The 72089-nt window shown below is 32.9% G+C and overlaps 2 non-coding genes across 2 annotated transcripts; both read left to right on the forward strand.

Moving 5' to 3' along the window:
• Positions 1-26357: 26357 nt before the first annotated feature.
• Positions 26358-26464, forward strand: LOC139856377 (small nucleolar RNA R71). Its single transcript, XR_011761862.1, has one exon. It is a non-coding gene; the product is annotated as a small nucleolar RNA R71 (small nucleolar RNA).
• Positions 26465-34162: 7698 nt separating this feature from the next.
• Positions 34163-34269, forward strand: LOC139856378 (small nucleolar RNA R71). The gene has a single exon (XR_011761863.1). It is a non-coding gene; the product is annotated as a small nucleolar RNA R71 (small nucleolar RNA).
• Positions 34270-72089: the final 37820 nt, after the last annotated feature.

Consider the following 72089-nt stretch of genomic DNA (forward strand, 5'->3'; position numbering starts at 1 on the left):
CTTGTTCACATGCATCTTTAAAATTTGGAGCACGCTTTGCAGTTAAATCTGGGTTTTCATATGTAGTTTCAGTCATGACAGACGTTTTGTCTAAAATCTTAATCTTATGTGTATCCAAATTGTTATGCAACTTCACATTCTCTTCCTTTAGTACATTGATATACTTATGTATGTCTCTGATTTCCAGGCATAAGTCCTCACATGAAACTAGAAGTTCCCCTTCTTTAAAGTCATAAGTACAATATATCTTAGGCATTATCTCATGTAATTTCTCAATGGTTTCTAACAATTTCTTAAGTGTTTTGCGTAAGTCTTTGTTATCTCTCTCAAGTTTGTTAACCATTTGAACTAAGCTTTCCGATTCCTGAGCAGTTGTTGTTTCATGCTCTATAGTAGATATTACCTTAGGTTCATCCTTAGGTTCATCTGTTTCATCAAAAGCCTTATGATCTAGTGATTTTGACCTAGATGTCTGTAATTTACCTTCGACAGAATCTAACTTCGTTAAGAACTTAGAGCTAAGGTCATTTAATTCATGTGCTATATCGTCACCGATAGTGAAAGGAAAAACAGGTTTACACATAAGTTGGGCAGAAATATAAGGTAAAGCAAGTTTTTGAGGTTGATTACATTTAACATGTTGATCAAAAACTTCATTTATAGTAATCTCTTTAAGTGGATTACCAAATACTTCATTTTCAAACATAACAATGTACTTCTCAAATTGAATTGTCGAAATATAGACCAATCTATGTGTAGGAACGTAATTCTCTCTTTTCATATCCATCTCTTCTTGCACTAGTTCTTTTAAATATTTAGGTGTAGCTTTATTATATTTTTCATTTACTTTTTATACATCAAAGCTATTTGTGCAAATATTTTTGAAGAACGTTTGGCAACCATTTCATTGATTTCAACATCGGATGGATATAGGAAATGTTGAGGAAAACTGACATTAACATAGTCAACATCGTACAATGTGAGAGTAAATTTCACAGCAATCGAAAATGTCTCCGAACGTGTATACCCAAGCCCCCACTTTTCACTATACATAAATTTGGTTTATTCATAAAAAATGTTTGCTTATTAATGTTTGTCTCAATTAAAGCTTTGACCTTGTCAGTTCGATAAAGTTTAACTTCATAGGCATTAATTGATTTTATTATTTGAAGAACATGGTGATTAAATTTAGATCTCTGTTTGTTTTTACCAATAAGTTCTTCTTCTAAAGCAACAATTTTCTTTTCCAAAGACCTTATTTTGGGTTCATGTTCCACTTTGTAAGTGTGAATCTCTTTCTCAAGATTTTACACTTTCTCAGCAAGACATTCGAATTTCATTTGAAAATCTATCCTCTCAATTCGTAGTGGTAAAATAGTCTTTTCTAACTCTTCTAACTCAGAAATCTTCTTGTTGAACTCTACTTTGAGTTGGTAAGACTCGGATTATGATGAAGATGTAGTCTCTTTCTCTTTAGCCTTAATCTTTTATTTCAAAATTTTGTTTTCCTATTTTAAACCTTTAACTTCATTTGACATAGATACTAGATTCTTCATCATTTGATTTTGCATCTCAATAAGTTCAAAAGAAATATTTTGAGATTGTGAGTGAGAGGGTACCTCATCATCCTCAAATGAAGGTGAGTATGGTTTAGCTGCTTCCTTAGACTTGATTAGGTTTGTCACATGGAAAACATTAGCTTGTTCTTCTTCTGATTACTCATCATCAGTCCATGAGAACCAACTATCCACAGTCATTGAAAGCTCTCCTCCTCTTTCAGCAACCATTGCAAGCAGCATCTTTTTCTTTTAGTAATCATAGTCATTCTTCTTCGGAAGTTTGCATTCCTTGAAAAAATGAACTAGTTTCCCACAATTAAAGCATAGATTCTGCTTCTTCGTTTCAGGTGCTTCAAACTTTATCTGTATTGGTTATGCATTCTTGTAATAAGAGGAAGTTTGAGGAACTCTTGTTTTTGTTAGACTTGTTCCTGAATCTTGTCTTGTTCAATTATTTGGTGAACATTGCAGTAGCTTTGATTAACTCTCATTGTGTTTCTTCCACTTCAGAAAAAGATTCTTCACTTGAATTCCCAGGTTTAGAGGGAGTTGATGCCATATTGAAAAAGCTTTTTGAATACTTATTATGATAGCCCTTTTGCTTGACAACTAAGACCAGTGGATCAACATGTACATCTTCTTTCCGATCAGCTTGAATCTTAGATACCTCGGGTTGATATATCATCAAAGTACCAACAAGCTCATGAATATTCATCCTATTGATCTCCTTTGTGGTTTGAATAGTGATACCAAAGGAAGACCAATCAGAGTTCAGCTTCTTGATGAATTTCAAGTTGATTTCAGCATTTCCTTTCTCTACACTACACTTCTTGAGTTCATTTATAACTCCAGTGAACCTCTTGTATGTTTCTTTCAGAAAATCGTCTTTCTCCTGCTTGAAATCCTCATACATTGCAAGAGCATTGTTCATCTTATTGATCTCAGACATGTTGTACCCCACTTGTTGTCTTCTTATTTCATCTCAAATTGATTTAGCTAACTTGTCGCAATCAACATTCTTGTGTACAATTCATATGGTATTGCTTCCATCATGATTTTTTTAGATTTAACATCACCATGAGCACGTTCATGATTAACTCTTATCATTTGATAGTATTTGAGCACAACACGAGTTTCAGTATGTCTGAGTTCAATGGGACCATCTCAAATAGATTCCCAGATATACTTCGCTTTTTCACCATGTATTCAAAGAATTGAGTGATACGTTCATGCCATTGGTAGTATTGTCCTTTAAACAACACTGGTAGCTTGGTATATGAACCAATAATAAATGCATCTTGAGTTTTCATTTTAACTTGTAAGAATCGGTCACTAAAACCGGACAGCAACCAAACTTAGCAAAATATTCAAAAACGGATAAAAGATCCGAACAGTAGCAAAATTGGACACAGAAAGCCGAACAGTTGTAAAACTAACAGAAAGAAATTCTATATTTAAATGTCAAATCCAGACACCTAAAAACGGACAGTAAAACGTCACTTCCCAAAATCTGTAAATGAACTTAAGAAGCGGACATTGTATCAACTGTAGAAAAATGGACAATTTATACTATAGCATAATCGAACAGTATCAAAATGGACAGATTGAAATTTGAAGCTTTTATCAATCAAAATACTAAAAACTTTCCAAAAACGATCAAGCACCTGCAAACAAACAAATTAGTAATACAAATGTCCGTTTTAAGAAAGTATCAGATGTCCGTTATTCACTAGGAATAAAACCTGACAGTGAAGTGTCCATTTTAATATAAATCATATCCAAATTTCTGTAATTCTTTAGAATCTTCCTGAAGCTAATCTGAAACACTTGTACACTTCAAACTAAGACAAACACAAGTAATAAACCTTCAATTTCAATAACAGAATCGTACGACTTAAAAAACGGACGACGATTACTTATCCGTTTATTACTCAAATCATCAAAACCACTTGAACTTTAAAATTTGATCAATCCAATTGCTTCATAATTGATTTATGAACCTTAACAACTAATCCTCAATCCAAAAATCTGCAAATTCAAGCCTAAAATGAATCAAACACCAAAAATATGCTCGAAGCTCAAAAACGAACCAAAAATCATAAAATTCATGTCGAGTTGTTGAATTTCTCTTTAACCAATATTCTACTTATCCACAGATAGCTTCGCTAAGAATCCAATCTAATCACTAGATTTCAGAACCAGGGATGTCCGTTAGCGTTCGTCAGAAAAGGACAAGAATTTATCAAAACTTCTTCTCAATTGATGTAATCTCGATCGTTTAAGTGATGTAGATCACTCCAGGAAGCTCTGGTACTAATTGTTAGGACATGATTACAATATAACAGTGAAGGATTGAAGGATTTGATTAGTATGATCAAAGTCTGATAGTATACCCAGGCATAATGTAACATACAAACAGAGAGGAAAAAATTAATTTCCACAACTTCATTGATCTCAGTGTAAGTACATTAGCTATTGATTAGGAGTCTAAGAAGTATCTATAGCCCTCTTCAATACTCCTTAATTTTAAAGAATAAAACACAATTTAAACTATTATATGCCTAGAACTGAGGTTCTAATAGATTTCCAAACGGTCTCCAATTTATTGGAACTAAAAGTATCATGCATCTTCGTAGTCGATTTAGCCAATTTGGTTTGCTAGATAGTTCGTGCGAAACTATGTTATCAAAATACCAGAGGAACAATAGTAAGAACCAAAACTCGCTTTAGTAAAACCTTTAAGTAGACACTATACAATTCTCTGGATTCCCTATCTAAACTTAATTAGGGATACCTAGTGTATGACCCACACCAGACCGAGACCAGGACTGCTGAAATTAGTCCCTGATCCGGAATCAATACTATCTAAAGCACTCAAGGAAAGAAGACTTGGAGCTTTCGTTAACTCGATGCTGCTACGAATTACTCTTGCTGAAAACACCAAACCCTCGATTAAAGGCCGAGGAGGACCAATTAGATTTCTAAAGATCCAGGGAAATTCATCCGAGTTAAAACATCATATTGTATAACTCATCCAAAATGGCTATCAATTTAATGGATTACAGAATGATGAACCAAACTCTCACTTGGATAAATTCATCTCTCTTTCGAACTCCTACAAACAGCAAGGGATATGCTAAGATATAGTTCGGCTATACTTGTTTCACTACGCTCTCACGCATCATGCGTAGACATGGTTTGAGGGATTGGAAAACGATTCCATTACTTCATGGACGGAGATGGTTACGATGTTTCTGACCAAGTATTTTCCTTTGTCCAAACAAACCAAGCTCAAAAACGACAATCATTAACTTCAAAAAAGTTATGATGAATCTCTATACACTACAATGGTGCAATTCAAATCGTTACTAAAGAAATGCCCTAATCACCAGTTAGAACGTTCAGCTAAAATATATACTTTCTATAATGGTCTTACGGTAAATAATCGAACGAAGATCGATGCAACAGCTTAAGGGAATATGATGAATCAAACCGGCAAACGAAGCATGGGACTTGATCGGAAATATAACCATGCATCATCATGATCAGAACAGTGGTGAACAACTGATAATGCTAAAAACGAACATATATTTCAAAGCATTATTTCTCAAGAAAGACAAGCTTTTAGTTACAATTGTCCTATTTACAAGTGATATTCGTTTAAATAATAAAAGGTGAAGACAAAAGACAGATTCGACGAATTGAAGACGCAAACAACCAAAAAGCTCAAAAGTACAAAATACAATCAAAGAGGTTCCAATTATTGATAAGAAACGTCTCAAAATTTCAAGAGTACAAGATTCAAAATGCAAAGTACGAGATATTAAATTGTACGCAAGGACGTTCGAAAATCCGGAATCGGGACCAGAGTCAACTCAACGCTCGACGCAATGGACTAAAAATTACGAGTCAACTATGCACATAAATATAATATAATATTTAAATAATTCTTATAATTATTTATATATTATATTTATATAAAAATCCGTCGGCAAGAAAGGTTCCAAATCAGTGTGAGCTGGAAATACGAACTCCGCGACTTGCGGAGTTTGAAGAAGAAATGGACCGCGAGTCGCGGAGCTTCCCTGGACTAAAATCCCTATAAAAGCCAACGCAGTTCGATCGTTTTTATCATCATATAATCTATCTCTCTCTCAATATATACGTAATTATATATATATATATATAATTTATATTTTAATTTTAATTTTAATTTTAAATCCTAATAATAAGGGTATGTTAGCGAATGTTGTAAGGGTGTAAGTCGAAATTCTGTCCGTGTAACGCTACGCTATTTTTAATCATTGTAAGTTATGTTTATATTATTTTCATTAATGTCTCGTAGCTAAGTTATTATTATGCTTATTTAAATCGAAGTAATCATGATGTTGGGCTAATTACTAAAATTGGGTAATTGGGCTTTGTACCATAATTGGGGTTTGGATAAAAGAACGACACTTGTGGAAATTAGACTATGGGCTATTAATGGGTTTTATATTAACTAAACAATACCTTGTTAATTTAATATACAAACTTATAATTTGACGTATTTATATATAACTACATACGCTTAACTGGGTACGGTGGGCGGGATATCTATAAATACCAATAATTATTCATTTTACCGGATACGGAACTGGATTAATAGTTAATAGACTTGTTGAAATAAGGGTGAATTACATTCAAGGGTAATTGGTGTAATTGTTAACAAAGTAGTAAAACCTTGATTTACACGCAGTCGATAACCTGGTGTATTCATTAAACAAAGTATTAAAACATTGTTACAATTCGAATCCCCAATTAGTTGGAATATTTGACTTCGGGAATAAGAATAATTTGACGAAGGCTTTCGCTCTTTATATTTATGACTGATGGACTATTATGGACAAATCCGTATGGACATATTAAATAATCCAGGACAAAGAACAATTAACCCATGGGCATAAAACTAAAATCAGCACGTCAAACATCATGATTACGGAAGTTTAAATAAGCATAATTCTTTTATTTCATATTTAATTTCCTTTATTTTATATTTAATTGCACTTCTAATTATCGCACTTTTATTTATTGTTATTGTATTTAATTGCACTTTTATTTATCGTACTTTTTAATTATCGCAATTTCATTATCATTATTTATTTTACGCTTTAAGTTAAGTTGTATTTATTTTTACATTAGGTTTTAACTGCAACTAAAGTTTTAAAATCGACAAACCGGTCATTAAACGGTAAAAACCCCCCTTTTATAATAATAATATTACTTATTTATATATTTGTATTTTTATAATTTAAAACTAATATAGCGTTAAGCTTTGATTAAAAGATTCCCTGTGGAACAAACCGGACTTACTAAAAACTACACTACTGTACGATTAGGTACACTGCGTATAAGTGTTGTAGCAAGGTTTAAGTATATCCATTCTATAAATAAATAAATATCTTGTGTAAAAATTGTATCATATTTAATAGTATTTCGTTGTAAAAATAAAGCTATTTTATATACACCTCGCATAACATCAAGTATTTTTGACGCTGCTGCCGGGGAACTTAAAATCTAGCTTAAACGCCGGAAGCGCAACGCTAATATAAAATATATATATATATATATATATATATATATATATATATATATATATATATATATATATATATATATATATATATATATATATATATATATATATATATAAACTTATTTTTTTAAGATTTTTAAAATTATAAAGTATTTTATTTCTATCTTAGTTTTTAAAGATAAGTTTTATTTAAATTATATAAATATATTAATTAAATTAAAAACAAAAAAATAAAAAATATATATATATAAATAAATAAAAAACCGAAACTTGTCGAAACCAGCTGTCATCTGAATTTTCATTTCCCGCAACTCGCGGTGTTTGCTAGTACGTGGCACCGCAAGTCGCGGAGCCACCCTGACACGGGTACACAGAACCCTAATATCGCATTAATTACGGGTTTTTATTTTTATTATTTAAATTTAACCCTAATTAGGTTTAATTATTTTAATTAATTTAGTTTAGATTATTTATTATTTTGTATTTTTAGTTAAATTAGTTTAATTAAAGTTTAAAAATTAATAATTTTATAAAATAAATAATATAAAAATAATATTTTTATAAAAATTGTAATTTTTGCAACTTTTAGTATATTTTTATAATTTGTTCCTTTTTATTCATTTTAGCGTAATTTTTATATTTTTTGCTCGTATTTAGTTTTAAGATATAATTTTTGCCATAGTTATTTTTATATCTAGAATTTTAGGCTTTGCCGTAAAAATCTCTTAAGTGCTTTTTCTCTAGACTAAGATTTAAGTGCTTTAGAATTTTGCGACGCCTTTTTAAGTTTTAGTACCTTTTTAAGTTATTGCCATTTGAGATATAGTTTTTCTTGTAAGCTTTAATATTTTTAGACGCAACTTTTAGTTTTTAGTTCCTTTTTAAGTTTCAATCGCTACTTTCTTATTTTTATTTTTCGACGCCTTTTACCTATGTATCAATTATCACTCCAATTAGTAATCTCAATTTGCAATTTTAATTTTAAGTTAGTGATAGTAATAAAGTTGAGTTAGTCGGGTGTTTTAAAGTTTTATAGTCATTTTTCTTTCTTTCTTATTTTTCGACGCCTTTTATTTTTCGATCTTTTCTTTTTCGACCTTTTTCGACGCGCTCTTTTTCTTTCTTATATCTCGCTATTCTAGTTTTAGGACATAAATTTTTATTCAACTTCTTATCTAAATTTCATAAAATTACGAAAATTTATTTTAAGTGGTTAAATTGATAGACATCAAAATTTTCTGGTTCGTAGTAATAGTTGGATTTGTACGTGGACCGGGTTATTGGAGCCAAACAGTACTCAATTATATTGAGGCCAAACGAATCCTGCCCCTCTGCTGCATCTTTTGGCTATTCGAAACGTGGGCAAAATCATAAAAGTCTATTAATTGGATAACTTATATAATTTTTCTTTCTTTTTAAAAACTAATAGGATATTCAGTGAATGCACCGAGCAAGACGTTCACCACCTTTTGTACGTTCACCACCTGTAACTCGATCAAGACATCTAGCTAATATTGTCGCAGTTGATTTTTCTTTAGAATCGTCATCCAGTCGACCAAATACTCCAGTTCAAATTTCCGATAATCCATTTTTTGAACCCGACCTCACAATTGAGAATCCATAGAATATTCAGGGACGATTCATAGATCCTGAACCATTAATTTTTCCTCCGGAACCACCAATCATTCAAACAGATATTGTTAAGGAACGAACCATTAAATCAGAATCCTCTAGTGATTCCGATTCAACAAATTCAATTATGGAGAATCTAGAACCTTTAAGTATTGAAGACCGAATGAGAGCTAAACGCACTGGCCAAGGTCACGCAATTACTCATCCAGACATTAATCCGCCAGATTATGAAATCAAAGGACAAATTCTACACATGGTGACTAATCAATGCCAATTTAGTGGTGCGACGAAGGAAGATCCAAATGAACATCTTCGTACCTTTAATAGGATCTGCACACTATTTAAAATAAGAGAAGTTGAGGATGAACAGATATATCTCATGTTATTTCCCTAGACTTTAAAGGGAGAAGCCAAAGATTGGTTGGAATCGTTACCTGAAGGGGCGATTGATACATGGGACGTTTTAGTTGAAAAATTTTATAAACAATTCTTTTCGGCATCTAAAGCCGTAAGACTTCAAGGAGAAATTGTTACGTTCACACAGAAACCGAATGAAACTCTATATGAGGCGTGGACTAGATTTGGAAAGTTATTAAGAGGATGTCCGCAACATGGTTTAGACACCTATCAAATAGTACAAATATTCTACCAAGGATGCGACATCACTACAAGGAAAGACATCGATATAGCAGCTGGTGGTTCTATTATGAAGAAAACTGAAACTGATGCTTACAAAATTATTGATAACACTGCTTCCCACTCACATGAGTGGCACCAAGAAAAAGATATCGTTAGATCATCTAAAGCAGCTAGAGCCGATTCTAGTCATGACTTAGATTCCATTTCAGCAAAGATAGATGCTGTCGAGAGACGAATGAAAAAGATGACTAAAGATATACACTCAATACGAATTAGTTGTGAGCAGTGTGGAGGACCACATTTGACAAAAGATTGTCTTAGTATTGAGCTAACGATGGAACAAAGAGAGAATGTTTCATATCTAAACCAAAGGCCTGGAAATAATTATCAGAATAATTATCAACCGCCAAGACCGATTTATAATCAAAACCAGAATTATAACAGAAATGTTCCATACAACAACCAACAAGGTCCTAGCAATCAACAAGTATCCAATAATACTTACAACCAGCAAAGACCTAATTTTCAAAACAAACCACCATTAACCGATGATAAAAAGCCAAATTTAGAAGATATGATGACGAAGCTAGTTGAAACTCAAAGGCAGTTTTTCACATCTCAGAAACAAACTAATTAACAAAATGCTCAAGCATTTACAAATCAACAAGCTTCTATTCAAAATCTGGAACAAGAAGTAAGTAACCTAGCAAGGTTAATAGGTAAAAAAAACCGGGAAGTTTACCTAGTGATACAAGTGCTAACTGATGATGTAGCGTGAGGGTACGAAATAGTATTATTTTTACTAGGAAATACTACAAAATATGACACAAGTTTTATTAATTTACGGATGGGATATACCTAAACCTTGCTACAACACTATAGGCAGTGTACCTAATCGTAGAGTAGTGTAGTTTTTAGTAAGTCCGGTTTCCACAGGGAGCTAGTGATTACGTACTATATTTTTATAAAACTATATTTATATAAATATATATATATATATAAGTAGTAATATTATTATAAAAGGGGGGTTTTTACCGTTTAATGACCGGTTTGTCGATTTTATATTTTTAAGCGTAAAGATAAATGACAATAATTAAAGTGCGTAAAATAAATAAATGACGATAAATAAAATAACAATAAATAAAATTGCGATAGAATATGAAATAAAAGGATTATGCTTATTTAAACTTCCGTAATCATGATGTTTGACGTTTTGATTTTAATTAATTGTTACTCGGGTTAATTGTCCTTTGTCATGGTTTATTTGATACCTATCTGGTTTTTATCCATAATAGTCCATCGGTCATAAATATAAAGTGCGAGTGTCCTCGTCAAATTACCCTTATACCCGAAGTCAAATATTCCAATTAATTAAGGATTTAAACTGTGACGCAGTTATCACTACTGTCAACAATTACACCAGTTATCACTGTATGTAATCTACCCCTGTTTTGATTAGATATGAATATTAATTTACCCACTTGATCAGTTTGAATAATCAATTACCCAACCCGAATAATTAATTAAATGATTATAATAGATTCCATATGAACGTCACTAAATAGGACAACCATAATCATTATTAATTATTAGGATAATTAATTTGAAGATAGGTTCGACAGACTCCAATGAGTTGTCACTCAATTAGACAATACCCCCCATCTATTAATAGTCAATAGTCCAATTTCCACAAGTGTCGATCTTTTGCCCAAACCTTAATTATGGTACAAAGCCCAATTACCCAATTTTAGTAATTAGCCCAACATCATGATTACTTCGTTTTAAATAAGCATAATAATAACTTAGCTACGAGACATTAATATAAAAAGGTTGAACATAACTTACAATGATTAAAAATAGCGTAGCGTTACACGGACAGAATTTCGACTTACACACTCAAACGATCTCTATCATAAATCTTATTATTATCATAATTTAAAATTAAAATTAAGATTATTGTTATATCTTATTACATTAACATTATGATAGAGATTTTTAGATATTGATATTGATAATAGATTTTTAGGATAGAAAAAGGGATGCTTAAAATTGATCGATAATCATCGCCTTTTATAGGCAAAATATGAAATTGAATTTTCATTTACGACCCCTGAACTATGCTAAATTAACAACTTTTTATTATTTAATATTATTCTTATTATGAATTATTTAAATATTATATTTTATTCTTGTGCATAGTTGACTCGTAATTTTTACACCGTTGCGTCGAGCGTTGAGAGTTGACTCATGTCCCGGTTCCGGATTTTCGAACGTCCTTGCGTACTATTTTATATCGTGTACTTTGCGTTTTGTAACTTGTACTCTTGTCATTTTTAGACGTTCTTCATCAATAATTTGAACCTTTTTAATTGTATCTTGTACTTTTGAGCTTTTTGGACCTTTTTGTCTTCAATTTGTCGAATCTGCCTTTTGTCTTCGCACTTATTTAATATAAACGAATATCACTTGAAAATGGAACAATTGCAACTAAAATCTTGTCTTTCTTGGGGGATAATGCTATGAAATATATGTTCCTTTTTAGCCTTATCAATATCCCCACACTTGAGCGTTGCTTGTCCTCAAGCAATATAGTCTTGAAATACTAGAATCACTTCTTTATTCTTCACACTTTGTACATCAGTGATTTTGATATGGCGGTATAAACAATGGTAGTAACGATATGGTTTACAGTCCCACATGACTATAAAAATTTAGATCCATTAAGGAAATTGGATCTTTATGAAAACATTTGATCTTTTGAAAATTCATTCTAGCTTTTACCCTAGATAAGTTTTCTGATTTGATCCATCATCGGTGTTGCAAAATATATTTGTGGATCAATATTTTGGCTAAAACTTTTAGGTTCGTGTAATCCACTGCTATCCCGGTATCGGAAAGCACACATCCAGTTTACTTGTTCCGTATATTACCTTTCGGTAAACTACCGTCCGGTTGTAAAGGAAAGCGATGAACAAGAAACTGTTAAGGCAATGTCCCGTGACATACAGATGATTATGGTCTTATTAACGTGTCGGATGCTAGAACTATCCTTGGTAGGAGCGATAGTAAAGATCATCCTATAATTTTTCGGTCTGGCACAAGGTCCTGTCTCCGACCATGCTATGCAACCACCGTTCTTACGGTTGACACCCGATTTGGTTCAGGTGACCTAATGAATTCCAGGTGAATTTCTTAGGATTTTACGTTCAATGGTAATGAACGCATTGAAAATGGTTTTTCAGAAAACAAATCGGTTTGTATTTTTGATCAAAATATTTTCTCGTTCATGCTCGAGTTTAGATATCATCGAATTCCATGAGTTTGAATTCTCAATCTTTAAGGTCAATCTCTAGGATTGAGTATTATCAGTCTTAAAAGCTGATTTTTAATCTTTAAGGAGATTATCTTTTTCTGGGGATCTGATTCATTAGTCTTATCAAGCTAATTTGCACGGTGCCTCCCCATTGTACGAGATAAATCCTTCTCATGGTTAGGATAAATCTGACCACTTGGCGACCCTGTTTGATGCTGAGGTCCGTGGATTTCCTGCTGATTTTAGTGATGACTTTTCTAGATTTTTCGTCAACCTACAGCTGGTCTGGACGACAACTTCATGACCTAAATCAAGAAGCGCGTGTCTTTTTCGGAAGACTTTACTTCCTTTTAATGATGGAATTGATTCATCGTGTAGATCCATCTTTCTTTCAAATGTATTACAGTAAACCGGGTAAAACTGATTAGTATCATCCAAAGCAAAAGTACCTGCAATAATCTTGTACAAAAATATGTGATATATGTTTTAAATTGAATAACTTGGTACATTCTTCCCACACTTAGTTTCTTTCTTTGCCTTTTTATTTTCTTCTATTTCATTTTAAATGAATTCAAGCGTTTTAGGGTGTTTCTCAATTTACGTCCTTTTCGAGGTAACGATAATTTCGGTATTATCACCTAGTTTTCATCGTTCATAAATATGTATAAACATGATTTTGAGTTCATTTAATTGAAAATTTTTCAAATTTTCACAAAATTTGGCAAATAAACTAACTGTAAACCCGAGAGAATTTATAACCCTTCCCCACACTTGAGATCATGCAATGCCCTCATTTGCATGAAATCGGACTATAATTATAAATTCATGAGGGTGATTAGTGTAGAAAAGTGATTAAAAATACCCAGTTTGTAAGCATATTATTTTACATCACATTTGATATTTTGCGCCTTGTCATCAAAATTAGTAGCTTTTTGTTGAACTTAATGACAGTCTTTGAAAGTGCGCTGTTTTACCCTGTTGTGTACATAACATAAAATACAAACATATATACATATTTTTGAAGTTTGGTATATAACCCCTACGTTCAAAAATTAATATAATATTTTTTTTTTTTTGCATACTTTAGATCAATAAAATTAAATGATAACAAAATTTGTCGCCCCGCCCTCGGGTAACGCAATTTCGGCTCAACGACCTAGTCTTTAACTCACGACGAATTTTAGAAATCATTTTTTAAACTTAATGAATTAAAGTAAATTTTGTTTTTTAAAAACTTAAATTAAAATGCATATTAATTTCATAAAAAAAACCTACAAAACAAAAATTCAGAATGGAGGGAGAAAACTAGTTCTTTAGTGTCTGCTAGCGGAAAAGACCAATCGGGTTCCATTCTCGGAACTACACAAGAACAGAACAACTAACTCTAGATAGCATTTTCTTTTTAGAACATTTGAATCTCCCCACACTTAGGTAGCCGTGGTGTCAAAATTGTGATTAACTTCATCGTTAATTTCTCTTGGTCCATAATCAACTTGCATATCTGTGACTTTTGCTTTAAGCCAGTGACCAGCTTTTTCCGTAATATCCACAAATTCAACTAGCTTCGCCTTTTCTTTAGGCGACAGATTAGATACTAACCGGTTATATAACTTAAAGTTTCCCTTACTTTTAGCATCAATAACCCGTTTAAAAAGTTTCTTCATTGAACTGTTAATAACGGGGTTATTTAATTTCGTATCAACTATGGGGTTCTTTATTATCAAGTCATCATTAGGTGTTACTTCATTTTCCCCACACTTAGGCGTTCTATTATTGTTAAGCATTACCGTTGGAGTTGGTAAAACAACATGGTTCTTACCAATCGTTTTTGTCGGTTCAACGGTTTTGGTTTGTGGATATTTAGACTGTCGAATCATAAAGGTGATCGATTTCTCATCATTACTAAGTGTCATTCTACCCTTTCTTACATCAAATAACGTCCCGGTGGACGCTGATGATGTAGCGTGAGGGTACGAAATAGTATTATTTTTACTAGGAAATACTACAAAATATGACACAAGTTTTATTAATTTACGGATGGGATATACCTAAACCTTGCTACAACACTATAGGCAGTGTACCTAATCGTAGAGTAGTGTAGTTTTTAGTAAGTCCGGTTCGTTCCACAGGGAGCTGGTGATACTTACTATATTTTTAAAAACTATATTTTTACAAAATATATATAATTATATAAGTAGTAATATTATTATAAAAGGGGGGTTTTACCGTTTAATGACCGGTTTGTCGATTCTATATTTTAAGCGCAAAGATAAATGACGATAATTAAAGTGCGTAAAATAATGACAATAAATAAAATGACAGTAAATAAAATTGCGAGTAATAAAATGACAGTAAATAAAGATACGATGAGAAATACAATAAAAGAATTATGCTTATTTAAACTTCCGTAATCATGATGTTTGACGTGTTGATTTTAATTTATTACCATGGGTTAATTGTCCTTTGTCCTGGTTTATTTGATACGTTTATCTGGTTTTTGTCCATAATAGTCCATCGGTCATAAATATAAAGTGCGAGTATCCTCGTCAAATTACCCTTATACCCGAAGTCAAATATTCCAACTGATTAAGGATTTAAACTATGACGCAGTTATCACTTCTGTCAACAATTACACCAGTTATCACCGTATGTAATCCACCCCTGTTTTAATTAGTTTATGAATATTAATTCATCCACTTGATCAGAATGAATAATCAATTACCCAACCCAATTGATTAATTAAATGATTATAACAGATTCCATATGAACGTCACTAAATAGGACAACCATAATCATTATTAATTATTAGGTTAATTAATTTGAAGATAGGTTCGACAGACTCCAATGAGTTGTCACTCAATTAGACAATACCCCCCATCTATTAATAGTCAATAGTCCAATTTCCACAAGTGTCGGTCTTTTGCCCAAACCTTAATTATGGTACAAAGCCCAATTACCCAATTTTAGTAATTAGCCCAACATCATGATTACTTCGTTTTAAATAAGCATAATAATAACTTAGCTACGAGACATTAATGTAAAAAGGTTGAACATAACTTACAATGATTAAAAATAGCGTAGCGTTACACGGACAGAATTTCGACTTACACACTCAAATGATCTCTATCATAAATCTTATTATTATCATAATTTAAACTTAAAATTAAGATTATTGTTATATCTTATTACATTAACATTATGATAGAGATATAGAATATAGATATTGATAATTGATATTGATAATTGATCGAAGAAAAAAGATCGGAAAAAAATTCTTCCCCCCCATTCATCGAACATAGATCGTTCGTTTTATAGGCCAAATTATAAATTGAATTTTCATTTACGACCCCTGAACTATGCTCAATTAACAACTTTTTATTATTTAATATTATTCTTATTATGATTTATTTAAATATTATATTTTATTCTTGTGCATAGTTGACTCGTAATTTTTACACCGTTGCGTCGAGCGTTGAGAGTTGGTTCATGTCCTGGTTTCGGATTTTCGAACGTCCTTTCGTATAATTTAATATCTTGTACTTTGCGTTTTGTAACTTGTACTTTTGTCATTTTTAGACGTTCTTCATCAATAATTTGAACTTTTTTGATTGTATCTTGTACTTTTGAGCTTTTTGGACGTTTTGGTCTTTCAAATCTTCGTTTTTGTCTTTAAATCTTCATTTTCGAGCGATTTGCGTCTTTCGTCTTCGCACTTATTTATTTAACTATTACAACTAAAAATAAGGAAATTACATTTAAAAACTTTACATATTGGAACGATATTGCTACTAAATATATGTTCATTTGGAACACTATCAAATATCCCCACACTTGAGCGTTGCTTGTCCTCAAGCAATACAGAACTTGAAATAAAAACATACATGAATCACTTTTTTTATTCATCACATTTTGTACATCAGTGATTTTGATATAGCGGTATAAACAATGACAGTAATGATGGTTAAAGGTGGGTGTGTCATCCACAGTTGCCTTGGGTTTAGGTCAACGACACTTGCAATCAAATAGCCGATTTACTTTCGGTTTCCAAAGCAAAGTGCACATTTGAAAGGCGGTTTACAGTCCCACATGACTATAAAAATTTAGATCCTTTAAGGAAATTGGATCTTTATGAAAACATTTAATCTTTTGAAAATTCAAGCTAGATTTTACCCTAGACAAGTTTTCTGATTTGATCCATCATTGGTGTTGCAAAATATATTTGTGGATCATTATTTTGGCAAAAACTTTTAGGCTCGTGTAATCCACTGCTATCCCGGTATCGGAAAGCACACATCCAGTTTACTTGTTCCGTATATTACCTTTCGGTAAACTACCGTCCGGTTGTAAAGGAAAGCGATGAACAAGAAACTGTTAAGGCAATGTCCCGTGACATGCAGATGATTATAGTCTTTTAACGTGTTAGATGCTAGAACTATCCTTGGTAGGAGCGATAGTAAAGATCATCCTATGATTTTTCGGTCTGGCACAAGGTCCTGTCTCCGACCATGCTATGCAACCACCGTTCTTACGGTTGACACCCGATTTGGTTCAGGTGACCTAATGAATTCCAGGTGAATTTCTTAGGATTTTACGTTCAATGGTAATGAACGCATTGAAAATGGTTTTCAGAAAACAAATCGGTTTGTATTTTTGATCAAAATATTTTCTCGTTCAAGCTCGAGTTTAGATATCATCGAATTCCATGAGTTTGAATTCTCAATCTTTAAAGTCAATCTCTAGGATTGAGTATTATCAGTCTTAAAAGCTGATTTTTAATCTTTAAGGAGATTATCCTTTCTGGGGATCTGATTCATTAGTCTTATCAAGCTAATTTGCATGGTGCCCCCCCATTGTACGAGATAAATCTTTCTCATGGTTAGGATAAATCTGACCACATGGCGACCCTGTTTGATGCTGAGGTCCGTGGATTTCCTGCTGATTTTAGAGATGACTTTTCTAGGTTTTTCGTCAACCTACAGCTGGTCTGGACGACAACTTCATGACCTAAATCAAGAAGCGCGTGTCTTTTTCGGAAGACTTTACTTCCTTCAAATGATGGAATTGATTCATCGTGTAGATCCATCTTTCTTACAGTAAATCGGGTAAAACTGATTAAAATCGTCCAAAGCAAAAGTACCTGCAATAATCTTGTACAAAAATATGTGATATATGTTTTAAATTGAATAACTTGGTACATTCTTCCCACACTTAGTTTCTTTCTTTGCCTTTTTATTTTCTTCTATTTCATTTTAAATGAATTCAAGCGTTTTAGGGTGTTTCTCAATTTATGTCCTTTTCGAGGTAACGATAATTTCGGTATTATCACCTAGTTTTCATCGTTCATAAATATGTATAAACATGATTTTAAATTCATTTAGTTGAAAATTTTTCAAATTTTCACAAAATTTGGCAAATAAACTAAGTGCAAACCCGAGAGAATTTATAACCCTTCCCCACACTTGAGATCATGCAATGCCCTCATTTGCATGAAATCAGACTATAATTATAAATTCATGAGGGTGATTAGTGTAGAAAAGTGATTAAAAATACCCAGTTTGTAAGCATATTATTTTACATCACATTTGATATTTTGCTTCTTGTCGTCAAAATCAGTAGCTATTGCTGAACTTAATGTTAGTCTTTGAAAGTGCGTTGTTCTACCCTGTTTTGTACATAATATAAAATACAAACATATATATACATATTTTTGAAGTTGAGTATATTACCCTACGTTCAAAAATTTATAAAGTCTAATATCTTTTTGGCATACTTTAGATCAATAAAATTAAAAATAATGATAACAAAATTTGCCGTCCCACCCTCGGGTAAAGCAATTTCGGCTTAATGACCTAGTCTTCAACTCACGACGAATTCTAGAAATCATTTTTTCAACTTAATGAATTAAAGTAAATTTTGTTTTTAAATATCACACAAAACTTAAAAGCATATTAATTTCATATAAAACCTAAAAAAAAAAAAAAAAATTCAGAATGGGGGGAGAAAACTAGTTCTTTAGTGTCTGCTAGCGGAAAAGACCAATCAGATTCCATTCTCGGAACTACACGAGAACAGAACAACTAACTCTAGATAGCATTTTCTTTTTAGAACATTTGAATCTCCCCACACTTAGGTAGCCGTGGTGTCAAAATTGTGATTAACTTTATCGTCAATTTCTCTTGGTCCATAATCAACTTGCATATCCGTGACTTTTTCTTTAAGCCATTGGTCGGATTCCTGTGTAATATCCATAATTTCAACTAGTTTCTCCTTTTCTTTAGGTGATAGATTGGATACTAACCGGTTACATAACTTAAAGTTCCCCTTGGTTCTAGCATCGCGAATCCGTTTAATAAGTTTCTTCATTGAACTATTAATAATGGGATCATTTAATTTCGTATCAACAACGGGGTTCTTTGTTATCATGTCATCATTAGGTTTTACTTCATTTTCCCCACACTTAGGCGTTTTATTATTGCTAAGCACTACCGTTGGAGTTGGTAAAACAACATGGTTATTACCAATCGTTTTTACTGGTTCAACGGTTTTAGTTGGTGGAGATTTAGACTTTCGAATCATAAAGGTGATTGATTTGTTACCACTTTTAAGTGTCATTCTTCCATTTCCTACATCAAATAACGCCCCGGTGGACGCAAAGAATGGTCGACCTAAAATTAGAGGAACGTTTGGGTCCTCTTCTATGTCAATGACAATAAATTCGACTAGAAAGGTTAAATTGCCTACTTGAACGGGTAGGTTGTCAGCAATTCCAACTGGGTGCTTAATGGTTTGATCAAAGAGTCGAACACTCATGTCCGTTGGACTTAACTTACCTACACCTAATCTCTTATATAAGGAAAGAGGCATAACACTTACACTTGCACCTAAATCTGCTAGTGCATCATACATGACACAATCACTAAGTAGACAAGGAACAATAAATTCACCCGGATCACCTACCCTAGGTGGAGGTTTTGGTGGAACTGTCTTCACCGGGTTTATATTTACGGCTTTTGTTTCTTGCACTTTCTTATTCTTTTTCTTCTTCTTCTTTCCAGAGGTATCACAATCTTTATTACCTATCACTTGCTCATACTCAACTCCTTTTCTTGGAAACGGGATGGGTGGTTTGTATGGTGCCACCACTGGCTTTACATACTCGGGTGGTGGTGGTGTAACTTCTTCATTGTTACTCACATCTAAAACCTTCCCATCTTCTGGAACTGGTTTTTCAGAATTTGTTGAAACCATATTAACATTCTCATTCCGAGGATTTACTTCAGTATTACTCGGTAGCTTTCCTTGTTCCCTCTCACTCATCATGCTAGCAAGAGTACCTACGTGTTTTTCAAGATTCAAAATGGAAGCTTGTTGAGTTCTTAATGACTGATCAAATCTCTCGTTCGTTTGGGTTTGAGTTTCAATAAATTGTGTTTGAGATTCAACTAGCTTGAATACCACGTCTTCCATATTTGACTTTTTCTCTTCGGTTTGTTGTTGTGGTTTATATAAGCCAGGTCTTTGTTGATTGAAAGTGTTGTTTTGAGTTGGTTGGTTATTCGGACCTTGTTGGTTATACCAGTTATTTTCGGGTCCTTTTGGATTGTAAAGAATGTTTTGATTTCGATTGAAGTTTAGCTTTGGCGGTTGATAATTATTTTGATAATTATTTCCAGGCCTTTGGTTCATATAGGAAACATTCTCTCGTTGTTCCAATGTTGGTTCAATGTGACAATCTTTCAATAAGTGTGGTCCACCGCATAGCTCACAACTGATTCGTATTGCGTGAATATCTTTATTCATCTTTTCCATTCGTCTTTCGAAAGCATCTATTTTTGCGGAAACGGAATCAAAGTCATGGCTAGAATCGGCTCTAGCCACTTTAGATGAACGAAAAATATCTTTTTCTTGGTGCCACTCATGCGAGTGGGAGGCTGTGTTATCAATAATTTTGTAAGCTTCAGTTGCGGTTTTCTTCATAATGGAACCACCAGCTGTTATGTCGATGTCTTTTCGTGTGGCAATGTCTACGCCTTTATAGAAGATTTGTACTATTTGAAAAGTATCTAATCCGTGTTGAGGACATCCTCTCAACATCCTTCCGAATCTTGTCCACGCCTCATATAATGTTTCATTTGGATTTTGCGCGAACGTAACAATTTCTCCTTGAAGTCTCACGGCTTTGGATGCCGGAAAGAATCGTTTAAGAAAATTTTCAACTAAAACATCCCATGTGTCAATCGCCCCTTCAGGTAACGATTCTAACCAATCTTTGGCTTCTTCCTTTAAAGTCCAGGGAAATAACATGAGATAGATTTGTTCGTCTTCCACTTCTCGGATTTTGAATAGTGTACAAATTCTTTTAAACGTACGAAGGTGTTCGTTAGGATCTTCATTCGGTGCACCACTGAATTGGCATTGGTTAGTCACCATGTGTAGGATTTGTCCTTTGATTTCATAATCTGGCGCATTAACATTTGGCTTAATAATGGCGTGACCTTGGCCCGTGCGTGTAGCTCTCATTCGATCTTCCATACTTAGAGGTTCTAGATTTTCCATGATAGGAAGTGTTGTATCCGAATCACTAGAGGATTCTGATTTAATGGTTTGTGGCTCAGGAGGAATAATTAGTGGTTCAGGATCTTGGAATTGTCCTTGAATATGCTCCGGGTTCTTAATTGTGAAGTCGGGTTCAAAAAATGGATTATCGGAAATTTGAACTAAAGTACTTGGTCTACTGGATGACGATTCTAAAGAGAAATCAACGGCGGTTATATTTGTTAAATGTCTTGATCTAGTTACAGGTGGTGAACGTACAAAAGGTGGTGAACGTCTTGCTCGGTGCATTCACTGAATATCCTATTAGTTTTTAAAAGGAAAGAAAAATTATAATAAGTTATCCAATCAATAGACTTTTCTGATTTTGCCCACGTTTCGAATAGCCAAAAGATGCAGCAGAGGGGCAGGATTCGTTTGGTCTCAATATAATTGAGGACTGTTTGGCTCCAATAACCCGGTCCACGTACAAATCCAACTATTACTACGAACCAGAAAATTTTGATGTCTATTAATTTAACCACTTAAAATAAGTTTTCGTAATTTTAAGAAATTTAGATAAGAAGTAGAAAAAATTCTAAGTCCTAAAAACTAGAATGGCGAGAAATAAGAGAGAAAAAGAGTGCGTCGGAAAAAAAAAATTGAAAAATAAAAATGGTTGAAAAAAATAAAAGGTCGAAAAATAAGAAAATTGTAGCGCGTCTAAAATTAAAAAGGGATTCTAAACGAAAAACGGGAATTACTTAAAAGGATACTAAAATTTTAACACGGCGTCGCAAAATTTTAAGGCACCTAAATCTTAGTCTAAAGAAAAAGCACTTAAGGGATTTTACGGCAAAGCCTAAAAATCTAAAAGTATAAAAATAACTATGGCAAAACTAAACTTAATACTAAAAGTTGCGACTATAGTCTAAAAATTTAAAGGTAATAAAACTAAAAAAAAACATTTTTTTTATAGACAAAATTTTAAAAATATATTTTTTTATAAATTTTTTTTTTTTTTACGTTTTTTTTTTTTTACGTTTTGGTTTTTTTTTTTTTTTTTTTTTACGTTTTTTTTTTTTTACGTTTTGGTTTTTTTTTTTTTTTTTTTTTTTTAAAACGAATTTTTTTTTTCTTTTAAAAAAAACGATTTTTTTTTACACAAATTTTTTTTTTTTTTTTTACGTTTTTTTTTTTACGTTTTTGTTTTTTTTTTACGTTTTTTTTTTTTTTTTTTTTTTCGTTTTTTTTTAAATTTTTTTAAAAAAAACGATTTTTTTTTTTTACAAATTTTTTTTTAAAACGAATTTTTTTTTTTTTTTTTAAAAAAAACGATTTTTTTTTTTACACAAATTTTTTTTTTTTTTTTTTAAAAAAAAACGAAATTTTTTTTTTTTTTTTTTAAAAAAAACGATTTTTTTTTTTAAAAAAAAAAACGATTTTTTTTTACAAATTAATAATTTTTTTATAATTATAATTTTTTTTTCAAAACTTTTTTTTTTTTTTAATTCATTTACTATTCATGAATAGTAAATGAAAATAAATTAATTAATTTACTATTCACATGAAAGCGACATGATAGCAATTATTAATTATAAGTTACATAATATACCCCTGAAGTATTTAATAAATACGACTTTTTTAAAATTTACGTATAAATTTTTGATTCTTAAATATTATTATATTATTATATTCTATTTCAATATTATTATATTATTATATTCTATTTCAATATTATTATATTATTATATTTTATTTCAATATTATTATAATTAAAAATATAGCGTTTTAGCGCTCCCCGGCAGCGGCGCCAAAAACTTGATGATGTAGCGTGAGGGTACGAAATAGTATTATTTTTACTAGGAAATACTACAAAATATGACACAAGTTTTATTAATTTACGGATGGGATATACCTAAACCTTGCTACAACACTATAGGCAGTGTACCTAATCGTAGAGTAGTGTAGTTTTTAGTAAGTCCGGTTCGTTCCACAGGGAGCTGGTGATACTTACTATATTTTTAAAAACTATATTTATACAAAATATATATAATTATATAAGTAGTAATATTATTATAAAAGGGGGGTTTTACCGTTTAATGACCGGTTTGTCGATTCTATATTTTAAGCGCAAAGATAAATGACGATAATTAAAGTGCGTAAAATAATGACAATAAATAAAATGACAGTAAATAAAATTGCGAGTAATAAAATGACAGTAAATAAAGATACGATGAGAAATACAATAAAAGAATTATGCTTATTTAAACTTCCGTAATCATGATGTTTGACGTGTTGATTTTAATTTATTACCATGGGTTAATTGTCCTTTGTCCTGGTTTATTTGATACGTTTATCTGGTTTTTGTCCATAATAGTCCATCGGTCATAAATATAAAGTGCGAGTATCCTCGTCAAATTACCCTTATACCCGAAGTCAAATATTCCAACTGATTAAGGATTTAAACTATGACGCAGTTATCACTTCTGTCAACAATTACACCAGTTATCACTGTATGTAATCCACCCCTGTTTTAATTAGTTTATGAATATTAATTCATCCACTTGATCAGAATGAATAATCAATTACCCAACCCAATTGATTAATTAAATGATTATAACAGATTCCATATGAACGTCACTAAATAGGACAACCATAATCATTATTAATTATTAGGTTAATTAATTTGAAGATAGGTTCGACAGACTCCAATGAGTTGTCACTCAATTAGACAATACCCCCCATCTATTAATAGTCAATAGTCCAATTTCCACAAGTGTCGGTCTTTTGCCCAAACCTTAATTATGGTACAAAGCCCAATTACCCAATTTTAGTAATTAGCCCAACATCATGATTACTTCGTTTTAAATAAGCATAATAATAACTTAGCTACGAGACATTAATGTAAAAAGGTTGAACATAACTTACAATGATTAAAAATAGCGTAGCGTTACACGGACAGAATTTCGACTTACACACTCAAATGATCTCTATCATAAATCTTATTATTATCATAATTTAAACTTAAAATTAAGATTATTGTTATATCTTATTACATTAACATTATGATAGAGATATAGAATATAGATATTGATAATTGATATTGATAATTGATCGAAGAAAAAAGATCGGAAAAAAATTCTTCCCCCCCATTCATCGAACATAGATCGTTCGTTTTATAGGCCAAATTATAAATTGAATTTTCATTTACGACCCCTGAACTATGCTCAATTAACAACTTTTTATTATTTAATATTATTCTTATTATGATTTATTTAAATATTATATTTTATTCTTGTGCATAGTTGACTCGTAATTTTTACACCGTTGCGTCGAGCGTTGAGAGTTGGTTCATGTCCTGGTTTCGGATTTTCGAACGTCCTTTCGTATAATTTAATATCTTGTACTTTGCGTTTTGTAACTTGTACTTTTGTCATTTTTAGACGTTCTTCATCAATAATTTGAACCTTTTTGATTGTATCTTGTACTTTTGAGCTTTTTGGACGTTTTGGTCTTTCAAATCTTCGTTTTTGTCTTTAAATCTTCATTTTCGAGCGATTTGCGTCTTTCGTCTTCGCACTTATTTATTTAACTATTACAACTAAAAATAAGGAAATTACATTTAAAAACTTTACATATTGGAACGATATTGCTACTAAATATATGTTCATTTGGAACACTATCAGACGCTAAGAATGGTCGACCTAAAATTAGAGGAACGTTTGAGTCCTCTTCTATGTCAATGACAATGAATTCGACTAGAAAGGTTAAATTACCTACTTGAACGGGTAGGTTGTCAGCAATTCCAACTGGGTGCTTAATGGTTTGATCAAGGAGTCGAACACTCATATCCGTTGGAGTTAACTCACCTACACCTAATCTCTTATATAATGAAAGAGGCATAACACTCACACTTGAACCTAAATCTGCTAGTGCATCATACATGACACAGTCACTAAGTAGACAAGGAACAATAAATTCACCCGGATCACCTACCCTAGGTGGAGGATTTGGTGGAACTGTCTTCACCGGGTTTACTTCTACTGTTTTTGTTTCTTGCACTTTTTTATTCTTCTTCTTCTTCTTTCTAGAGGTATCACAAACTTTATTACCTATTACTTGCTCATACTCAACTCCTTTTCTTGGAAACGGGATGGGTGGTCTGTATGGTGCCACCACTGGCTTTACATACTCGGGTGGTGGTGGTGGTGTAACTTCTTCATTGTTACTTACATCTAAAACTTTCCCATCTTCTGGTATTGGTTTTTCAGAATTTGTTGATATCATGTTAACATTCTCATTCCGAGGATTTACTTCAGTATTACTCGGTAGCTTTCCTTGTTCCCTCTCACTCATCATGCTAGCAAGAGTACCTACGTGTTTTTCTAGATTCAAAATGGAAGCTTGTTGAGTTCTTAATGACTGATCAAACCTATCATTTGTTTGGGTTTGAGATGTAATAAATTGTGTTTGAGATTCAAATAGCTTTGCCATTATTTCTTCTAGATTTGGCTTTTTCTCTTTGGTTTGTTGTGGTGGTTTATACAAGCCAGGTCTTTATTGATTGAAAGTGTTGGTTTGAGTCGGTTGGTTATTCGGACCTTGTTGGTTGTACGAATTATTGTTTGGTCCATTTGGATTATAAAGAATGTTTTGATTTCGATTGAAGTTTAGCCTTGGCGGTTGATAATTATTTTGATAATTATTTCCCGGCCTTTGGTTCATATAGGAAACATTCTCACGTTGTTCCATCGTTAGTTCAATGTGACAATCTTTCAATAAGTGTGGTCCACCGCATTGCTCACAACTGATTCGTATTGCGTGAATATCTTTATTCATCTTTTCCATTCGTCTTTCGAAAGCATCTATTTTTGCGGAAACGGAATCAAAGTCATGGCTAGAATCGGCTCTAGCCGCTTTAGATGATCGAAAGATATCTTTTTCTTGATGCCACTCATGAGAGTGGGAAGCAGTGTTATCAATAATTTTGTAAGCTTCAGTTGCGGTTTTCTTCATAATGGAACCACCAGCTGTTATGTCGATGTCTTTTCTTGTAGCAACGTTGACACCTTGGTAGAATATTTGTACTATTTGATAAGTGTCTAAACCGTGTTGAGGACATCCTCTCAACATCCTTCCGAATCTTGTCCACGCCTCATATAATGTTTCATTTGGCTTTTGTGTGAACGTAACAATTTCTCCTTGAAGTCTCACGGCTTTAGATGCCGGAAAGAATCTTTGAAGAAATTTTTCAACTAAGACATCCCATGTGTCAATCGCCCCTTCAGGTAACGATTCTAACCAATCTTTGGCTTCTCCCTTTAAAGTCCAGGGAAACAACATGAGATAGATCTGCTCATCTTCCACTTCTCGGATTTTGAATAGTGTACAAATTCTTTTAAACGTACGAAGGTGTTTGTTAGGATCTTCATTCGGTGCACCACTGAATTGGCATTGGTTAGTTACCATGTGTAGAATTTGTCCTTTGATTTCATAATCTGGCGCATTAACTTCTGGCTTAATAATGGCGTGACCTTGGCCCGTGCGTTTAGCTCTCATTCGATCTTCCATACTTAGAGGTTCCGTTACTTCCATAATTGAATTCGTTGAATCGATATCACTAGATGATTCTGATTTAATGGTTCGTTCCTCAACAATCTCTGTTTGAATGATTGGTGGCTCCGGAGGAAAGTTTAGTGGTTCAGGATCTACGAACCGTTCCTGAATATTCTCTGGATTCTCAATTGTGAGGTTGGGTTCAAAAAATGGATTATCGGAAATTTGAACTGAAGTACTTGGTCGACTGGATGACGTTTCTAAAGAAAAATCAACGGCGGTTATATTTGCTAAATGTCTTGATCTAGTTACAGGTGGTGAACGTACAAAAGGTGGTGAACGTCTTGCTCGGTGCATTCACTGAATATCCTATTAGTTTTTAAAAGGAAAGAAAAATTATAATAAGTTATCCAATCAATAGACTTTTCTGATTTTTGCCCACGTTTCGAATAGCCAAAAGATGCAGCAGAGGGGCAGGATTCGTTTGGTCTCAATATAATTGAGTACTGTTTGGCTCCAATAACCCGGTCCACGTACAAATCCAACTATTACTACGAACCAGAAAATTTTGATGTCTATCAATTTAACCACTTAAAATAAATTTTCGTAATTTAAAGAAATTTAGAGAAGAAATAGAAAAAATTCCAAGTCCTAAAAACTAGAATGGCGAGAAATAAGAAAGAAATAGATTGCGCGTCGAAAAATGTCGAAAAATAAAAGGTCGAAAAATAGGCGTCGAAAAATAAAAATAAGAAAGTAGCGCGAAAAACGGCGTCGCAAAATTCTAAAGCACCTAAATCTTAGTCTAAGGAATAAGGACTTAAGGGATTTTACGGCAAACCTAAAAATTCTAGAAATAAAAATAACTATGCAAAACTAAACTTAATACTAAAAATTGTAACTATAGTCTAAAAATCTAAAGGTAATAAAACTTAAAAAAAAAAAAAAAATTATTATTTATTATTTTTTTAAAATTTTTTTTTTTAAATTTTTTTTTTTTTTTTAAAAAACGAATTTTTTTTTTACAAATTTTTTTTTTTACAACTTTTTTTTTTAAAAAACGATTTTTTTTACAAATTAATAATTTTTTTATAATTATTATTTTTTTCAAAACTTTTTTTTTTAATTCATTTACTATTCATGAATAGTAAATGAAAAGAAATTAATTAATTTACTATTCACATGAAAGCGACATGATAGAAATTATTAATTACAAGTTACATAATATATCCCTGAAGTATTTAATAAATACGACTTTTTAAAACTTTACGTATCATTTTGATTCTAAAATATTATTATATTATTATATTCTATTTCAATATTATTATATTATTATATTCTATTTCAATATTATTATATTATTATATTTTATTTCAATATTATTATAATTAAAAATATAGCGTTTTAGCGCTCCCCGGCAGCGGCGCCAAAAACTTGATGATGTAGCGTGAGGGTACGAAATAGTATTATTTTTACTAGGAAATACTACAAAATATGACACAAGTTTTATTAATTTACGGATGGGATATACCTAAACCTTGCTACAACACTATAGGAAGTGTACCTAATCGTAGAGTAGTGTAGTTTTTAGTAAGTCCGGTTCGTTCCACAGGGAGCTAGTGATTACGTACTATATTTTTATAAAACTATATTTATATAAATATATATATATATAAGTAGTAATATTATTATAAAAGGGGGGTTTTTACCGTTTAATGACCGGTTTGTCGATTTTATATTTTTAAGCGTAAAGATAAATGACAATAATTAAAGTGCGTAAAATAAATAAATGACGATAAATAAAATAACAATAAATAAAATTGCGATAGAATATGAAATAAAAGGATTATGCTTATTTAAACTTCCGTAATCATGATGTTTGACGTTTTGATTTTAATTAATTGTTACTCGGGTTAATTGTCCTTTGTCATGGTTTATTTGATACCTATCTGGTTTTTATCCATAATAGTCCATCGGTCATAAATATAAAGTGCGAGTGTCCTCGTCAAATTACCCTTATACCCGAAGTCAAATATTCCAACTAATTAAGGATTTAAACTGTGACGCAGTTATCACTTCTGTCAACAATTACACCAGTTATCACTGTATGTAATCTACCCCTGTTTTGATTAGATATGAATATTAATTTACCCACTTGATCAGTTTGAATAATCAATTACCCAACCCGAATAATTAATTAAATGATTATAATAGATTCCATATGAACGTCACTAAATAGGACAACCATAATCATTATTAATTATTAGGATAATTAATTTGAAGATAGGTTCGACAGACTCCAATGAGTTGTCACTCAATTAGACAATACCCCCCATCTATTAATAGTCAATAGTCCAATTTCCACAAGTGTCGGTCTTTTGCCCAAACCTTAATTATGGTACAAAGCCCAATTACCCAATTTTAGTAATTAGCCCAACATCATGATTACTTCGTTTTAAATAAGCATAATAATAACTTAGCTACGAGACATTAATATAAAAAGGTTGAACATAACTTACAATGATTAAAAATAGCGTAGCATTACACGGACAGAATTTCGACTTACACACTCAAACGATCTCTATCATAAATCTTATTATTATCATAATTTAAAATTAAAATTAAGATTATTGTTATATCTTATTACATTAACATTATGATAGAGATTTTTAGATATTGATATTGATAATAGATTTTTAGGATAGAAAAAGGGATGCTTAAAATTGATCGATAATCATCGCCTTTTATAGGCAAAATATGAAATTGAATTTTCATTTACGACCCCTGAACTATGCTAAATTAACAAATTTTTATTATTTAATATTATTCTTATTATGAATTATTTAAATATTATATTTTATTCTTGTGCATAGTTGACTCGTAATTTTTACACCGTTGCGTCGAGCGTTGAGAGTTGACTCATGTCCCGGTTCCGGATTTTCGAACGTCCTTGCGTACTATTTTATATCGTGTACTTTGCGTTTTGTAACTTGTACTCTTGTCATTTTTAGACGTTCTTCATCAATAATTTGAACCTTTTTAATTGTATCTTGTACTTTTGAGCTTTTTGGACCTTTTTGTCTTCAATTTGTCGAATCTGCCTTTTGTCTTCGCACTTATTTAATATAAACGAATATCACTTGAAAATGGAACAATTGCAACTAAAATCTTGTCTTTCTTGGGGGATAATGCTATGAAATATATGTTCCTTTTTAGCCTTATCAATATCCCCACACTTGAGCGTTGCTTGTCCTCAAGCAATATAGTCTTGAAATACTAGAATCACTTCTTTATTCTTCACACTTTGTACATCAGTGATTTTGATATGGCGGTATAAACAATGGTAGTAACGATATGGTTTACAGTCCCACATGACTATAAAAATTTAGATCCATTAAGGAAATTGGATCTTTATGAAAACATTTGATCTTTTGAAAATTCATTCTAGCTTTTACCCTAGATAAGTTTTCTGATTTGATCCATCATCGGTGTTGCAAAATATATTTGTGGATCAATATTTTGGCTAAAACTTTTAGGTTCGTGTAATCCACTGCTATCCCGGTATCGGAAAGCACACATCCAGTTTACTTGTTCCGTATATTACCTTTCGGTAAACTACCGTCCGGTTGTAAAGGAAAGCGATGAACAAGAAACTGTTAAGGCAATGTCCCGTGACATACAGATGATTATGGTCTTATTAACGTGTCGGATGCTAGAACTATCCTTGGTAGGAGCGATAGTAAAGATCATCCTATAATTTTTCGGTCTGGCACAAGGTCCTGTCTCCGACCATGCTATGCAACCACCGTTCTTACGGTTGACACCCGATTTGGTTCAGGTGACCTAATGAATTCCAGGTGAATTTCTTAGGATTTTACGTTCAATGGTAATGAACGCATTGAAAATGGTTTTTCAGAAAACAAATCGGTTTGTATTTTTGATCAAAATATTTTCTCGTTCATGCTCGAGTTTAGATATCATCGAATTCCATGAGTTTGAATTCTCAATCTTTAAGGTCAATCTCTAGGATTGAGTATTATCAGTCTTAAAAGCTGATTTTTAATCTTTAAGGAGATTATCTTTTTCTGGGGATCTGATTCATTAGTCTTATCAAGCTAATTTGCACGGTGCCTCCCCATTGTACGAGATAAATCCTTCTCATGGTTAGGATAAATCTGACCACTTGGCGACCCTGTTTGATGCTGAGGTCCGTGGATTTCCTGCTGATTTTAGTGATGACTTTTCTAGATTTTTCGTCAACCTACAGCTGGTCTGGACGACAACTTCATGACCTAAATCAAGAAGCGCGTGTCTTTTTTGGAAGACTTTACTTCCTTTTAATGATGGAATTGATTCATCGTGTAGATCCATCTTTCTTTCAAATGTATTACAGTAAACCGGGTAAAACTGATTAGTATCATCCAAAGCAAAAGTACCTGCAATAATCTTGTACAAAAATATGTGATATATGTTTTAAATTGAATAACTTGGTACATTCTTCCCACACTTAGTTTCTTTCTTTGCCTTTTTATTTTCTTCTATTTCATTTTAAATGAATTCAAGCGTTTTAGGGTGTTTCTCAATTTACGTCCTTTTCGAGGTAACGATAATTTCGGTATTATCACCTAGTTTTCATCGTTCATAAATATGTATAAACATGATTTTGAGTTCATTTAATTGAAAATTTTTCAAATTTTCACAAAATTTGGCAAATAAACTAACTGTAAACCCGAGAGAATTTATAACCCTTCCCCACACTTGAGATCATGCAATGCCCTCATTTGCATGAAATCGGACTATAATTATAAATTCATGAGGGTGATTAGTGTAGAAAAGTGATTAAAAATACCCAGTTTGTAAGCATATTATTTTACATCACATTTGATATTTTGCGCCTTGTCATCAAAATTAGTAGCTTTTTGTTGAACTTAATGACAGTCTTTGAAAGTGCGCTGTTTTACCCTGTTGTGTACATAACATAAAATACAAACATATATACATATTTTTGAAGTTTGGTATATAACCCCTACGTTCAAAAATTAATATAATATTTTTTTTTTTTTGCATACTTTAGATCAATAAAATTAAATGATAACAAAATTTGTCGCCCCGCCCTCGGGTAACGCAATTTCGGCTCAACGACCTAGTCTTTAACTCACGACGAATTTTAGAAATTATTTTTTAAACTTAATGAATTAAAGTAAATTTTGTTTTTTAAAAACTTAAATTAAAATGCATATTAATTTCATAAAAAAAACCTACAAAACAAAAATTCAGAATGGAGGGAGAAAACTAGTTCTTTAGTGTCTGCTAGCGGAAAAGACCAATCGGGTTCCATTCTCGGAACTACACAAGAACAGAACAACTAACTCTAGATAGCATTTTCTTTTTAGAACATTTGAATCTCCCCACACTTAGGTAGCCGTGGTGTCAAAATTGTGATTAACTTCATCGTTAATTTCTCTTGGTCCATAATCAACTTGCATATCTGTGACTTTTGCTTTAAGCCAGTGACCAGCTTTTTCCGTAATATCCACAAATTCAACTAGCTTCGCCTTTTCTTTAGGCGACAGATTGGATACTAACCGGTTATATAACTTAAAGTTTCCCTTACTTTTAGCATCAATAACCCGTTTAAAAAGTTTCTTCATTGAACTGTTAATAACGGGGTTATTTAATTTCGTATCAACTATGGGGTTCTTTATTATCAAGTCATCATTAGGTGTTACTTCATTTTCCCCACACTTAGGCGTTCTATTATTGTTAAGCATTACCGTTGGAGTTGGTAAAACAACATGGTTCTTACCAATCGTTTTTGTCGGTTCAACGGTTTTGGTTTGTGGATATTTAGACTGTCGAATCATAAAGGTGATCGATTTCTCACCATTACTAAGTGTCATTCTACCCTTTCTTACATCAAATAACGTCCCGGTGGACGCTAAGAATGGTCGACCTAAAATTAGAGGAACGTTTGAGTCCTCTTCTATGTCAATGACAATGAATTCGACTAGAAAGGTTAAATTACCTACTTGAACGGGTAGGTTGTCAGCAATTCCAACTGGGTGCTTAATGGTTTGATCAAGGAGTCGAACACTCATATCCGTTGGAGTTAACTCACCTACACCTAATCTCTTATATAATGAAAGAGGCATAACACTCACACTTGAACCTAAATCTGCTAGTGCATCATACATGACACAGTCACTAAGTAGACAAGGAACAATAAATTTACCCGGATCACCTACCCTAGGTGGAGGATTTGGTGGAACTGTCTTCACCGGGTTTACTTCTACTGTTTTTGTTTCTTGCACTTTTTTATTCTTCTTCTTCTTCTTTCCAGAGGTATCACAAACTTTATTACCTATTACTTGCTCATACTCAACTCCTTTTCTTGGAAACGGGATGGGTGGTCTGTATGGTGCCACCACTGGCTTTACATACTCGGGTGGTGGTGGTGGTGTAACTTCTTCATTGTTACTTACATCTAAAACTTTCCCATCTTCTGGTATTGGTTTTTCAGAATTTGTTGATATCATGTTAACATTCTCATTCCGAGGATTTACTTCAGTATTACTCGGTAGCTTTCCTTGTTCCCTCTCACTCATCATGCTAGCAAGAGTACCTACGTGTTTTTCTAGATTCAAAATGGAAGCTTGTTGAGTTCTTAATGACTGATCAAACCTATCATTTGTTTGGGTTTGAGATGTAATAAATTGTGTTTGAGATTCAAATAGCTTTGCCATTATTTCTTCTAGATTTGGCTTTTTCTCTTTGGTTTGTTGTGGTGGTTTATACAAGCCAGGTCTTTATTGATTGAAAGTGTTGGTTTGAGTCGGTTGGTTATTCGGACCTTGTTGGTTGTACGAATTATTGTTTGGTCCATTTGGATTATAAAGAATGTTTTGATTTCGATTGAAGTTTAGCCTTGGCGGTTGATAATTATTTTGATAATTATTTCCCGGCCTTTGGTTCATATAGGAAACATTCTCACGTTGTTCCATCGTTAGTTCAATGTGACAATCTTTCAATAAGTGTGGTCCACCGCATTGCTCACAACTGATTCGTATTGCGTGAATATCTTTATTCATCTTTTCCATTCGTCTTTCGAAAGCATCTATTTTTGCGGAAACGGAATCAAAGTCATGGCTAGAATCGGCTCTAGCCGCTTTAGATGATCGAAAGATATCTTTTTCTTGATGCCACTCATGAGAGTGGGAAGCAGTGTTATCAATAATTTTGTAAGCTTCAGTTGCGGTTTTCTTCATAATGGAACCACCAGCTGTTATGTCGATGTCTTTTCTTGTAGCAACGTTGACACCTTGGTAGAATATTTGTACTATTTGATAAGTGTCTAAACCGTGTTGAGGACATCCTCTCAACATCCTTCCGAATCTTGTCCACGCCTCATATAATGTTTCATTTGGCTTTTGTGTGAACGTAACAATTTCTCCTTGAAGTCTCACGGCTTTAGATGCCGGAAAGAATCTTTGAAGAAATTTTTCAACTAAGACATCCCATGTGTCAATCGCCCCTTCAGGTAACGATTCTAACCAATCTTTGGCTTCTCCCTTTAAAGTCCAGGGAAACAACATGAGATAGATCTGCTCATCTTCCACTTCTCGGATTTTGAATAGTGTACAAATTCTTTTAAACGTACGAAGGTGTTTGTTAGGATCTTCATTCGGTGCACCACTGAATTGGCATTGGTTAGTTACCATGTGTAGAATTTGTCCTTTGATTTCATAATCTGGCGCATTAACTTCTGGCTTAATAATGGCGTGACCTTGGCCCGTGCGTTTAGCTCTCATTCGATCTTCCATACTTAGAGGTTCCGTTACTTCCATAATTGAATTCGTTGAATCGATATCACTAGATGATTCTGATTTAATGGTTCGTTCCTCAACAATCTCTGTTTGAATGATTGGTGGCTCCGGAGGAAAGTTTAGTGGTTCAGGATCTACGAACCGTTCCTGAATATTCTCTGGATTCTCAATTGTGAGGTTGGGTTCAAAAAATGGATTATCGGAAATTTGAACTGAAGTACTTGGTCGACTGGATGACGATTCTAAAGAAAAATCAACGGCGGTTATATTTGCTAAATGTCTTGATCTAGTTACAGGTGGTGAACGTACAAAAGGTGGTGAACGTCTTGCTCGGTGCATTCACTGAATATCCTATTAGTTTTTAAAAGGAAAGAAAAATTATAATAAGTTATCCAATCAATAGACTTTTCTGATTTTTGCCCACGTTTCGAATAGCCAAAAGATGCAGCAGAGGGGCAGGATTCGTTTGGTCTCAATATAATTGAGTACTGTTTGGCTCCAATAACCCGGTCCACGTACAAATCCAACTATTACTACGAACCAGAAAATTTTGATGTCTATCAATTTAACCACTTAAAATAAATTTTCGTAATTTAAAGAAATTTAGAGAAGAAGTAGAAAAAATTCTAAGTCCTAAAAACTAGAATGGCGAGAAATAAGAAAGAAATAGATTGCGCGTCGAAAAATGTCGAAAAATAAAAGGTCGAAAAATAGGCGTCGAAAAATAAAAATAAGAAAGTAGCGCGAAAAACGGCGTCGCAAAATTCTAAAGCACCTAAATCTTAGTCTAAGGAATAAGCACTTAAGGGATTTTACGGCAAACCTAAAAATTCTAGAAATAAAAATAACTATGCAAAACTAAACTTAATACTAAAAATTGTAACTATAGTCTAAAAATCTAAAGGTAATAAAACTTAAAAAAAAAAAAATTATTATTTATTATTTTTTTAAAAATTTTTTTTTTTAAATTTTTTTTTTTTTTTTAAAAAACGAATTTTTTTTTTTACAAATTTTTTTTTTTTTACAACTTTTTTTTTTTAAAAAAAAAATGATTTTTTTTACAAATTAATAATTTTTTTATAATTATTATTTTTTTTCAAAACTTTTTTTTTTTAATTCATTTACTATTCATGAATAGTAAATGAAAAGAAATTAATTAATTTACTATTCACATGAAAGCGACATGATAGAAATTATTAATTACAAGTTACATAATATATCCCTGAAGTATTTAATAAATACAACTTTTTAAAACTTTACGTATCATTTTGATTCTAAAATATTATTATATTATTATATTCTATTTCAATATTATTATATTATTATATTCTATTTCAATATTATTATATTATTATATTTTATTTCAATATTATTATAATTAAAAATATAGCGTTTTAGTGCTCCCCGGCAGCGGCGCCAAAAACTTGATGATGTAGCGTGAGGGTACGAAATAGTATTATTTTTACTAGGAAATACTACAAAATATGACACAAGTTTTATTAATTTACGGATGGGATATACCTAAACCTTGCTACAACACTATAGGCAGTGTACCTAATCGTAGAGTAGTGTAGTTTTTAGTAAGTCCGGTTCGTTCCACAGGGAGCTAGTGATTACGTACTATATTTTTATAAAACTATATTTATATAAATATATATATATATATAAGTAGTAATATTATTATAAAAGGGGGGTTTTTACCGTTTAATGACCGGTTTGTCGATTTTATATTTTTAAGCGTAAAGATAAATGACAATAATTAAAGTGCGTAAAATAAATAAATGACGATAAATAAAATAACAATAAATAAAATTGCGATAGAATATGAAATAAAAGGATTATGCTTATTTAAACTTCCGTAATCATGATGTTTGACGTTTTGATTTTAATTAATTGTTACTCGGGTTAATTGTCCTTTGTCATGGTTTATTTGATACATATCTGGTTTTTATCCATAATAGTCCATCGGTCATAAATATAAAGTGCGAGTGTCCTCGTCAAATTACCCTTATACCCGAAGTCAAATATTCCAACTAATTAAGGATTTAAACTGTGACGCAGTTATCACTTCTGTCAACAATTACACCAGTTATCACTGTATGTAATCTACCCCTGTTTTGATTAGATATGAATATTAATTTACCCACTTGATCAGTTTGAATAATCAATTACCCAACCCGAATAATTAATTAAATGATTATAATAGATTCCATATGAACGTCACTAAATAGGACAACCATAATCATTATTAATTATTAGGATAATTAATTTGAAGATAGGTTCGACAGACTCCAATGAGTTGTCACTCAATTAGACAATACCCCCCATCTATTAATAGTCAATAGTCCAATTTCCACAAGTGTCGGTCTTTTGCCCAAACCTTAATTATGGTACAAAGCCCAATTACCCAATTTTAGTAATTAGCCCAACATCATGATTACTTCGTTTTAAATAAGCATAATAATAACTTAGCTACGAGACATTAATATAAAAAGGTTGAACATAACTTACAATGATTAAAAATAGCGTAGCGTTAAACGGACAGAATTTCGACTTACACACTCAAACGATCTCTATCATAAATCTTATTATTATCATAATTTAAAATTAAAATTAAGATTATTGTTATATCTTATTACATTAACATTATGATAGAGATTTTTAGATATTGATATTGATAATAGATTTTTAGGATAGAAAAAGGGATGCTTAAAATTGATCGATAATCATCGCCTTTTATAGGCAAAATATGAAATTGAATTTTCATTTACGACCCCTGAACTATGCTAAATTAACAACTTTTTATTATTTAATATTATTCTTATTATGAATTATTTAAATATTATATTTTATTCTTGTGCATAGTTGACTCGTAATTTTTACACCGTTGCGTCGAGCGTTGAGAGTTGACTCATGTCCCGGTTCCGGATTTTCGAACGTCCTTGCGTACTATTTTATATCGTGTACTTTGCGTTTTGTAACTTGTACTCTTGTCATTTTTAGACGTTCTTCATCAATAATTTGAACCTTTTTAAATGTATCTTGTACTTTTGAGCTTTTTGGACCTTTTTGTCTTCAATTTGTCGAATCTGCCTTTTGTCTTCGCACTTATTTAATATAAACGAATATCACTTGAAAATGGAACAATTGCAACTAAAATCTTGTCTTTCTTGGGGGATAATGCTATGAAATATATGTTCCTTTTTAGCCTTATCACTAACCCCCGGAATGAAACAGCTAAAGCCATTACCACAAGAAGTGGTACAACACTTAAACCACCTGAAATACCTGAAACTTCTGATGAAGCTATTCCTACTCCACAAGAACCACAACCTGAACAAGATAAGGAAACAGAACCGGTAGTTGAAAAGGTTAATGAAGATAACACAGTTAAGGATAAACTTTATGTTAAACCATACCAACCACCACTTCCTTACCCAAGTAAATGGAAAAAAGAGAAACTTGAAGCCGAGCAATCCAAATTCTTGGATATGTTTAAATAGATAAATGTAAATCTTCCTTTCATTGATGTGATTTCAGGAATGCCTAGATATGCTAAATTCTTGAAAGATCTAATCACAAATAGAAAGAAAATGGAAGAACTCTCGGCTGTTACTATGAATGCTAATTGTTCTGCAGTACTGTTGAATAAGATACTAGAAAAATTATCTGATCCAGGAAGTTTCACAATTCCATGTTTTCTGGGTAGTCTTAGTTCAATAGAAGCATTGGCAGACTTAGGTGCTAGTATAAATTTAATGTCGTATTCACTATACGCTAAACTAGACCTTGGAGAATTGAAACCAACAAGAATAAGCATACAACTAGCCGATAGATCAATAAAATATCTTAGAGGGATAATGGAGAACATGCTAGTTAAAGTTGGTACTTTAGTATTTCCAGTAGATTTTGTTGTTCTGGACATGGAAGAAGATTCTAAAGTTCCTCTCATATTAGGAAGACCATTCTTAAACACGGCTAAAGCAATGATAGACGTGTTTGGTAAAAAATTGACCCTAAGTATAGAGGACGAGAGTGTTACCTTTTTAGTTGATAGAGCAATGCAACAACCGCAATCTGCAGATGATACATGCTATTATATTCAAACTATAGATTCACATGCAGAATTGTTAGAAGAATTTCCAGAATTATAAGGAACGGGAGAATGTTCTTTAGGAGAAGGAACTGAACCAATTGATGAAGCTGAAATGTTAACTACACTAATAGCTAATGGATATGAACCAACAACAGAAGAAATTCAAATGCTAAAAGAAGAAGACAGATATCGATATAAATCATCGATAGAAGAACCTCCGACATTAGAGTTAAAGCCACTTCCAAACCATTTGGAATACGCTTATTTACATGGTGAATCTGAATTACCTGTAATAATATCGTCTTCTCTTACTAAAAATGAGAAATCTCAACTCATTTATGTGTTGAAAGCTCATAAACCAGCCATTGCATGGAAGATCCATGATATTAAAGGACTAAGTCCTTCGTATTGCACACATAAAATCCTTATGGAAGAAGGTCATAAAACGTATGTGCAACGCCAACGAAGACTAAATCCTAATATGCAAGATGTAGTTAAGAAAGAAATTATTAAACTGCTAGATGCAGGTTTAATTTATCCAATTTCTGATAGTCCATGGGTAAGCCTAGTTCAATGCGTGCCTAAGAAGGGTGGCATGACTGTCATTACAAATGAGAAAAATGAGCTTATTCCTACTAGGACTGTAACAGGATGGCGTGTATGTATTGATTATAGAAAATTAAATGACGCCACCAGAAAAGATCACTTTCCCTTACCTTTTATTGATCAAATGTTGGAAAGATTAGCCGGAAATAGTTACTATTGTTGTCTTGATGGTTTTTCCGGATATTTTCAAATTCCAATAGCACCCGAAGACCAAGAGAAAACCACATTCACATGTCCTTATAGTACTTTTGCTTACAAATGCATGCCATTTGGACTTTGCAACGCCCCTGCAACCTTTCAAAGGTGCATGATGGCGATTTTTCACGACATGATAGAAGAATGCATGGAAGTTTTCATGGATGACTTTTCAGTCTTCAGTGATACATTTGAATCATGTCTAGTTAATCTTGAACGAATGCTTATTAGATGCGAACAATCAAATCTAGTACTTAATTGGGAGAAATGTCATTTCATGGTTAAAGAAGGCATCGTTCTTGGACATAAAATTTCAAAGGAAGGAATTGAAGTGGATAGAGCTAAAGTAGATGTAATTGCTAAACTTCCACATCCCACCAATGTCAGAGGAGTTAGGAGTTTTCTAGGGCATGCCGGTTTTTACCGACGTTTCATAAAAGATTTTTCTAAAATTGCCACTCCTATGAATAAACTCCTAGAAAAGGATGCTCCATTCATCTTTTCAGATGAATGTATCAAATATTTTAATATTCTTAAAGAGAAACTCACTAATGCGCCGATCATGATAACTCCAAATTGGAATCTACCATTTGAACTTATGTGCGATGCAAGTGATTTTGCAATGGGAGCCGTTTTAGGACAAAGGATTGAAAAAAGATTTCAACCTATATATTATGCTAGTAAGATGTTACAAGGAGCACAAACAAATTACACAACTACTAAAAAAGAACTCCTTGCTATTGTCTTTGCTTTTGACAAATTTCGTTCATATCTCGTTCTAGCAAAAACGGTGGTCTATACCGACCATTCTGCTCTTAGATACCTGTTTTCGAAACAAGATGCCAAACCTAGATTAATCCGTTGGATCTTACTCTTACAAGAGTTCGATATTGAAATCCGAGATAAAAGAGGAGCAGAAAATCTCGCCGCCGATCATCTTTCTCGTCTTGAAAATCCCGAATTAGAAGTTCTAAATGAATCGGCCATACAAGACAACTTTCCTGATGAATATCTATTGAAGATAGATTATAATGAAATTCCATGGTTTGCAGACTATGCAAACTACTTAGTATGTGGATTCCTTGAAAAAGGATTATCGTACCAAAAATGAAAGAAATTCTTCAGTGATATAAAACACTATTTCTGTGAAGATCCACATTTATTTAAAAGTTGTCCAGATGGAATAATACGCCGATGCGTATTCGGAGATGAAGCCAATCAAATCTTAAACCATTGTCACACATGACCAACAGGAGGGCATTATGGGCCTTAACTAACAACAAGAAAAGTTTATGATGCTGGATTCTATTGGCCTACAATTTACAAAGACGCACACCTTCTTTGCAAATCCTGTGATGCTTGTCAAAGGGACGGAAAAATAAGTCAACGTGATGAAATGCCACAAAATGTCATTCAAGTATGTGAAGTATTTGACATTTGGGGTATTGACTTTATGGGTTCATTTCCAAAATCTCATAATAATCTCTACATTCTCGTAGCCATTGATTATGTTTCTAAATGGGCGGAAGCACAAGCTCTCCCAACTAACGATGCACGAGTTGTAGTCAACTTTTTAAAACGTATTTTTGCAAGGTTTGGAACACCGAAAGCTTTAATAAGTGATCGGGGTACTCATTTCTGTAATAATCAACTTGAGAAAGTTCTCAAAAGATATGGAGTAACTCATAAAATCTCCACCGCTTATCATCCACAAACGAGTGGACAAGTTGAAAATACCAACCGAGCTTTAAAACGTATTCTAGAGAAAACCGTAGGATCAAATCCGAAGGAATGGTCCATTAAATTGGAGGATGCACTCTGGGCTTTTAGAACAGCCTACAAAACTCCAATTGGAACCACACTCTTTAACTCGTTTATGGAAAAGCATGTCATCTTCCAGTAGAAATTGAACACAAAGCATTTTGGGCTTTGAAGACATGTAATCTTGATTTACATGAAGCTGGACGTCTACGGTTAAGTCAACTAAACGAATTAGAAGAATTAAGACATGAAGCATACGAAAATTCATTAATCTATAAAGAAAGAACGATGAAATGGCATGATAAAAGAATCAGAAGTTCAAAAGAATTTAAAGAAGGAGACAGAGTTCTTCTTTTCAATTCACGATTCAAGCTATTTCCTGGAAAATTGAAATCAAGATGGTCTGGACCATTCATAGTCAAAAGAGTTTTTCCATACGGAACACTAGAATTAATAAATTCAAAAGGGATTGAATTTAAAGTTAATGGTCACAGAGTTAAACATTACATACATGGTCTGATGGAAGACGACAACGAAGTTAATCACAATTTCGATACCACAGCTAACTAAGTGTGGGGAGAATCAAGTCTTTAAAGGATAATATGTATTTCTGTTAGAGTTAGATTTTCTGTTTTTGTGTAGTTCTCGAAAATGGAACCCGAATGGTCTTTCCCTAGCAGACCCTAAAGAATTAGTCTTCTCCCCCCATTCTGAATTTTTATTTTTTTTAGATTTTTACGAAATGAAGACTTCCCTTGAACTAAACCATGGTCTAATGCTACACGCTTTGATCACTAAACGTAATAATGACACACTTCCAAGTGAACTAGTATCAGTAATCAGAGAAAGATTGGACGGAGTAAGAAAAGAATCCAGATGCGAAGATAATAAGTTACAATTTGGTAAAGGAAAATCAAAATCCGCAGCGAAAAGAAGAGCACGACACCTTGAAAAATGTCACAAATGCGGAAAATGGTCACATGGAGGTAAATGTTCAAATAATCAAACTTATTCAAACACCGAATTTGTTACTTTATGCAGAGACGGACCGTTCATATGTTTAGAAGAAAAAACACTGAATGCTCTAGGTTACGCCTATGTAGCCATGGAAAACCAATTAAACCGACTATCTTATGAGTGGGATAGATCGTATCACTAAGAATACTATCTCACAGGTAAGTCTGTACAGTTTTTATTTTTTATTTTCATTTTTAACCTTTTGATAATAAACGCTAATTTGTTCGCTATAAAGTATTAAATTGGTATTCGATGAAATTAGGTTTGGCGATCGAAATTATTGATATCATACAAAAATTTATTACATCACTGCAAAATTTAACGTTTATTCTTGAGGTATAAATATCTTTAATCAATCAACCCAAAATATTTCAAAAATTCGTCATGAGTTAAATTAGGTCATGGAACCGAAATTACTTTACCGAAAAGAGGGGCGCATATTTTTGATAATATTTGATTGATTAAAGTGGGATAAAAGCCAAAAAGATTTTTAATTTTATTTTACCATGTTTTTAAAATTAATATATAAATCTTAAATTAATATTGTAAACTTTTTAAATTAATATATTTAAAATTGTAAATATTTGAAAAATTAATATTTTTAATATAAGTTTGTATTTATAAAAACAAAAATATAATATAAGTTTGGTGTGAATTTATAATATGATTTTTTAATTAAGTTTGGTGTGAATTTTCAATTTTATGCATTTTAAATCTAAGTTTGGTGTGAATTTAAAAAACAAAAATTTACTTTATTTCGCTAAGTTAAAAATATGATTTTTAAAATTCGTCGTAAGTTGAAGACTAGGTCGTTGAACCGAAATTGCTTTACCTGAGGGAGGGACGAGAACTTTTATTATCATTATTTCTAATCTTATTGAATTAAAGTATGCCAAAAACATTAAAAAAACCCAAAAATCTTAGCTTTTAAAACAATCGCTACAAAAAGACAAATTTTAAAATTTTGTCGAAGGACGGACTAGGACATCGTTCCGAAACGACCTCATCCTAAAACAAAGGAAAATAAAATTTTAAATTTATTTTATAAGTTAAGGCTTGTTTAAAAAAAAAAAAAAAAAAAAATTCGCCGCGACTCGCGGAGCTTGCGAAATCCAGAAAAAAAAATAAAACAAGCTGAACAGACAGCTCCTTCCCCATTTCCACAAAATACTGCGAAATACACACACAAACACATCTCAAATTCGCAATTTTCACCATTTTTCATCAAATTTTTTACTAAAATCATGTTGAGAAGGATGCTATCAAGGAATTACTCAAGAAAAACGGTAAATTTCTACACCTAAACACCATTTAATCCGAAAATTAGTGTTCTTGAGCAATTTTATACCCAATTCAATTTTGATGCTTTTTAGTGTAATTATGCTTAAATTGTTTATGTATTATGCTTATATAACCTAGATTGATGCTATTTAACATGATTAGAAGCCTTAAACTTCAAATTTTGAGTAAACTAGGGTTTGTGTTCTTGAGCAAATTTGGGGCTTTTTGATATAAATAGGTTATGGCTGATTTTTGTCATGAATTATTGCTAAATTAAGTAGTGTAACATGTTTAGGTAGTTAAATGATCAAACTTTGAGCCTAAACATGATTTTTGAGAATTAAAGTGGACTTCTTCAAGTCTAAAATTCATGAACTTGATTTTTGAGAGATAATGCCATATGAAACTTGTTTAATTGCTAGTAATGATTATTTTGACATGTTATTTGAGTTGAATGCTCATGAACTTGGCGAACATTTTCGTATATGCTTATTTGAAATAGTGTAGATTTGATAAAAATATGAAAATAAGCATAAGTTTGATATAAATTGAACATGTCATTGTAATTATTTTGATTGATGATTTTGCTGACACTAATGCATATTTGGATGCAAAAAAATTGTGTTTGATGTGTTTTACAGACTGAAAGGGGTGAATCTTCATCCCAAGCTCGCAATGCTCCTCCTGAGAATGCGGAACAACAGGATGTTGATAGCTATTATAAACAAGATATACCTCATCCAGTTATGACATTTTCAGATATGCACTTGGAAGATTTGCACCCGAACTTGAGATTTGACAGACGTTGGATAGATTATCCAAAATACCAAAGGGGCTTGCATACTCTTCATTCTAAAGCTGTTGAAGTACCTAGGGTAATAGAATGGGCACCGTTAGAAGCTGTAGAATTAGCCGAGCCAATTAGGGAATTACTTGCACAGAGGTATGGTAATTCTACTTTTAACGATTGGGTACGTTTATTCAACATGCGTAGACCTGTATATAAAGTATGGTGTGAAGAATTATTGTGTAGTATAGAAATAAATGATCGGGTAGCTAGTTTAACCGATCGATCTTTTATTAGATTTTTGTTAGGAGGTTCGATGCGCCACATGTCTTTACTAGACATGGCTCAGGCCTTACGTATATATACGCCTGAGGAGTTAGCATCTACCGATTGTCGAGGGTTGATATTGAACGGTAGGAAAATTGATGAAAATTTTGATACGCATGGTGTATGGAGTCAAATGACTAGCCATCACCGATTTAAAGGGGGAAATTACTCTTATTTGGATATAGATAGAGCTGAATTAAGAGTAATCCATAGGTTTTTAGCCAACTCGATTACGCAACGAGGTAAGAATAAGGAAAAGGTAAATGAACAGGATTTGTTTTACCACATGTGTATTCGAGACCCACAAAGCGCTGTAAGTATACCTTATTGTGTGGGTTATTATTTATCAGCTATGGTTAGAGGGATGAGACCGCACAGTATAATAGGAGGTGGTATATTTATTACATTGATTGCTGAATATCTCAATGTGGATATAAGTCGGGGGGGATTATTAATCGAAGAACCAGAACCGCACGATACAATTGGTTTAAATGTATATCATGGTGCAAAGGTTTTGAAAAGGTGAAATAACGCCGCAATAAGATATAATGGAAGACATCCACAGGTTGAGAGAAATCAACAGCCAGGTAATGTGGGAGGGGGAAATGAAATGACAGAAATGCAAAGGTTTATAGCTTCACAAGAGTATGAAAATGCTAGACATCGAGCATTTGAAGATTGACAAGTTCATCAAAACCAAATCATAGCTCATTGCCAACATGTAGGTAGAAACTATATTCCTACTCCATCGCCCATATTTCCTCCCTGGTCTATAGAGATGCAACCACCGTATCCTACTTATAACCCAGCTGAAGCATTTTATAACACATACAGTTATGCATGGAACCCCTACTGGTATCAGTTTCATCCCTAGTCTACTTAGTTTTATTTATTTTATTATTTGTAATGTTGATACATTTAATGAAGGTTGCAAAATACGTGAGACGGGGTCGAGACGGTCGGGTTCTAAAAAGGTAGAGACGTTCGAGACGGGGTCGAGACGGGGGTCGAGACGGACGTTGAACAAAATTGACTTTTAAATATATAAGTATATAAATGTATATATGTGTACATATTTTAAAGTCAAAAACTTTAATTGACTAATTTGTACTCATAATTGCTATCACCGTTAATATAAAACAGAAAATTCAAACTAAAATACGACAAATTTGACCGATTTTATCGACTTTCTGGCTTTTCCAAATTTTGAGAGACTTTGACCTGATTTTTTCAACTTTGACCCGAATTTTGACCGTTGATTGTCATATTAGACGGTTTTCTTCAAGACGGGACGGGCTAGTCACCAAAACGTCGCAACGGGCGTCGAGACGGCTCGAGCCGGGGTGTTTTGCAACAGAGCATTTAATACTTATGTTAATATTGTAATAGTTTTTATAATTTTCTAACTTTTATTATTAGATTTTAATAATTTTTGAATGTGGGGTAATATACCAAACTTCAAAAATATGTATATATGTTTGCAGTTTATCTTATGTACACAACAGGGTAAAACAACGCATTTTCAAAGACTGGCATTAAGTTCAGCAAAAGCAACTAATTTTGACGACAAGATGAAAAATAAATGTGATGTAACAACAAGACGGAATGAACAAATGATATGCACCATTTATCATTCAGCAAACAAACGACAATATGTTTGGAAACTTTGGTAAAATTTAATCATTTTTTACGCTAATCACCCTCAATAATTTAAATTGTTACTGATTTCTTGCAAATGAGGGCATTGCAAGATCTTAAGTGTGGGAAGAGGTTAAATTCTTTCGGAATTTTAAAATTTTTTACTTTATACACTTGGTTACCATTAGAAATACTAGTAAAGCAGTAGTTGTATTAGAATCTAGTGCTCCCTGATAATAAAGAACAGCCCTAGTCTTATATACTGACTACCTAATTCTAGTAAAATTTTTCAAAATTTTCAATTAAATGAACTCAAAATCATGTTTATACATATCTATGAACGATAAAACTAGATGTTAACACCGAAATTATTGTTACCTCGAAAAGGACATAAATTGAGAAACAAACCAAAATGTTAGAATTCATTTAAGAATGGAATAGAGGAAAATAAAAAGGAAAAGAAAAGAAAATAAAGGCCAAGTGTGGGAAATTTTTACCAAGTTATTCAAAATATATATCACATATTTCTGTAACAAATAATTGAAAATACTTTTATTTTGAACGATAATTAACTATTTTACTCGATTTACTGTAAGAAAGATGGATCTAAACGATGAATCAATTCCATCATTAAAAGGAAGTAAAGTCTTCCGAAAAAGAAATGCGCTTCTTGATTTAGGTCATGAAGTTGTCATCCAGACCAGCTGTAGGTTGACGAAAAACCTAGAAAAGTCATCACTAAAATCAGCAGGAAATCCACGGACCTCAGCATCAAACTGGGTCGCCAAGTGGTCAGACTTATCCTAACCATGAGAGGATCTGTCTTGTAAAATGGGGAGGACACCGTGCAAATTAGCTGGATAAGACTAATGAATCAGATCCCCAGAAAGGATAATCTCCTTAAAGATAAAAAATCAGCTTTTAAGACTGATATTACTCAATCCTTGAGATTGACCTTAAAGATTGAGAATTCAAACTCATGGAATTCAATGATATCTAAACTCGAGCTTGAACGAGAAAATATTTTGATCAAAAATTACAAACCAATTTGTTTTCTGAAAACCTATTTTCAATGCGTTCATTATCATTGAACGTAAAATCCTAGGAATTCACCTGGAATTCATTAGGTCACCTGAACCAAATCAGGTGTCAACCGTAAGAACGGTGGTTGCTTAGCATGGTCAAAGACAGGACCTTGTGCCAGACCGACAAATTATAAGGGTGGGCTTTACTGTTACTCCTACAAAGGATAGTAATTGCGTCCGACACGTTATAGACCATAATCAAAAGCATGTTAGGGGATATTGCCTTAACAGTTGCTTGTTCAACGCTTTTCTTTACAACCGGACGGTAGTTTACCGAAAGGTAATATACGGAGCAAGTGTACTGGATGTGTTGCTTTCCTAATACAAGGTTAGCAAGTGGGTGACACAAAACCATAAGTTTTGAGCCAAAATTTTCAAATCTAAAACCCACCAAACCCACAAAAAGAATTTGCAAACACCGGTGAAGGGTTATTCCGGAAAACTTATCTAGGGTAAAAGCTAGATTTAATTTTCAAAAGATCAAATGTTTTCATAAAGATCCAATTTCTTAATGGATCTAAATTTTTATAGTCATGTGAGACTGTAAACCACATCGTTACTACCATTGTTTATACCGCCATATAAAAATCACTGATGTACAAAGTGTGAAGAATAAAGAAGTGATTCTAGTATTTCAAGACTATATTGCTTGAGGACAAGCAACGCTCAAGTGTGAGAATATTTGATAATGCTAAAAACGAACATATATTTCAAAGCATTATTCCTCAAGAAAGACAAGCTTTTAGTTACAATTGTCCTATTTACAAGTGATATTCGTTTAAATAATAAAAGGTGAAGATAAAAGGTAGATTCGACGAATTGAAGACGCAAACGTCCAAAAAGCTCAAAACTACAAAATACAATCAAAGAGGTTTCAATTATTGATAAGAAACGTCTCAAAATTTCAAGAGTACAAGATTTAAAACGCAAAGTACGAGATATTAAATTGTACGCAAGGACGTTCGAAAATCCGGAACCGGGACCAGAGTCAACTCTCAACGCTCGACGCAATGGACTAAAAATTACGAGTCAACTATGCACATAAATATAATATAATATTTAAATAATTCTTATAATTATTTATATATTATATTTATATAAAAATCCTTCGGCAAGAAAGGTTCCAAATCAGTGTGAGCTGGAAATACGAACTCCGTGACTTGCGGAGTTTGAAGAAGAAATGGACCGCGAGTCGCGGAGCTTCCCTGGACTAAAATCCCTATAAAAGCCAACGTAGTTCGATCGTTTTTATCATCATATAATCTATCTCTCTCTCAATATATACGTAATTATATATATATATATATATAATTTATATTTTAATTTTAATTTTAATTTTAAATCCTAATAATAAGGGTATGTTAGCGAATGTTGTAAGGATGTAAGTCGAAATTCTGTCCGTGTAACGCTACGCTATTTTTAATCATTGTAAGTTATGTTTATATTATTTTCATTAATGTCTCGTAGCTAAGTTATTATTATGCTTATTTAAATCGAAGTAATCATGATGTTGGGCTAATTACTAAAATTGGGTAATTGGGCTTTGTACCATAATTGGGGTTTGGATAAAAGAACGACACTTGTGGAAATTAGACTATGGGCTATTAATGGGTTTTATATTAACTAAACAATACCTTGTTAATTTAATATACAAACTTATAATTTGACGTATTTATATATAACCACATACGCTTAACTGGGTATGGTGGGCGGGATATCTATAAATACCAATAATTATTCATTTTACCGGACACGGAACTGGATTAATAGTTAATAGACTTGTTGAAATAGGGGTGAATTACATTCAAGGGTAATTGGTGTAATTGTTAACAAAGTAGTAAAACCTTGGTTTACATGCAGTCGATAACCTGGTGTATTCATTAAACAAAGTATTAAAACCTTGTTACAATTCGAATCCCCAATTAGTTGGAATATTTGACTTCGGGAATAAGAATAATTTGACGAAGGCTTTCGCTCTTTATATTTATGACTGATGGACTATTATGGACAAATCCGTATGGACATATTAAATAATCCAGGACAAAGAACAATTAACCCATGGGCATAAAACTAAAATCAACACGTCAAACATCATGATTACGGAAGTTTAAATAAGCATAATTCTTTTATTTCATATTTAATTTCCTTTATTTTATATTTAATTGCACTTCTAATTATCGCACTTTTATTTATTGTTATTGTATTTAATTTCACTTTTAATTATCGTACTTTTTAATTATCGCAATTTTATTTTATCGCACTTTTATTTATCGCAATTTCATTATCATTATTTATTTTACGCTTTAAGTTAAGTTGTATTTATTTTTACATTAGGTTTTAACTGTAACTAAATTTTAAAATCGACAAACCGGTTATTAAACGGTAAAAACCCCCCCTTTTATAATAATAATATTACTTATTTATATATTTGTATTTTTATAATTTAAAACTAATATAGCGTTAAGCTTTGATTAAAAGATTCCCTGTGGAACGAACCGAACTTACTAAAAACTACACTACTGTACGATTAGGTACACTGCCTATAAGTGTTGTAGCAAGGTTTAAGCATATCCATTCTATAAATAAATAAATATCTTGTGTAAAAATTGTATCATATTTAATAGTATTTCGTTGTAAAAATAAAGCTATTTTATATACACCTCGCATAACATCAACAACCTTCATCTTCTTCCCCACTCTCCACACTTAATAGCCAAACGGAGCCTATCAAAACCCTAACGACAAAATGGAATCTCTTGCCAAACAACTCTGAGAACTAAAAATGAAACTACGGCAGGTTAATCTGGTTCAATTCGTTAATTACTGTACCAATCCACAACATATGGAAAAATACCAAGGTAAGTACAAAAATCCTGACGGTTCGATCTGTTACGTCCAATACCCCGCTTGTCAGCAAAAACCCTTGATTTAATCTAATATGTAGAGGAAAATCAGTTTCAAAGGAATAACCAACCTTTTCAACCTCGTTATAGATTTCCCCCTTATCCTCAACAAACTCAATTAACCTACGATCAACCACTTCCGCTCACTGGACCTCAGTTGATGATACACTCGTTCCAACCAAATTATGAAAATAACCAACCCAGCCCTCGGAACTGAAGATCAATTGAACCAGTTCATTCAAGGACAACAACAGCTAAATCAGAAAACTTTAGCTAGAAAAGATCAAACAGAAGTACGCATGAGAAATCAAATGGCTCTACTCAATAGTCTAGAGACGCGGCTCGAACGGTTATCATAATGCCTTGAAGCACGACCACGGGAAAGATTTCCTAGTAATACTATCCAAAATCCCAAATAGAGGAAGCAAAGCAAATAGATTCCATAATCCTGAAGGAAGAACCAACCCCTCAAAGAAGGTTGACTAGGCTAAAGAATAAATCATCCACCACACAAAACCCGGCCCAACAAAATCTAAGTCGTGTACCCTATCCCGGAAGACTCACGGATTAACCATCAAGGCTCGGCACCTTCAAGCTTAACGGAAAATTCCTGGACACCATATCCAAAGTCCCCAACCAAAATAGATATAAACGATGCTTCTCTCTATAAATAAAAAAAATGCCATATTCTGATAAAATTCCACTGAGTGAAGAATGTTCAAATTTACTCGAAAACTCTCTATCGAAAAAGCTATGATGTAGGGGATGATTTACTTTCCCGTGTTCTATCTACCAATCTTGAACCATTCACGCTTTAGCTGATTTAGGAGCAAGCATCAACCTTATGCCTTATTCACTCTACAAGAGATTGGAACTAGGAGACCTGACACAAACCAAAATGCTATCCAAGTTTCCGACCACATGATCAGATATCTAAAGGGCATAGATTATTGTATCCTACAGATTTCGTAGTGACAGACATTAAGGAAGACCAAAATACCCCAATTTTCTTGGGAAGACCGTTAATGAGTAAGGCTAGAACTGTCATTGATATGTACAATCAAAACCTTGGTCTTATGATCACATGAGGAGAGCGAAACCTTCATAATAGACCGCCCTACCTATTTTTCTGAACAGGAAGAGATGTATATTATTACTACTAGGCGGATCACTTTCGATGATGAGTCTCCATCGTCAGTTGACGACATAGAAATGACTCTCGAGTCTCAGTATGATGACGAACCAGAAATGCAAAGAGAGGATCCCAATGAAGAAATTGAGGAAGAAGAAGAATCTGAGGAGGAAATGGGAAAGGAAGAAGAAGATATAGAGGAAAAGGAAGAAAGAGATAAAGAAACTAGAATATCCCCCACCACGCTTTGAAGCAATTCAGAAACATCACAAAATAATCCTGAAGCTAGAGATGGAGGCTCGAAGTAATAGTATGGTGATTCATCTTAAAAAGTCAATCGAAGGACCATTCGATTTAAAAGAAGTAGAGATTCCTGCCAGCAGAGCAGCAAGACCCCGAAACACAGAAGAATCTCGTTTATCAGTTAAATTTCCCAAAACCGATTACTCAAGTATCGATAGTGACGTGGACGAGCAACAATACATATATGTTCTGGTAGATACTCGCTCTCTACCAACGGTATCAGCTCAAGAGGAGCCGAACTCTTCTTCATCGAATTTCACCAAAATTCCCATCATATCAAATCATCTTGACATGATATCATTCATCAATGATAATGATGAGTATAAGGATATCTTAGAAGCCATCCGCCATTCAATAATTGAACTAACACCCTAATTAAAGGATCCAATTGAGGCTATCAAAGCCGAATACAGTATTTACCTACGAAGAAAATATATTAATGCAAACTATTAGAAGAGAGTGTACTGGACTTTATCATAGCACTTCACGATCATATCTACAGAGAAGAAAGGCAAAGAGAGCATGACTCATTAGTTCACACTATTCATGAAACAAGGTTCCACCGAGATCAGAAGATTATCTATTCTAAGTTTTACAACGCATTAGCTGGATCTGCACTTCCTTTCTTCGCATGCCAACGTGCACTACTGACTCACATCCGAAGAAACATGGACCACTCCATCAGACGCCCAACTTACGAATCTGATTCTATAATGATCGATGACTTCTACGGTCTCTTCATTCTCTTTTCTAGGGATGATTCCGAAAGCACACCATACATACTAGTGAGCTACGTAACACTTAATTGCCACACTGATCTAATTATCAAAGAATTACGAGTTATAGTACAGAAGAAGAAAGACGCAACAATCCACTCTCACATTTAGATCCTAACCGAGTCAACCTTGCCACATTCGTGACAAGACAAATCAATCGTATCTTTAATAAGTTTAAGGATTCCATCTTTACATTCAAAGATGGATGTTGAAAGATCTACACCAAGGCTGTGACTTTTATGCTTGGGTCAGGAATACTCTTCATCTCTTGCCAACTCAGAGTCATAACCAATCTAGGCTGAACTACCAACTCTTTTTGTGGAGATCTATACTCTAAAGATTTCGATATAATGAAGATTCAATTTTTAACGTTATATGAGAAACTCATAAATGAGCACCCAAGACGAGAAACGATCACAACAAGCACTGCTCTATTATTAACATTCATTGATCCGTCAGAAGAGCCGTAGATTTATTCTCCTTGGACTTCAAGATTCGTCGTGATCAACAACATCCAATTACCTCAATTTCAGAAAATCTTTTAGAGAAATCCCGAACATCTTTCCACTAATGGTCCTGCACTTTTTCAGGATCTATCCACCAAGACACGCATACACTCGAGAACGTAATGAAGACATCATTCGGAGGGAAATGTCAACTTTCGCCCAACAGACATCACTACGGTCGACCCAACTAACATAAACAAAAGCGCTACTCGGAAGGCAATACGTGTAATAAAGTAGATTAAAAGATAATTAAGGATGACAAAGCCTATGAATAAGAAAAGCACCGTCTACCATGCCAAAACTATCTGCTTCTTGATGTGTATAAAAGTGTGTGATTGTGCTTACTTTATTTCATCTTTTACATTCATATTATCTAATTTACGTATCACTTTTAACACTCTAACGAGCAACAATCCCCAATCAAATAATTAGTAAGTTTAGGTGTCGTTCTAAGAGACTACGGAAGCAGATAAGAATTGTCTTTTTATATTATATTAATCTACTTCACATGAACTAAATAGAATTATTGTATTATTAATATATTATTTTTTATATTGTTATCTCTTAGGTAAGAAATAATATGGTATAAGTTTATTATAAGATTTTATAATAAGCCTATCTCACGAAAGATAGAGTTTTGATTGTAATAAATTCAAATATGATTTAAGGAGTAGTTATTCGGATTTTAGAGTCATTAGAGATTAACTTGTTCGTTTAGGATCATAACTTATATTGATAATTAATAAAATAACAATTATACACCGATTGTTATTCCTATTAAGAATAATAAAACTAATTATCATGCAACTTCAGTCATTAAGATTGTATATGGTTTAATTATGATGAGTTAAACGTATCAGCTAAGTGAATTCATATATCCATGTGTCATTGAATTCATATAATTGCATAATAACTATCATCTAGGTTTTGTGATGAGAACTCAGGCAATATCAGACTGACAAACGGATAAACTAATAAACATACTCAAATCAAATTTAGTGATGTGCCAATATTCAACCAAGCCAGATTCTTATGTAATTGTAATACAAAATCACAAAAGTAGGGTTCTTTGTAATGAGCCTAATAAATCAGTTATCACTGTATCAGCGTATTCATTATTACTTTGTTAATTACTTCTAATAATCATGACTAAATTTCATGCAAAAGTTAATTTAATCACACATTCGATATGGATAATCTCTTAAGTGAATAAATTAAGCAAACAAATTATTTAGAATTAATGATGTGTTAACCCTAAACTTTCTATTCATCATTTACATTAAGCATTCCATAAAAATCATCAATTACAGTAGCAATAAATAAGCAATTGCGAATTACAGAAACCTATTTACACAGATCTGAAAAAAAAAACTAAAAAACAGTGATTTTGAACACACATAGATGTCGGCTCTATGGAGCACAACCGACGGCTGTAATTCCATAATAGGTGGCTTCATACAGTTAATCTCAAAATCATCATTTTCGTTCAAATAATCACTATTAACGTTTAGTTCATTGTTAGGGACGAATTAAGATATATTAAATTAAAATTTAACATAATTAAAAAGATGTGATAAAGATAAACAATAACGTACCTTAAAGCATTAAAGAAAGTAAAAACATGAATGAATCTTTAATTCAAAAGCTAAATAAACTTGAAAACTATACCCTAACAATGACAAAATTTGTAGTTGAATTCATATCTAAACCTTAATAACTGAATTGAAAATTGACATTGAAAAATGTAAAATTCGTCATCTATTTATAGGATTGGTTAACTCGCAGCTATAAAGGTATAACTGGCGGCTGTCGATTTTTATCCCAAACCAGACTCATTTTTTCATCACCAAGTAGTTTGAAGGTCACATATTCCCATATTGAACACTATAGCCAGCAGCTATAATGACATAGCCGACGGCAATAATGACCTGGAGATGAAACAAACTTCCAAAGCACGAAATTTCCAAAAATATATCATAGCCGGCGGCTATAATGGTCATAGTTGGTGGCTCTAGTGCATACCTTGGCTTGCAGGCAAAGAAAAGCTTGAACGACAACATTTTATTGTTTTTTAAACAACCGCTGGCTTTCATGTCCATAGTCGACGGGCTATCAAATACCAAAGCCGATGACTATCTTTAATTTAGTATAGATCTCCATCTCACAGTTGTCTTGAAAGGTAGATCGTCTTTAACGGAGTCCAGATGAGCGAGATATGGCCAAAACTGAAAGCGCGCAAATTTAAAAATTTCTTCATAATTTCTTCAATTTTAGCCCATTTTGCACCAACTTCTCACATATGATCCTATAATCAACATTAACATAATAATGTATCAAAAGTTCCTAATATTGACTATAAACATACTAATTATGCAAGATAGCGCCTAAATAAATGATAAAAAAAATATGTATGTTTTAGGACGTATCAAATCCCCCACACTTGAATTTTGCTTGTCCTCAAGCAAATGAAGACAAAAAACAATTAAGGACCATACTCCCAAGGTGATTTATTAAAACATTTCATTTTAATCAATTTAAGATATGTTAAGACAATATTGGGTCAATCTTCAAACTTCAAGCAAATAAATATCCATTAAAACTCAAACTATTTTATTTCACCCCAAAGGAATAATTCTTAACCAATAATCAAAATGTTATTTACTATAACCTATAAAACTATAAAATGAATGAACGCTTACACTAAGTCAAAAATGATATCCTTCGGAAGATAAAGATCAACAATTAACCATCAAAATCACCTAGGTTACATATCAAAAGAAATATTGAATCGGGTAATTTTTAAATCCAAATGATTTATTTTTTGTAAAGCGGTTACATAAGATAAAATTTGGTGTTAAGTGGTTATGAATGTCGAAACAATCAAACTTTATAAGGTTCAGAAATTTTAACGTGACCCTCATTCATATAGTGAAAATAGAATCTAAATCAGAATATCAAGTATAACTAGAATCACACATATGTTTGTGTTTTTTTTCACCTTAGTTTCTTAAATAGCTAAACTCATACCCTTATGTACATTATATATTAAGTCCATAAGGATTTTATTAAGATTTACCAATGAACTTCCTAAGTCTAATTAAAATCACCATATGTGGATAGAACTCGCCAATAGATCAAACACCAGAGTCTTTAACTCAAATATATTAATAAGCGTAATGAGAACAACTCTGATGCCTTCAGTGGATCCATGCATATTATGCCCTATAGTATGGGCTATAAGTCCACAATCATTTCACATTTTTGGTATAATCTTTATATGATCGCTTTACTTTATGATAGTAACTTCTTTGATCCATGTAACGAACTTTCGAAAAATTGATCCCAATTCGAAAAAAAGTTTTAGGTGGTTAGATGATCTACCACCCCATTCTAATTGCCTGAATCTCAGAGAGTGCAGCTTTAAGTTTAGCTTTCAACTCTCTTTTTTTATTTTTTTATTTTTCAACTCTCATGTACATACCTTCTCATATCTTCAAATAATAGCACTAAATACAGCAAACCTAATGATGATATATGGTGGTGGTGGTGGTGGTGGTGATGACTTGTATGATTATGGTGATGGCTTGTGCTGTAAAGGTAATTCTTTTCGATCTTTGCGTAGGAAAGAGTAAACTCTATAAATGTTGCATTAGTGACGATTATAATTATGCACTTAAATATTAATGTGTAAATCGTGGAATCCAATCTGGAACCTAGAAACCACTCTGAGTGAACTAATCAAAAAGCCACAAACACTATATATTTTAATTTAATCCAATTATGTCTAAGCAAAAATGAGTTGCATTGTCACTTAATGATACTAAATCTAAATAAGATAAAGTAAGATTAAAATTCGACATTAATAACCAAAAATGATGGTAAGAATAGGAGATTAAGTTTCATTTGGGTTTTTTATTATTATCTAAAAGTAATTATACATTAGAATAGAAAAATGACCGTAAAGTAGTTTATTCAAACTATGTTCACACTCATAGTCAACAAATATCCAAACATATTTTTAAGAAAAAGGAAATAATCCTCACAAGTCAAGTATTGAAATATAGAGTATAAATTAAATACTAAGGGTTTAACATCTCATAAAAAAAATTTAGAAAACAAACGTTATTCAAGTAAATAAATAAATTGTATAGATTTTAAGAGAAAACAAACGTTATTCAAGTGTAGACTTTTTAAGTGCAGACTTTTTCAAGTGAAGAATTTAGCCCTCCCCCACACTTAAGATCATGTAATGCTCTCACTTGTACAAAATCAGACTACAAGGATAAAATAAAAGAAGGAAAAAGTAAAAGGGAGCGAGAACTTCCCTGGGATGATGAGTAGTAAGCGAGAAATGGTAGAACGTTAAACTTGAATATCTGTACATTCTAGCCAAACACTCTCCAAGTCACCCCATTTATTCAAATAAACAAAATAAAGGTAACACTATAAAAAGAGAATAACAAGTTCTTATTTATTAACAAGTCATAAGCTTGACTCGACTCTACATTAACGTTTTTTTTGTTAGTGAGATTTAACTTTCTCAATACTTATATGGCGGTATGTGAAGTCAATGGAGAAAGTTTCACTAATCAATAAGGTGAGAAAGTCATTTACACCTCGGGTAGTGAATAAGATATATAAAATTTTATTATTTAGATATCTAAAATTTTTAACATCTACTCGAGTGTCAATAAATAACACTCCTTCAATTGCAGCTTCCAGCACTAGGTTTAGTGTTCACTTCTGCTCCTGTCCAAATGGATCATCAACCAATGTCTTTCATCTACTGATTTCTTGAGGGTAGACAATTTCCACAAAAGATGCATGCATCTTGATATGACTAAAACAGACGGTTTTATTTGTGCGGTGTCGTTAGGTCGCAAAACGTCAGAATTAGTTTCTAAAAGAGAGCAATGGTTTTATTATTTATATTTAGCTGGGTTTCCTAGCTATAGTTCACCTATTTGCCTTCTTTTTAACGAGTAAGTGGTAAATATAACTCAGGTTCATATTTTTGTATGTTTGATCCGTAATGTGGGACAAAAGTGCTTATATAGTTAACCCTAGTGACAAGTGGTGATAGATTAAGATTAACTAAAGATGATATAAACTAGAAAGATAAAAAGGGATAGGTATGAAAAATATAATCCTGATGGGGAACTATCATGAGAGTTTAACTTCCTAGAATAAAAATTAATCCTCAATCAACCGGGCTATAAACCTAACTGATTTGTCATTTCTGGCTAAGACGGATATCCATACTCCCAACGCTAACCTTAAAAGGTTTAAATGACCTTATGGATAGAATCCTAGGTACATGAATAAAGTGGTATATCCTTGAAGGAAAGTCTCGGCTTTTCTTAATCCTAGTTGGTCTAACTACAGTAATATTCCTCCACTTAATACTAAGCTTTGCCTTAACATTAACAGATGTGCAATCTTAGATATTCTAAGGTACTGCTAATTGGATTAGAGGTCTCTCCTTTGCGATTACTCACTCAACCCCGTATCATCTTACAACATCTCAAGAACATTGCTTCTGACGCGAATCGTGCTTTTGAGCAAGCCAGTGTTCTCTGAACTCTATATTGCCTACTCTAATCACAACCTAAATAGGCAGCTCTTCTCTGACGAATAAATGATTATTCGTACGTAGCTACTATATCCCTATTGTGACGTTAAGCACACATAACTACTTACATGTATCCTAGAGTTGATCAAGTCCTAATACTAGGTTATAGCCACGTGAATAAGAGAAAAGCGTGATCTGTAATTTAGACTTCTAAACCATCAAGGTTTCAGCATAAGAATAGCATAAGTTTCAGATAAGGTATTCAATACATAATAAACATATGCAACGAATAGATAATGATGCAAGATGAAAGCAACTTAAAGTAACGAGATGACTTTATTAAATTAAGGAAGGCGTTCACCGTTTATAGATGAGATCTGGACCATTACAAGTGCTGACATCCTCTAGACCGCTACTATTACAATCTTTGGCGTTCACCTCCGGGTACTTAATTTCCCGCTCGGAGGTGAGAAGGCCTTGAAAGCTCTAGTGAGAGAAAGTGTAATGTAGTGAGAGAGTGAAGAGAGGTGTATTGAAAATGGATGACAAAAAGCCTTTAAATAGAAGTGGAATTTACCTGCAAATGGCTGGCAGTCCGTTTGGCAGGCCGTTTGCAAGGCCCGTTTGATCAGGCAGCCTATTTTTTATTGCCGTTTGTCTGGACCGTTTGGCAGGCGTTTCCCATAGTGGCAGGCTGTTTGGTAAGCCGTTTGGCCTCCCTTGGTTAGACTGTTTCCTGGATCCTAACTTGGTTTCTTGTCTTTCACCGTTTTCGCTCTAGAGTCTTCGTTTTAGCTCTGATTCTCTCAATTCTTTTTTCATCGTCTTTGTAATTACTTAATCTACAAATGTAACCAAAAAATTAATTATTTTTCCGACAAAGTTTGGAACTTTATGCTTTTTGGGACTCAATACCGGGGGTAAAAACGTGACTTTTTAGCCGATATCAAATATCCCACACTTAGACTTTGCTTGTCCTCAAGCAAACTTTCGAGGTTTTTGCACCGAAGATTTTTATTCGTAGTGAACAAGTGATCTTTGTTTCGCAAGACGTAAGAGCGAAAACTAAGTTTTATTCTTTTTGTTATTCCCGAACCTTTTTTTCGCAAGCATGAGAGGAGGTTACATAACTAAGGCTATCTCACTCGAGTCACTCAATTCAATGAAGTGTTTTGGATGTCGTATAGTTCTAAGAAATGAAATCGCTCATAGCCACTCATGTTTGCATTCTTCGTCATAGGCTTGATCGAGACTCAAATCTCCATCATTTATTTGAGAGAATTTTCAGTTATAGACTCAGCTTATATCATGAAGAGATGGTGATTCAGAGGTTTGGGTATAAAACGGTTTGGATAGGTAGGAGTTCTTTTAAAGATCGAATTTGATAATCCTTTCAGCTTTTTGTCGGGATTTTCAGGACGAGCATCCTTCTTTTTGACTGCCAGGAGTTCTTTTCTGGAATCTTTCTGGTTCCGCTCCTTTTCTCAGAACCTTTATTCATTTTTTTACACAAGTATCTTTTGCTTTTCTCTTCGAGGTCTCCTTTTATTGGCAGTGTCCTTGATAATTGACTTGGATGCTCGCATTTTTCTAATGCGGTTTCATAGAGGATTTTTCAGAAGTGATGATTTCATCGGGATTTATTTCTTTATTTATGAAGTGAATGAAACGAATAGGTAACGGTAGATGGATTTGTGGTGGCTTGGAGTGAAGATGAAAATGAAGGTATGTGATGGGGATGTTTTGTCTTCATAAATAGCCGAGGTTTCTAACCTAGTAATTCTCGTCAAAAGGTTTGATTTTGAAATGTAGATCAAAAGCAAGTTCTGATTCAGAGATGCTAACATCGGCGAACTCAACGAAAATATAGTGAAGCACTAAAAATGAGTTCCTATCGGGCCTTATTTGGGGTGTCTCACAGCAATTATAATGGCTCGAATTGCACCTTTCGTTATGTAATACTCTTTTGGAAAATTCGGTTTGGTTTTCGCAAAAAAAATTTGACCTTGTTTTACTCTTTTCTCTATTTTGTAACAAAAACGTTTTGATCATTTATAGAATTTTGTAATCCTAGGTGTTTTATAGCTCGAAAAGTTTTAAATTTTGTGAAAAATTTAGTTTTATAAACACTTGAGAATTTTACAAGAATCATTATGTGCAATAATTGCTATCCCACACTTTAAAATAACATTGTTCTCAATGTTAAGGATACAGCGTATCCCACACTTCGGTTTTGAAAAAGACGTTTTGTTATTAAAAGTTGATGTTAATGGGGTTTCTAATCCCACACTTAGTGTTTAAAGTGGTCTAGTATATTGCTTATATTCTATTGAAAAAGTGGTGAAAACGTAGTACTCCCCTATGGTCGCAAGGCGTGTATGGATGGTTCGCCGATCTCGTGCTGGCGTTATTCTCATTTAGTGCGTCCTTGCTCCAAGTCGTGCTTCCATTTTGAATGGTCTCGATCGTCGTTTGTTCGTAACGTTTATTCATGCAATCTATTCTACCATATCATACAAACTTAAAATGTAAAAAGTAGTTACGCCCAAGGTTAGGCGTACAACAATAAAGTAATAATGTATTATAACATCACTTGTCATGACCCGGATTTTTCCATGATTATATATTGAACAATATTAATATTTACATGATTAAATGTTTCCAACATATTAAGCAATCAAACTTTTTAAGACTTGATTAATTGAAACGAATTTTATGTAAACGTGTGACCACCCAACTTGTTCGATGATTCACGAACGTTATAACTTGTAAATAACATGATAATATATATATGAACTTATATATATATTTAACATGATGAAATGATAATTAAGTATCTCATTAAGTATATTAACAATGAACTATATACATAAAATGAGACTACAGACTTAAGGATTTCGAAACGATATATATACGTAACGATTATCTTTGTAATAACGTCTTAATATTTATATATCGTATTAAGATATATTAACACACTATGTTATCATGATAATATAACAATTTAACATCCCATTAGGTATAATAACAATGTGATTAATTACAATTAACAAGTTCGTTAACTTAAAGGTTTCGAAACAACACTTACATGTAACGACTAACGATAATTTAACGACTCAGTTAAAATGTATAAACATAAATATAATATATATATATATATATATATATATATATATATATATATATATATATATATATATATATATATATATATAGTGTATTAAGATGTATTAATACAAATTTGAAGGACTTCAATACATATATCAAAACATTCTTACTTAACAAAAATAATCACAATTGTATTCCCATTTGTTTTCATCAAGAATTCTACTCGTATTCGCTCGGTATTTGCACTCGTATTATACCCAGCTTTTAGATGTATTTACTATTGGTATATAAAAATAAAAATCTGCTCCTTAGCAGCCTTAAATGATTAAGGAACATGTGGAACCAAAAATTTGTCAAGTAGCATGAATTATTTAGTAAGAAAACAAAATTAGGAATCTTTTCTTTCTTTATAAACTAAAAATGTTTTTATGCATACACACCATTTCTTCATTCCATTTTCTCATACTTACACTCCCAATTCTCTTTCAAAATACTCCTAACTTCATAGTTGATCATCTCCAAGTATTTTCCCCATCATTTAGCTTCAATTACAAGCTTTAATCATCATAAAAACAACCTAGAATCAAGAAGTTGCAAGATTACTTCCAATCTTTTTAATCCAATCCAACAACTCATAAAAGATCAAGAACTTCCATCTAATCTCAGTAAATTTTCATTCTTAATCAAGGTAACAATCATATCCAAGCTTTGGTTTAATTCCTATAAACATAACTACCTTAAATCAAGCAGTAATCTTACTTGAACTTGTTTTCGTGACATGATTCTGCTTCAAGAACTTCCAAGCCATCAACGATCCTTTAAAGCTCAAGTTATTTTCTCATCATTTCCAGAAGGTTTACCTATTATACTTGAGGTAGTAATGATGTTCATAACATCATTCGATTCATATATATAACACTATCTTATTCGAAGATTTAAAACTTGTAATCACTAGAACATAGTTTAGTTAATTCTAAACTTTTTCGCAAACAAAGTTAATCCTTCTAACATAACTTTTAAAATCTACTAAACACATGTTATATATCTATATGATATGCTAACTTAATGATTTAAAACCTGTAAACACGAAGAACACCGTAAAACCGGACATACGCCATCGTAGTAAAACCGGGGGCTGTTTTGGGTTGGATAATTAAAAACTATGATAAACTTTGATTTAAAAGTTGTTCTTCTGAGAAAATGATATTTCTTATGAACATGAATCTATATCCAAAAATCAAGGTTAAACTCAAAGTGGAAGTATGTTTTTCAAAATGGTCATCAAGATGTCGTTTTTCGAAGGAAATGACTACCTCTTTCAAATATGACTTGTAACCTATAACTCCGACTATAAACCACTAATTTTTCAGTTTAGTTCTAAATACTAAAGTTCATTATGAAACCATAGCAATTTGATTCACTGTAAACGGAGTTGTAATGAATATTTGGCGAGCAAAACAAAATCTGCTAAAATTAACGTTGTATGGACGAAATTTATATTGTAACAACTATATTAACCATATCCTTGCTAACTTTTCCTATATATATTTGGACATTTATCATTAGTATAACAAAATATTATAATCTTAGTTAATTCCGAGATTGTATATATATATAATAATCTTGGTACATTCTATGACAATAAGTATACAATACGTTTTGATAAATCCTAAGACAATAAGTATACAATATGTTTTGATAAATTCTAAGACAATACGTATACAATACGTCTCTGGGTTGATGCAAAGTCAATACGTATACAATACGTCGTGGGGTAATTCTAAGATTATATATATACCGATTATTAGACTGTTGGACATTTCGGACTATTTAGAACTACTAACATTAAAATGTTAAAATTAATATATAAGTATTCTATGAACTTGTTTTATTTTATTCACATGTCGTATTATTATCTGAATCATTATTATTGTTATTGGTTCATGAATTCAAGGACGACGGCCATATTTTTAATAAGCTGAAAACTTATTAATAATATACTTTTACTACCGTGAGTATATAGTCCCATTTTTAAACTTAAAAAATATTTTGGGATAGAATACATGCAATTTATGTTTTACGCCATGGACGCAAGTACTTAAAATATATTCTATGTTGAGTTGTACCACATTGCATATCTTCCCTAATAGCTTGGTAACTAATATTTACATGTTGTAAGAACATGTAAGCGCGAATCCTATTGATAGATCTATCAGGTTTGACAACCCCAACTGGGCTAGTCGCTCTAGTATCGTAAACGGTTGCATAGTACTTCATTTTTACTACACTTGGTACAGTGTAGGGAGATTTCATAATAAAGGGAATATGCAACATTTATGGTTAAGTATGGTTACCGAAGCGCTCAACAACTTATAGAATATCTTTATTGAAATATTTATAACTATGAAATCTTGTGGTCTATATTTATATCGATGCTAGCTTTAAACCTATATATCTCACCAACCTTTGTGTTAACTGTTTAAGCATGTTTATTCTCAGGGCCTTAAGATAGTCTTACGTTGTTGCATTATCTGAGCAAACTATGCATGGAGTCTCATGCTTTTGTTTGAATGAAGTGTTGCATTCAATAAAACCTTTGTCATGTATTATATTCGACTGTAATGTCACGTGTGTAGTATTTGGAAACCGATGTATTATGGGGATTATTTCTTAAATAATCACCCACTTGTTTAAAACATGCATTACGTATAATAAGGGTGTGTCTTTTTTTGAAACGAATGCAATATTTTCTAAAATTTATCATATAGAGGTCAAATACCTCGCTATGGGACCAATGAATAACGTACCGCGTTTATAGTAATATGGACTAGTCGTTTCAGTTGCCATCAGAGCAGAGGTCTTAGCAAACTAGAAATTGCATTAGTGTGTCTAACCGGTATTTGTTAGGATGCATTAGTGAGTCTGGACTTTGACCGAACTTGTTTTTGAAAACCATTACTTATCATTTTTGGTCGGAAATTAAATATTATAACATGTAAATATTATGTGGTATATTACTAATGTGGTAGTTAATGTGTGATAGATGTCTACTTCTAGCACTAATCTCATTATCACATTCAGCGACTCCGAAGTTGAATCTCCAGCAAAAGTACCAATCATTGACTTATCTGATAACGACGATCACCCGAAGGAAGGTGTATCAATCATCTATATAACTGATGACGATGATGACCTGGAGTCGGATGCATTTTTGGAAGACTCACAATTCCTAGAGGAACCAGAAGAGGAACCTATAATCGACAACCCAGAAATTTCAAAAACAGAAACTAATAAAACAATTATTGTACCAAGTGCTCCCGATACTACCACGCCTAGTCAACCATGTCTTACCAATACTACAGAAATGCCATCTACTGAACCCCAACCAAAACCTAGACTTACTGCTGAAATACGCACTCTGACAGTAGGGAAGCGAAAATTCTATGATTTCCCAGATTTCTTTGAATTCCCAAGGAAGCCTCGTCATTTCTAATCTATTTTTGCAGCTATTCGACTTCATGCCTTATATAATAATATATCATGTGCTATATTTCATCTTACATATGTTTTATGTAAATAGTGGTATTGAATTATTGTAAAATATTGTACCAAAAGAATAAGCGTGAAGTATTAATGCATTAAGTTTTTCATGATAGAATATTATCATGATTGTAGTAGTTAATTTATGTACTAGCTATTAAGTATGAACTTTAACGGGTAGGTACTACCCGAGCTACAATTATAAAATGCTAATAAGAAGAAAATGCTTTTATAATAATTGGTTCATATTATTAATATGCCATGATGTACCATTAATTACTTGCTACATCTATAATATTCTATGTGATTAATTATCTTATATGTTTATTGAAGAAACATGGCTCGATTAAATCGAATGATGGAATAAGAAATTGAGGAGCTTATCAACCAACGCGTAAACGACCGAATGCTTTGGGTCGAAGCGGCAAGAGAAGAAGAAACAACACAAACCCTTGTGTTGGATGCTCATATAAAGCATTTCAAGGTTGCAAACCTTCATCATTCAGTGGAACAGAAGGACCAGTCGGTTTAACCCGATGGTTCAAAAAACTGGAGTCCGTATTTAAAATCAGTGTTTGTGCAGAAGGGGATTGGACAAAGTATGCTTCATGCACATTACAGGATGGTGCACTTACATGGTGGAAAAACTATGTAAAAGCTGTAGGGGGCGATGATGCATATGATACTCCTTGGTAGGAATTGAAAAATATGCTAATCAATGAATACTGCCCAAGGAACGAGATTAGGAAGATGGAAGCCGAGTTACGAAATCTGAAAGTTGTTGGAACGGAACTTAACAACTATAACAGGTGATTCATGGAATTAGGCTTGTTATGTCCTGAATTGGTACCAACGGAAGAGCGAAAGATTGAATTGTACAAATATGGTCTGCCAAAGAACATCAAGGCCAATGTTACAGCATCCAAACCTAAGAAAATTCATTAAGCTATCACCATGGAAAACGAGCTAATGGATCAGATCATCCTGGATAAGAACGCATCAAATACCGATGCCAAGTTATTGGATAACAAAAGAAAGTGGGATGGAAACCGTAATCGAGGTCACCAAAAACAATCTCTCAAGAAACAGGAAACCACGCAAGGTACGGATAGTGGTTCAAGCTCGGATTACAAAGGGCGTAATCCCTTATGTAACATATGCCACAAACATCACACTGGTTTTTGCAATGTGGTGTGCAACAAATGTAATCGAAGGGGTCATCTTGCTGAAGATTGTTGGGTTCCTGTTACAAATACAAATGACACCAAGACTCCTGCCACCAATGCAAATAGAACTGCCCTGGCTACTGTTACTTGTTACGGGTGTGGAAACAGGGTCATATTAAGAGCCAGTGCCCAAATCCAGAGAAGAAAAATGGACCTGAACGGGGAAAAGCATTTGTTATTAATGCTAGAGAGGCATGTGAAGACCCGGAGCTTTTACGGGTACGTTTACCATTAATGAATTATCAGTATCTATTATATTTGATACTGGTGCCAATAGAAGTTACATGTGTAGAGACTTTTATGCTAAATTGAATTGTTCATCATTACCTCTAGATTCTAAGTACATGATTGAGTTAGCTAATGGTAAAATAATTAAAGCCGATAAAATTTGCCGTGATTGTAAAATAAAGTTAGCCGGAGAAACATTTAAAGTTGATTTGATACCCGTAGAATTAGGAAGTTTTGATGTAATAGTCGGCATGGACTGGATGTCCAAAATAGGAGCTGAGGTTGTGTATGCCAGGAAGGCAATTCGCATTCCTCGTAAGGATAAAACGGCAGTAATGATATATGGAGAGAAGGGTAACTTAAAGCTAAAACTCATTAGCTGCTTGAAAGTCCAAAAGTGCTTGAAGAAAGGGTGCTATTCTATCCTAGCACATGTTAATAAAGTCGAAACGAAGGAAAAAGAGAAGAGCATCAACGACGTGCCTGTGGCAAGAGAATTTCCTGAAGTCCTTCTGGAAGAGTTGTCGGGATTACCTCCATTTAAATCTGTAGAATTTCAAATAGATCTAGTACCAGGAGTTGCACCAGTGGCTCGTGCTCCATACAGACTTGCACCGTCTGAGATGAAAGAGTTACAAAGCCAGTTACAAGAATTACTGGACCGTGGATTCATTCGACCGAGTACTTCACCGTGGGGAGCTCCAATTTTATTCGTCAAGAAGAAAGATGGATCCTTCCGAATGTGTATAGATTACCGCGAATTAAACAAGTTAACTATCAAGAATCACCCATTACTGAGAATTGATGACTTATTTGATCAGCTGCAAGGATCACGTGTTTACTCCATAATCGATCTAAGATCGGGATATCATCAGTTGTGTGTCAAAGAAGAAGATATTCCGAAAACCGCATTTCGGACACGCTACGGTCATTATGAATTTTTAGTCATGCCGTTCAGGCTGGCAAACGCACCACCTGTATTCATGGACCTCATGAATCGGGTATGCAGTCCGTATTTGGATAAGTTTGTTATCGTCTTTATTGATGATATTCTTATTTATTCCAAAAATGAACAAGAACATGAGCAACATTTAAGGTTGGTGCTGGAACTGTTGAAGAAAGAACAGTTATACGCAAAGTTTTCTACGTGCGCCTTTTGGTTAAAGGAAGTACAATTCCTTGGTCACATCGTGAGCAGTCAAGGAATTCAGGTCGATCCTGCGAAGGTTGAAGCCATTGAAAAATGGGAAACTCCAAAGACTCTGACGCAAATACGCCAATTTTTGGGTCTTGCTGGCTATTATTGAAGGTTTATTCAATATTTTTCCCGGATAGCCAAACCATTGATAGCATTAACACATAAAGGGAAAAAGTACGAATGGACTTCTGAGCAGGAAGCCGCATTTCAATTATTGAAGAAGAAGTTGACTACATCGCCTACTCTATCGTTACCTGAAGGAAACGATGATTTTGTAATTTATTGTGACGCTTCGCAATAAGGTTTTGGTTGTGTCCTCATGCAACGAAAGAAGGTTATTGCATATGCATCCCAATAACTGAAGATTTATGAACAAAATTATACGACTCATGATCTAGAATTGGGAGTAGTGGTGTTTGCATTAAAGATTTGGAGACACTACTTGTACTGGGTTAAATGTACTGTGTATACTGACCATAAAAGCCTTCAACATATCTTCAACCAAAAACAACTGAACATGAGGCAACGTAGGTGGGTCGAGCTGATAAACGACTATGATTGTAAAATTCGCTATCATCCCGGGAAAGCAAATGTAGTAGCAGATGCTTTAAGCAGGAAGGAAAGAGAGCCGATTCGAGTACAGGCAATGAATATGAAGATTCATACAAATCTGACTACACAAATAAAGGAGGCTCAACGAGGAGCTCTTACTAAAGAAAACTTTGGAAATGAGATGCTCAAGGGTTTAGTCAAGTAACTTGAGATACGAGAAGATAGAACCCGGTATTTTAATGGACGTATTTGGGTACCGAAGTTTAAAGGGTTAAGAAAATTGGTTTTGGATGAGGCACATAAGGAAAGATGCTCGATACATCCCGGAGCTGGAAAGATGTATCAAGATCTTAAGGCACACTTTTGGTGGCCAAATTTGAAAGCTGATATTGCAACATACATTGGAGAATGTTTGACTTGCTCCAAAGTCAAGGCGGAACATCAGAAACCATTAGGTTTTCTTCAACAAACAGAAATCCTTGAATGGAAATGGGAATGTATTACTATGGATTTCATCACGAAGCTACCAAAGACTGCATGAGGTTATGACACCATTTGGGTAATTGTCGATCATCTCACCAAATCTGCACATTTCCTACCTATGAAGGAAATGGATAAGATGGAGAAATGGGTACGATTATACATGAAGGAAGTTGTTTCAAGACATGGAGTACCTATCTCCATTATATCTGATCGCGACAGTAGGTTTACGCCAAGGTTTTGGCAATCACTACATGAAGCTCTAGGGACTCGTCTGGATATGAGCACTGCATATCATCCTCAAACTGATGGCAAAGTGAAAGGACCATTCAGACTCTTGAAGACATGCTTAGAGCATGTGTGATCGATTTTGGAAATGGATGGGATAAATATTTACCATTGGCAGAATTCTCGTATAACAACAGTTATCATACGAGTATTAATGCTGAACCATTCGAAGCACTTTATGGAAGAAAGTGTAGATCCCCTATCTGTTGGAATGAAGTAGGTGACAGACAACTGACTGGTCCCGAGATCATACAGGAGACTACTGAAAAATTGTGCAAATCAATGAGAGATTGAAGATCGCCCAAAGTCTTCAAAAGAGCTATGCTGATGTTCGAAGGAAGCCGTTAGAATTTTAGGTTGATGACATGGTTATGTTAAAGGTTTCAATATGGAAAGGTGTGATACGCTTTGGTAAGAGGGGTAAATTGAACCCAAGATACGTAGGACCATTCAAGATCATCGAACGTATTGGACCGGTGGCTTATCAACTTAAGCTACCACAACAACTTGCTGGAGTACACAATACCTTTCACGTCTCGAACCTAAGGAAATGCCTTGCAAAAGAAGACCTCACTGTTCCTCTTGAAGAAATCCAAATCGACGAGAAACTGCATTTTATAGAAGAGCCTGTCGAAATCATGGATCGTGAAGTCAAACGGCTCAAGCAAAGCAACATACCTATAGTTAGGGTTCATTGGAATGCTCGAAGAGGTCCTGAGTTCACTTGGGAAAGAGAGGACCAAATGAAATAGAAATATCCACAGCTGTTTACAAACACCGCCCATTGAATAGGTATTACTTCAAATTTCAGGACGAAATTTCTTTAACGGGTAGGTACTGTCATGACCCGGATTTTTCCATGATTATATATTGAACAATATTAATATTTACATGATTAAATGTTTCCAATATATTAAGCAATCAAACTTTTTAAGACTTGATTAATTGAAACGAATTTTATGTAAACGTGTGACCACCCAACTTGTCCGATGATTCACGAACATTATAACTTGTAAATAACATGATAATATATATATGAACTTATATATATATTTAACATGATGAAATGATAATTAAGTATCTCATTAAGTATATTAACAATGAACCATATACATAAAATGAGACTACTGACTTAAGGATTTCAAAACGATATATATACGTAACGATTTTCTTTGTAATAACATCTTAATATTTATATATCGTATTAAGATATATTAACACACTATGTTATCATGATAATATAACAATTTAACATCCCATTAGATATAATAACAATGGGATTAATTACATTTAACAAGGTCGTTAACTTAAAGGTTTCGAAACAACACTTACATGTAACGACTAACGATGATTTAACGACTCATTTAAAATGTATATATATATATATATATATATATATATATATATATATATATATATATATATATATATATATATATATATATATATATATATATATATATATATATATATATATATATATAGTGTATTAAGATGTATTAATACACATTTGAAGGACTTCAATATATATATCAAAACACGCTTACTTAACAAAAATAATCACAATTGTATTCCCATTTGTTTTCATCAAGAATTCTACTCGTATTCGCTCGGTATTTGCACTCATATTATACCCAGCTTCTAGATGTATTTACTATTGGTATATACTAATACAAATATGCTCTTTAGAAGCCTTAAATGATTAAAGAACATGTGGAACCAACCATTTGTCAAGTAGCATGAATTATTTAGCAAAAAAAACAAAATTAGGAATCTTTTCTTTCTTTATAAACTAAAAACGATTTTATGCATACACACCATTTCTTCATTCCATTTTCTCATACTTACACTCCCAATTCTCTCTAAAAATACTCCTAACTTCATACTTGATCATCTCCAAGTATTTTCCCCATCATTTAGCTTCAATTACAAGCTATAATCATCATAAAAACAACCTAGAATCAAGAAGTTGCAAGTTTACTTCCAATCTTTTTAATCCAATCCAACAACTCATCAAAGATCAAGAACTTCCATCTAATATCAGTAACTTTTCACTCTTAATCAAGGTAATAATCATATCCAAGCTTTGATTTAATTCCTATAAACATAACTACCTTAAATCAAGTAGTAATCTTACTTGAACTTGTTTTCGTGTCATGATTCTGCTTCAAGAACTTCCAAGCCATCAAAGATCCTTTGAAGCTTAAGTTATTTTCTCATCATTTTCAGAAGGTTTACCTATTATACTTGAGGTAGTAATGATGTTCATAACATCATTCGATTCATATATATATAACTATCTTATTCGAAGATTTAAACTTGTAATCACTAGAACATAGTTTAGTTAATTCTAAACTTGTTCGCAAACAAAGTTGATCCTTCTAACATAACATTTAAAATCTACTAAATATATGTTCTATATCTATATTATATGCTAACTTAATGATTTAAAACCTGTAAACATGAAGAACACCGTAAAACAGGACATACGCCGTCGTAGTAAAACCGGGGGCTGTTTTGGGTTGGATAATTAAAAACTATGATAAACTTTGATTTGAAAGTTGTTCTTCTGAGAAAATTATATTTCTTATGAACATGAAAGTATATCCAAAAATCATGGTTAAACTCAAAGTGGAAGTATGTTTTTTAAAATGGTCTTCCAGATGTCGTTTTTCGACGGAAATGACTACCTCTTTCAAATATGATTTGTAACCTATAAATCTGACTATAAACCACTACTTTTTCAGTTTAGTTCTAAATACTACAGTTCATTATGAATCCATAGCAATTTGTTTCACTTTAAACGGAGTTGTAATGAATATTTGGCGAGCAAAACAAAATCTGCTAAAATT

Source organism: Rutidosis leptorrhynchoides, chromosome 6 (genome assembly GCF_046630445.1).
Source record: "Rutidosis leptorrhynchoides isolate AG116_Rl617_1_P2 chromosome 6, CSIRO_AGI_Rlap_v1, whole genome shotgun sequence".
Taxonomy (NCBI): domain Eukaryota; kingdom Viridiplantae; phylum Streptophyta; class Magnoliopsida; order Asterales; family Asteraceae; genus Rutidosis; species Rutidosis leptorrhynchoides.